At 31.6% G+C, this 72089-nt stretch overlaps 2 protein-coding genes and 2 long non-coding RNA genes across 5 annotated transcripts in view; 3 read left to right on the top strand and 1 right to left on the bottom strand.

Moving 5' to 3' along the window:
• LOC143079995 (uncharacterized) overlaps positions 1 to 375 on the bottom strand; it is a 5304-nt gene extending 4929 nt beyond the window's left edge. The window contains exon 1 of the long non-coding RNA XR_012979584.1: positions 242 to 375. This is a non-coding gene — a long non-coding RNA (uncharacterized LOC143079995). The remainder of the gene's footprint in view (positions 1 to 241) is intronic.
• Positions 376 to 377: 2 nt separating this feature from the next.
• On the top strand, positions 378 to 16414 carry LOC143079994 (uncharacterized). The gene is made up of 13 exons (XM_076255637.1): positions 378 to 507; positions 1522 to 1779; positions 5432 to 5695; positions 7750 to 8007; positions 8451 to 8744; positions 9095 to 9193; positions 10325 to 10406; positions 10981 to 11045; positions 12242 to 12278; positions 13140 to 13228; positions 15160 to 15196; positions 15560 to 15648; positions 16184 to 16414. The coding sequence occupies exons 5-13, from the start codon at positions 8528 to 8530 to the stop codon at positions 16309 to 16311; spliced, it is 843 nt and encodes a 280-aa protein (XP_076111752.1). The 5' UTR covers positions 378 to 507; positions 1522 to 1779; positions 5432 to 5695; positions 7750 to 8007; positions 8451 to 8527; the 3' UTR covers positions 16312 to 16414.
• An 8895-nt stretch (positions 16415 to 25309) lies between these two features.
• Positions 25310 to 44626, top strand: LOC143079992 (contactin-1-like). 2 transcript variants are annotated; one of them, XM_076255636.1, is made up of 13 exons: positions 25310 to 25434; positions 27223 to 27275; positions 28622 to 28830; positions 31248 to 31502; positions 32539 to 32796; positions 33818 to 34075; positions 34550 to 34843; positions 35427 to 35525; positions 36287 to 36368; positions 37785 to 37858; positions 40677 to 40713; positions 42068 to 42150; positions 43393 to 44626. In XM_076255636.1, exons 3-13 carry the CDS (start codon positions 28707 to 28709, stop codon positions 43524 to 43526), a joined length of 1698 nt encoding a protein of 565 aa, XP_076111751.1. In that variant the 5' UTR covers positions 25310 to 25434; positions 27223 to 27275; positions 28622 to 28706; the 3' UTR covers positions 43527 to 44626. The 2 variants fall into 2 exon arrangements, with proteins under 2 accessions (XP_076111751.1, XP_076111750.1); XM_076255635.1 differs by having other exon boundaries at positions 28474 to 28830.
• Positions 44627 to 52584: 7958 nt separating this feature from the next.
• Positions 52585 to 54802, top strand: LOC143078229 (uncharacterized). The gene is made up of 3 exons (XR_012979118.1): positions 52585 to 52653; positions 53973 to 54113; positions 54649 to 54802. It is a non-coding gene; the product is annotated as an uncharacterized LOC143078229 (long non-coding RNA).
• The last annotated feature ends 17287 nt before the right edge of the window (positions 54803 to 72089 follow it).

The raw sequence follows: 72089 nt of genomic DNA, 5'->3' as shown, positions 1-72089 counted from the left end.
TAGGGTATCTTTTTTTTTAAAAAGTGTCTAATGACCCCGCCTACCAACAAAGATGGCCAACATCTGTAAACACATTAACAGGTGAGCGACACAGGCTCTTGAGAGCCTCTAGTTTTGGGTCGCTAAAGTTGTTATTAGAAGATAGGCGGTTCTGTGAGCTATAGACCATTTCTTTTTAAAATATTGTCACAAATTATTATTCATTTATTAGTGTACAATCACTATTTTAAAAACATATTACAGATGGCCCAGATACCATTGTAGTATTTCCTTCAGAATTGAACGGTAGATATATAAGAACTGAAGGTGATTCGATCAGAAATATAACATGTTGGGCTGATTGTCATCCTGTATGTAACTATACGTGGACATATCCAGACAAAACAACAAACGTGACGTCATATTTCTATAAATACGCACTGGAGAAGATACATGATGGGGAGTACACATGTAGAGCATTCAATGAGATTGGCTCCAAAGAGAAAACAATTAGAGTTGTTGTAAACTGCAAGTATAATGTACAGTAAAAATCTGACTCATCTGTGTTATCACGACTATACAAACTTGAAAAAATCAAACACAATGTGTGTGTATATATATATTCTTTGTGCATTGGTCATGCATATATCTTTAAGTATATTTTGAACATATTATATAGACATCATTCTTTTTAGAAGAATACTAACAAATATGCCCAATGTGCAGTCTAGCACAGACTCAGGTAAATCAGCGTTTTCTGATTTGTTTATAGAAACTATGTTTTTAAAAGACATAATGAGTTATCGGTAGCCATATCATCTTTAGAATGCAATCCCAAATTCCTTTTATACTCGATACAATTTGATTTACCGCCTTACATACATTTTTCGAGACATGTGGAAATACCTTCAGTTGTAATCAATGCACAGGATGCAGAATTGCCTTTTTCAGCAACTTCTATAAATCTGTTCGTATGGACCATTTAAACATTTGCTGCACGGAATCATTTCATATTTTGATTGAAAACTGACAGACAATTTTGTCACCTGTTCACATTTTATGATTTTTAACTTTAGATTCATTTCCGATTTTATGCTATAGTTAATGTGTGTATGATAACTGTGATTGCGAAAACTGTAAATTAAAGAAACAGTTTACATATTCACCAATTGTTTTATGCAATAACACTTGAAAAGTTGTAAGTTAGAATGTAGAAACCTCCCAACAGCAAAAGTCAACCATAGAACACATCAAGTAACAAGTTAGCATACTTTCCTTCTAAGTCATAAGAAGAATTTATAATCAAGAATTTTTTTTCGCCTTTGCTCATGACCAATAAATGAATATATAACAACGTACCCGAACAGCAATATACATGGTTAGTTGTTGTGTAGTCGTTATCAGTATATTAAAGTCACCAGATGAAAGAACACCGGCTATAAACAATCCTAAATCAGAATACCAAATCAATTTTACAAATACAAAAAATCCGAATTATCTTTCTTGAATAGAAAAATATTTCTTTTTTTATTTTTCATTTAGACTTACAATCTGTAACATTATCACCATTAACTACAGAACTCAATGTAACACAAGGAAAGACACCAAGAAGTATCACATGTTCTGCTGTTTGTTGGCCAATTTGCACATTCAGATGGATTGGACCCAATCATTTCAATAGAAACGGCCCTGAGTTGACACTAAAGGTCATACCGAAATCAGGATCTGGAACATATTGGTGTCAAGCTAAAAATGTAATAGGAACAAAAAACAGTACAAACATCACTATAACAGTGCAATGTAAGTTTTAATCTAAAAATCTAAGAAAATATAACTTCTCAATCAGAAAAAAAAATCATGTTACCGAGTCAATATATTCACACAAAAAAACAAAGACATTTATATTTTGGTTGACGTATAAGTGATTCATGTTTGATTGATTGCTGTTTGCTCTGAGTCCTTCAAGTGTCCAGTACAGAATGTATTTCATGCATGTTCAGGACGAGACAAAGTTGTCTAACAGAAGGGCTTACTTCGATTCGTCCAACTCGGGTTAACTCTAGTTGAAAGGTCAGTGCTAATGCGCATGTGCGCAACCGTTCTGAATCGAAGTAAAAACTCTTCCATCGAGTTAACTATTATAATGGAGGTGAAAAAATTGTTTTTTGCTGAGCATTTAAATAAAAAAATATTACATAGTGTTTCACAAAGAAAAGTTCTGATCCTGTTTGCTTTTGAAAAATAGTTTGTTAGTGAGTTAAAAAAAAAAAATGAAAAAAATTCGTTCAAAGAAAAACAATTAATTTCTATTTTATTTCTAACCACCACCGACAGCTGATAACAATCTCATCATAGATACCAGGAATAAAATTTAATATTTACGCTAGACGCCCGTTTCATCTACAAAAGACTCATCAGTGACACTCGAATCAAAAATGTTATAAAAGGTCAAATAAAGTACGAAGTTGAAGAGATTTGAGGACCCAATATACACATAAACAACAATGGCTGATTCCGAAATACATGCAATAATAAATTCCCCCTGTCAGCTTTATTCTTCGGCTGTGTTTTGTCAAATACCAGTTTATTTGTATCAATTTTATTTGTTGCAACTACTTGACGCCATCTTGAAACTCGACTAAACCTGCCCCGTCCCAGGGTTGATATCGAGTTAACTCGGGTAGGTTCAAAAGGTCAAACTCGGGAGGTTCGGTTGTCAGTCGAGTGAACTCGATAGACTCTACTAACCCGAGTTGGAGGAATCGAAGTAGGCCAAGGAAAGTCCTGAATTAGATGATGACCAGGATGTTCCTTCAAAATGAGGATTAATTTGATAGGGACATCTAGACTTGCAACATGACACCTGGTGTTGTGAACTATATTGATTTTTTTTTTAATTTGCAAAAAGTTAGTTATTGTGCGATGAATGTCATTCACATCACTACGTAAAGCTCGCAACTGCTTATCCGACTTGGTCAATTGTCATCGGTGTCAAAGCATAATAGTAATATACAAGGATTTTGATAAAATGACGAGGCGTCCTTTTTCTTAAAAACTTTTTCAGAAAATACTAAATAGAACTAACACATAATATTTAGTATCTGCTTCGTATAGAATACAGGATAATTGTCATTGCAAATTGTAAGTGTTGACAGTGCGTAGCCTTTTATTTACGTTATGATCAGTGTTCCTGATAAAGTTTGTTCTGTCAGACCGTACGATTAGGCGTTCTTGATACGGATTGACGATTCGAAAACTGTTGATCTATGTTTGACCTTACCCTTTATCGTAATATATGTGTCATTAAGGTGTTCCCCCATTGGTGTGTTTGAACTTTTCATTTCAGTTGTGTTGTATATCTGTTATGTAAGATACCCAATATTGGCTTTTGGATCCGAATTATTGTCAAGTCAACCAAATTGAATTATGTCTGTTTCAGTTGCTCAACAGATTAAGTCAGTATAACGATTCATATACAATATATGTACATTGTCGGAAAATATAAAATTTCTTGGTATGAGCTTACGAAACAGGACGAAAAGCGAGTCTCTGCCGATCTTTTCACCTGTTTCGTAGCGGGTACGAATACATTTTATATTTTCTGACAATGTACATATATTGTTTTTATCCTGAAATTTATCCCAACACTTGAAACTTTTGTTATTAAATCAAAATCATTGTCTCTAAATTCTCAAAGAAATCGACATAGTTGAAACACGGACGGCGAAGAAGACCCCAAAATAAACTGGTTAGGAAACAGAAATATTCATATCAGCGGTTGCTTAACGTGGAAGTGGGGTAACAGGAGACTTTATTTGTACAAGACGTACAAATAAAACAAACAATCATTTGTACCCTGTTATTTGTACTATATTTGGTTAATTGTAGAATAAAATAAAAATAAGTTGGAGGCAACGCTAACTTTAAAACTATGTGTACACCACCTTTCAAAAATCCTCCTTCCTAGAATTAAGGAAATGTTGTACTATTACCAATAAGACAACTATCCATCAAATTTTTTTAGTAGTTGTTAGCAATTACAGACAACCGTTTCGCCTTCAACAATAAGAACATATTTATTGTATGGCGTGCTATAAACATGATCAAAAGTCCAGACATTAAACATGTGAAAACATTCAATTGATGAAGTTTACGGCTTAATTTCAAAACAAAACAACTTACGAAATACAAATATGACAGACATGAACCAATGCCAATAACTAAACTTCAGACTCTTGAATTAAGACAGGCACATGCAAAATATGGCGGGGTTCAACCTGTTTGTTAGCGCAAAACCATCTCCTAACCTGGGACAGTGGTGTAACATCACAGCATATGAAAAAAAAACACAGACAATTCTTGGCAGGGTATAAAACTCTCCCTCGCCCCTAACATAAAAAAGGACCCTAAATATATGGTATTAGAGTACTCGCAGTTACTGACAGTTAGTTCAGACCTAATAACATCTAATAAAAAATCATGTATATAAGACCAATTCAGGATTATGACAAGTTTTCCATTCGTGCCGTTGGTTAATATGGTCGAGCGTTCGATTCTGAACGGAATTCCCCTTTTTTGGTTTCACTTAACAGTTCGCGATTTTGATGACAAAGAAGATACTGAATTGATACTGTACGTCATTCCAAATATTAGAAACCAGACAATTTTATGCACAAGGTTTTGATTTTTGTCATTATATTGAACACGAAAACAAGTGATGCTGATGACTATCATTGAGGTGTAAAATATATTATGTAATGTCACTTTGCAACATACTGACACATTTCATCAAAGAGTGTAGGCAAAATATATTACACAGGCTCTAAACATCATTAATCAAAGACTAGACAGAAGACTAAAATTAACCGGCAGAAATAAAAACACAAAAAAAAAAACGAGAAATAGTCTAGCGTCATGGACCCATAAAAGGGAGACGTAAATGAAGTGTTTATATTTAAAATAATTAACGTGTAATAGTTTTCTTTTATAGCAAAAAAGCAAAAGCAGGACGAAAAATACAAGATGGACATTCAAAATCATAAATCGAAAACAGGCTGACAAATCAATGGCTAAAAAAAAAAACCGACAAAAGCAAACAAACAATAGTACACAAAATACAACATAGAAAAATCCTGTTGCTCATGTTAATACAAACCCGGTAATAAGTCTGATTCGGTAGGTCACATTCGTTAAAAGGGAAACGGAATTAAACTTTTTCAATGTGTCTTTTATTTTGAAATAGGGAATAAATGCCAATACTTGTGTACAGTTGAGAAAAGACAAATGTCTTTATTTATTTGTAATAACCATTGTTCTCATTGTTTTGGGTCGCTAAAGTTGTTATTAGAAGATAGGCGGTTCTGTGAGCTATAGACCATTTCTTTTTAAAATATTGTCACAAATTATTATTCATTTATTAGTGTACAATCACTATTTTAAAAACATATTACAGATGGCCCAGATACCATTGTAGTATTTCCTTCAAAATTGAACGGTAGATGTATAAGAACTGAAGGTGATTCGATCAGAAATATAACATGTTGGGCTGATTGTCATCCTGTATGTAACTATACGTGGACATATCCAGACAAAACAACAAACGTGACGTCATATTTCTATAAATACGCACTGGAGAAGATACATGATGGGGAGTACACATGTAGAGCATTCAATGAGATTGGCTCCAAAGAGAAAACAATTAGAGTTGTTGTAAACTGCAAGTATAATGTACAGTAAAAATCTGACTCATCTGTGTTATCACGACTATACAAACTTGAAAAAATCAAACACAATGTGTGTGTATATATATATTCTTTGTGCATTGGTCATGCATATATCTTTAAGTATATTTTGAACATATTATATAGACATCATTCTTTTTAGAAGAATAATAACAACTAGATTTGCCATTGCAAGCAATAGCGGATGGATGGCACCCTTTCCCCATTGCCAGGCCAGCGGCAGCCATTTAGAAATTTTTTGCTGTTTCCATGGCAACGGCGGCCATTTTGAAAATTAGAATCTCAAAAGTTAAGTCTACATAAGCTAGGCAAAATTTGTTATAAGTTTCATTAAATTTAAAGCATTTTAAAGTTTTTCATAATTTTGCTGTTCCCATGGTAACGGCGGCCATTTTGAATATTCCAAAGTCAAACCCCCGCTGCAATTTTTGCCCTCCATAATCATATACCATTTAATGTCTCTAGAATAAATTTAACATTGATGTTCTGGAATGTTCTGTGAAAATTCAAAGTTTTGACATTTTTGCATTGTTTCCATGGTAACAAGAGATATTTTGGAAATTCCAACGCCAAATTCCACATCTTCCAATGTTGCTCATCGTTACTGTGAAGTTTCATGAAGTTTGGAGCATTTTGATATTTTTGAAATTTTTGGTGTAGTTTCCATGGCAACATAGTAGTTCCAATGAGTGTCAAAATCATCGAACACCTGTATATAGTGGGCACCTACATTCTATCAAAATATAATGATTCTGTGTTAAAGCATATTCAAACAGTTCACCAAAACCAAAAACTACATTTTTTCACATTTGTTCTGTTTCCATGGAAACGGTAGCCATCTTGAACCATTCCATGCTTCCTGCAACTCTGTACGTGGGGGTCCTTATTATAGTAGAGTTCCATCGACATTGGTCCATTGGATTTCAAGAAATCCCCTGGACAAAATTTGTTGCAAGAAAAAAAATAAGAAAAAAAAGAAACGTAGAATAACAATATGTCACCCCAACTCCGTTGAGGGTGCCATAAATATGCCCAATTTGCAGTCTAGCACAGACTCAGGTAAATCAGCGTTTTCTGATTTGTTTATAGAAACTATGTTTTTAAAAGACACAATGAGTTATCGGTAGCCATATCATCTTTAGAATGCAATCCTAAATTCCTTGTATACTCGATACAATTTTATTTACCGCCTTACATACATTTTCGAGACATGTGGAAATACCTTCAGTTTTAATCAATGCACAGGATGCAGAATTGCCTTTTTTAGCAACTTCTATAAATCTGTTCGTATGGACCATTTAAACATTTGCTGCACGGAATCATTTCATATTTTGATTGAAAACTGACAGACAATTTTGTAGATGACTCAACGTTATTTGTAACATGCGACTTCCAAATTTAATACCATAGTTAAATGTAGTAGATCTTTGCGTTAAAATATATTTACAGTCAAACCTGTTTTAAGAGACCACATAAGGGAGAGCAAAAAAATTTTTTTTAAGACAGATGGTAATTTAATACAGGTTAGCATGAAGTATGTAAAAGAATCCGGTACAGATTTACTTTCGAAATCAAAGATTGAAATATAATGAAAAACTTTTGTAAGTTAATGATCTTCAGGAAATAATTTTTTGAAAAAAAAAATGCAAGTCACTTTAGAGCTAAAAAATATGAAAATGAATAAACATAAACTTTCCTCGTTTTGTATTAAATGTGTGATTTTTGATTCGCGTAGTTAATTTGGTTGTGGGGACATTTAATGTGATTTTTTATATGCGACTAATCACCAAGCATTGCTTATGCATTTCCTGTAGATGCAAGTTGCGTTCAGATGAAATGTACTTTCATATTACGAAAAGTCCTTGTTATCGACAAAACTTTGAAACTCCAAAAAGATGATTTGATTGATCAGTAGGGTAGCAATGGCTTTCATTTGGTTCAATAAATGAATTTATTGCAACGTCTTATAAGATAAAATTCCTGTTAATATACATGTACGTGTATATTTTAAGTTCTATAAACTTTTCAGATGCACCAGAAAACATACAATTGTCACCAAACAGCACAATATGTATAGTCCAAGAGAACAATCATGTTTCAATAACTTGTTCTGCCAACTGTAGACCACAATGCGTATATAAATGGACAGGACAAATTTCATGGCCATTATGGAACAAACAGTTATTTATAAGAAATGTAAAAAGATCAAACAGTGGAAATTACAGATGTGAAGTAAGAAATGATGTTGGGCGAACATATTCTTCGTATGTACGTTTGACTGTCCACAGTAAGTAATTATTTTGAAAATGATATACACGTCATTACAATAAATGTATGATTAAAATTTAATTATTTATTACTTATACATGTTATATACGTAACATTAATCAACAAGTCTGAGATATTATTTTTTTTATATTTATTGATACATTGTGCATGTTGTGATGTTCATGTATTGGACGTGTTGATGTTGAAATTAAGGTTTCGAACAAAATAATGGTCATGTATATTTGAGCATAACATCAATACAGAGTGCAGTTTAAAGTTTTTCATGGACATAAGTTAGAATAAAAAGAAAGATATGATGTGTCGTTGTATTCACAAGTGCTAATGATACCATTAAATTGTTCGTTAATATTTTTTTCTGCATGACATATGTAATTGATGTTTTACCTTCTCAAATGATTGAATACAACTTACAAGTATTACATGCATAACGTATATTTTTAGCGAAACCGACAAAAGTAAAAAATATTACCGTAAAAAGTACTGGATCTACCACTGCGTCGATTGCATGGATACCCGATATGACAGTGGTACCTGCGCAAACCTTTATTTTGCATTATAAAACAAGGAACGACATGGATTTCACTAGTGTGCTTTTTAAAGAACCAGAAAATCAACAAAATATCTTCTTGTTACATGTAAAGAGCCTGATCCCTTCTACAGAATACGTTTTTAAGATATCGTCAGAAAACTATTTAGGACAGACTGAATCGATTGAATTTCGATCTGTAACCAGGGGTATGTATTTACAACAAGTGAAACTATGATCATATAGAAACATTATTGCATTGTATAATTTTAAATAAAGTATACATTCAAAAGGTTCAATTAGATAAAAAAAAATTGTTGTGCACTTGCAACTCCGGTATATATCTTTCTTAAAGAGGCAGTATGAAAGTAATGTTTTTAAGATGAAAACTGAAAATCGGTGAAAATTTTGTACCAAGTTAGGAATATGGCAGTTAATTCAGAAGTATGTTCAGTTACTATGTGTTTTTTTATAAGTACCAATAGAAACATGTTACAATCTTATTTACATATAATAATTGTTCCTTTATCTATATTATGATTGGATATCTATTTCACAGCAGGTCAGATTTCTCCAATACGCCCTGATTTTATCGGCGGGATTGCATTGATATTGATAGCGTTACTGGTCATCATCATAACGATGGTGCTAGTCCATAGTAAGTCATTATATAAAACATCACTCTTATTCGGTCATACATTCGATCTTCTGCTATTTATTTGCACTCTAATTTGTTTTTGTAATTTATTTTTACTGTGCATAAAACTTAATGTTTTAAAAAGAGAATTGATGTAAAGAAACTATACAGCATATGAGTTTAATATCCGATTTATTCTCAATGAAAATCAAATTTATAGAAGAATGTAAATTATGTACACTCACTATAGGAGTAAAACGCATGGGAAAAAGAAGTTTTTATCGACTTGGAATGCATATGATAATGAGTTTGAGTGCATGCATTCGGTTCTTTAAATATACAGAGATCTGCTGTGAATATGGAACATGCGGGAATATAGTGTATTAACTGAGATATGGAAACGCTATACCATGGCGCATATGGTTTGTTAATGATGAGAAATGGCAAGTTGACATTTGGAAAGTTGAAATGTCCTCTTTGTCCACAGATGATAGCTTGAAGCAATTCATCTGCGTCAATATCGAGACAAGATAGATATGTGCAGCAGATCTTCGGTTTGAGAAATATCATTAACCCTGGGTTCATTTGTATATGTAAGCACTCATTAAAATATGTGTAATTGAGTGACGAGATGTAATCATCTTATCTGAAACTAGTTTTAAAGAATTTTGAAAGACGTTTTTTTTCTTATTGTCTTTGAAAAGGTTATGTATGAACTATCATCATGATTTATATGAGTACCTGACTAACAAGTATTGGTGCCAAATCAGTATCCGTTGACATACCAACTGTTTGTTTACCGAACTCAATAAAAACTTGTCGATTACAGATCTGTATTTTAATGCATCTTTGATGTATATATTCCTTTTTTAATCGTTCTGAACATTATATATTTGCCACCAGTTGTTAGGCAACCAACAATCAGTAAATCAATTCTTTCTTCAAAGGGCTGACATAAAATATATTTGAATACTTATTTGATGAATTGAAATATTGCAAAGAGTAAACCAATACACGACATTTGCATTGGTTTCTGATGTTGTTTTAATATAAATTATATCTTTTTTTTAAAGCAGTCATATTACAAATATTAAACAAGCAAGCAAAAAAAAAAATACATAACGGTGCATTCATTTAATGTGTTTTATCAAGGGTTTCGATTACTAACACAACGTTTGGACACTACAATGGGATGTTCTTGCTGCATCAAGGACAGTTCCTCAAAAACTGCAAGGTAAGCAAGACCCAGCTGCTACATTTAGTTCACTACAATTCAACGGTTATATTAAACTTAGTTGAGAGAAAACATAAGCATTTGTATTAAAATCATAGTTCAAAGGTTATTCAGAATTGAGTTTAACTTCTTCGGGTCGTGAAGGGACATATCTTCATTTGTAGATATGATATATATTTTTTTTCTAGTACGAGTGAGATGCATAATCAAGTAAAGCAGTAGGAGTTGTGCCGTATTAAAATTAAGCATAAATGAAACAGTATGTAAATGCTCTGATACTTCTAGTCAATTTAATTGATTAAAGGTCACACAGTATAGGTTTATATTGCATAATATTCACTTGATACATGTAAGCTTGATGCAAATACCGTTCGCAGTCATTTTCAAGTCAGAATAATTTTTATCTTGTTTCGCTTAAACATGTTAAATAAAGTAGTTGTTATCAAGAAAAACGCCGAATATTATGTAGTTGATTTTGGATACTACGTTTGGTCTTCGTATATTACTCTCAGCTTTTGTTTAGAACTAGTTAAACATTGACTAATTGTCACATCATTTCTCATGTGTTTTGTAGACCAAAGGAAAGATTATATGAAAATACCAGTCTCCAACTGCAAAACCTAGGAAGTTCCAGCGTTGGTAATGGTCAAATATCAGTGCTAAAAACTAGTGGAGAAAGATACCAGAGGGACAATCAAACTCATATATCGAAAAATAACGCTCTGGCTAAAAAAGAAAAGACATACAGACAAATAATAGTACACACGACACAACATAGAAAACTAAAGATTTGGCATCACGATCCCCATAAAATCTGGGGTTGATCTCAGGTGCTCCGAAAGTGCTAAGTGTTTTGTCTATGACGTACATCAAACAGTTTAAATAGTTAAATGATTACAATTACGTGAGTACAGATGATTCACTAACTATGGTTTGATCATATGCACTTGGTTCCGTGTTTTTTTGGCACATCTTTTTGTAATTTTGGGTCCTTAATGCTCTCCAACTTTGTACTCTATAACTATTTTGATCTGAGCGTCACCGATAAGTCTAATGTAGACGAAACGCGCGTCTGGCGTATTAAATTATAATCCTAGTACCTTTGATAACTATTTATAAAAGGGTCTACATTTTTGTATATTTATCCTTATATTTATGTTATGACACTTAACATTTTTGTAAGATTCTGGTTTGAGTATAAAATATCGCCAATATAAATTGTCGCGAATATTATATCTGAATCACCCCTTATGTGAATACATAAACACAGATAGAAAATCTGTCATATTTCTTGCCGCAAAATCGATCATGGAAACCTACACCCATCTAAGAATCCACCAAGATGAGTTTGGTAACAGTATTTTGTTTTATCTTATAGCAAAAGATTGCCTTCTTTTTTAGACTTTCTCTTAAAAATGGGAATATAATTATTACTATGATTTATGCTAAACAAATGCATGTTTATTCGTTTGTTTTTCAAATTTGAATGTGTACAGCTTGTTCAATAAAGGGACAGTTTTTGCAATACTTGTTAGGTATCCGTGAACACGAGTTAGCACCTATCATACTTAAAATCCATAAGTCTGAATGTAAGATAATATTTCTTTTAAAACTGAACATACTTGTTCATTTTCTATTGATTGATTCGTTACTTGTAACTTGTTGAAATTTAGATTTTTTGATGGAGAAAGTATTTGTTAAGATCAAAAAAATCAGTTACTTTACTATGTTATTGCCATGGTATTTTAGCAATCATTATATTTACAAATCCTCCCGATTTTTTTATATTATTCATTAAACGATGAACCTTATATCATTTTACATTTTTTTTGTAGCATCAGGAGGGATTGAAGAAATAACACAGGAGCGTGGGTAAGCCACTTGTGTCATATTATTCTTAATTGCACGCAAAACTTTTGCACATAAATGCGAATTATACCCTTACTTACCTGACACGACACTATCAAAGCTCAATCAATGATGAAATTGCATTCCTATGAAAGATAATTTATTGAGTATTCTAGATTGATTGATTGTTTGTTACTTGACGTCCAGTGACAAATATCTCATGCATATTCAAGAAGAGAACAAATTAACAAATAAAAACAATAGGCAGGTCCCAATTGGGATGATGATGATGATGAAGATGATGATGGGAAAATTTGGCCTACCACTGGAATTGCCTATTGGATAGAGGTGGACATTTTACCTTGCAACAGACGACCTACGGACCCCTCAAAGATTTGTCACAAGGGTACTTAACGTACAAAGAGCATGGCACCATCTTTTAACGTCCCCACTCTGAGCGAACGTGGCTGCAAATTTGTATATCCCGCACAGCCAAACATTTCACTTTTATTAGTCCCCTGCCTTGCAGAAAAATCTTTACAAAAAACGAAACTCATTTGGGAAAAGTCATGTATAGACATTTTGTTGCAATAATCGGGTAAATAAGTATACAAAATACAGTTAGGTTTGTGGAAATGTAGATATAAGAAATTGTTTTGATTGGCCAAAAAATGTTCTTACACAGGACTTCCAACAACCGAGGTCAACACGTTTACATGAGATCAATAATACAATTAGATTAAAGGAGATAATAGTATATTCCATATCAAAATAAGCTTTTACTGCTTTAACTAATGATATCAAATATTTTTTAACAAGTCTGACTTCTTCTGGTGTTTTTGTTAACACAAACAAAAACTGTTTAAACAAACGATGTATTTCCAGTGGGGCGACTGGTGGTAATGTATTGAGCAGACCCGCAGGCGAACCTCTTATTGAGGAACAGTATGAAATCATACAAATACCTACCACAGGTAAATAACTCTTTTGGTACCACACACCTTGACTACAACCAATTTGCTTGTTTGATTACTGAAAATTCAGAAATTATTGCGTTCATTTATTATTGCGATTTTGTCATTTTAGACTTCAATGCGATTCTAATTTTTACGAATTTGAGAAAGGTCCTGTTTAAATCATATAAAATATTTCAAAATGCGAGTTAAATTATTGCATTTACAATTCTGTCGCATTATTCGCAATAATAAAAACCTCGCAATAGTTACTGAATTTACAGTACATAAAATGTTGACAAAATATATACTTTAACTCTTTGACAAAAATATAAATATAAAGAAAATTGAAGCACAAACTTTTTCGGTAAACTTTCATTGGATATATAGCTATTTGACGAGTTCTAATTTTCATCATTCAGAAGTTTGAAATTTCCTCAACAATAAAACTCTTGTAAAACGTTTAGCTGATTTATATGTTATACATCATTAAGTCATATACATATGATTTAATCGAAGGAAGACGGGGAAATTAAGAAAATTAATGTTTTCCTGTGAGTTGTGAACATTATATATGTATATATGTATTTAACTAACCCATCCTGCAAGTAATTAAAAGGTTTCAAATTATAACAAAAGCTGGTTATGAATAAAGGGAACTTTATATACTACATTTTTAAATTAAAGATTTGATTTATTAAATATATTTGTGCTTCACTCTAAAATTCAATGGAGGTACATTTTGATTTTTAATTGTGAAATGGACGCTCATAAAACCAAAGAAAGTACAAAATTGAAGAGCATTGAGGACCCAAAATTCCAAACATTCTCAGTTTTTCGAAAAATCGAAAGTTTTGCAAACAGGAAATTTGTAAAAATGACCATATAACTGATATCCATGTCAACCCTTAAGTACTGACTACTAGGCTGGTGATACCCTGGGAACGAAACGTCCAGCAGCAGTGGCACCGACCCAGTGGTGTAAAAAGCTATCAGAGGTACCAGGATTATAATTTATTAGCCAGAAAAGAAAATCATCAAAGATACCAGGATTAAATTTTGTATTTACATCAGTCGCGCTTTGCCTTTACGAAAGACTCCTCAGTGACGCTCGAATAAAAAAAAGTTAAACATGCCAAAGAAAGTACGAAGTTGAAGAGCATTGGAGACCCATTGAGAACCCAAATTTCTAAATGTTTTGCCTAATACAGATACGGTAATCTATTCCTCAGGTAGAAAAGCCGTACTATTTCAATAATTCAAAAGTTTTGTAAACAGTTAGTTTATAAATATGACCATATCAATGATAATTCATGGCTGCACAGAAGTGCTGACTACGGCTTTTAGAGTATTCAATCATACTGCATGATTTTGTGAAAAAGCATTTTTTTATGTATTTATAAATCATCCTTTTGTAAAAAAAGATTAGTGTTGAGTATTGGTTATATAGTAAACATTTGTTTTTCATTAGATTAAATAACTCCTATATATATATATATATATATATATATATATATATATATATATATATATATATATATATATATATATATATATATATATATATATATATATATGATCAGTCAGAGACAACAGAGAAGTAGATGGACTGGCAATCATGAGTACATTGACTATAACATTACATATGTATTTGGTTAATATTTAAAAGAGTTAAAATTATTTTATTTTCCTATCCCATCGCATGTCTTTCTTTTCTAAAAGCTTTTTGATACTAATTACCTGTAATACAAGTTGGAGGTACAGTAAGCTTAATAACATATTATTAGTCAACCCGACATTCCTTTTTTTTTAATGTCTAAACCAATGCAGGAGTACGATAGTTATTTTTCAATTGTTCTGTTAGTTGTTCACGTTTGAATGTGCCAGTTTGTATGTAATAACCCTAAATGTTGCATTAAAAACTTTATGTCATTTGAATTTTTATTTTTCAGCTTCACTAGGTGTTGAAAAAATAACAAAGAAATCTAGGTAAACCATGTATTTAATATTTGTATTGAACCAGCATGATAAGTCTTAAAATATTTGCTCTATGAACTAAAGGACAGACTGCACAACAACCATTGCCATGTATACGTGCACGTGCACTAACGTGGCATGTAAAAAAAAAAGAAAAACACTCATCTCAAATTTTAGTTTTAAAGTTAATAGCTAGATTTGTTTTCAGCCTAGTGAGTACTTGCATGTAAAAACCCAGATAATTTGTATTTACAAATTAGCTCTTATTGTTCTAAGTAAGAGTTTTATTACTGAATATCAATATTAAGCAAGACTGATTTCATCTGATGTATTTATTAACAGAAAATACTATTTAAACACGCCATGTACTTTCAGTGAGACCCTTCGTGATAATAAATTGAGCAGACCTTCTGGTAGGCCTCTTATTAGGAAACAATATGAAAATCTGAAATTGACACCCACAGGTAATAAAAATTAACATTTATAAAACAAACGATAACACTGAATATGAAAATTAAGAAGTGATTTTTTTACGTTTTCTTGTCAGTTCACTATTTGTATTTTTATTACCTCTTGCAATTGATTTAAAACTGAAATTACGCTTTGCAATACTCTCCTCCATAAAGAAAGCCTAAAGCCAAATGTTTAAAGCCATGGATTTATTAGAATATTATTCTATTTGCTTCTGGTAACACATATAATTATATTTTTTATGGTCGTGCTTTGAATTTGAAAGCGGAAAACAAAAGAGAAGTAGACCGACAAGATATCATGAAATGCTGCAAAAGGATAAACATTGTTTAGTTAATATTCAGTATGAAAAGATTTGTTATTGTCTCACGCATATAAATCTGTTTTACGCACGGAAATCGCCCTTGTTAACCCTTTATGTAAAATAACAACCACATATTATTTGGGTTAATATTATCGTCCATATTAGTTATCTTATGTAACTTTAAATTTTTCGGTCGTGACTTTCAATAGTAAATTTTATTTCAGATCGAAAGCAGAACAATGTGTCAGTTCATAACGCTAAGACAAATACTAAAACCAATCAGAGGAAAGATCATGTTGAGAATAAGGTACTGAAACCTCTCGTCAAATCAAAACCACACATGAAGACATGACCAGCGTGCGGCCAATCGCTTACTTCTTTTTATGATAAACATATTAATTCTTATAGCTGTACATATACTTAATTGTAAATAAAAAAATATCTAAGTATTCGGATATGGATTTGAAAATAAATTTAAAGAGGAAAAACACATTCCAATTGAGGAGTAAACAACCCTAAATTCATGGACATATCCCAATAATCCTATGTTGAAACCTAGATTGATATCTGGATATTTTTTGTTTAAACTGTTGGCTTATATTATAGTTATCATGACAAACAATATAGCAGCTTTTTTGTGGTTCTGTCGTTGTATTTTGAGTTTTTGATAGGATGATCACGATTCGTTTTCCGATTGTACAAGGAAAACTATGCTGTATTTGGCAAACCTTTTCGGAATTTTGGTTCTCAATGCTCTTCAACTTTGTACTTTATTTGGATTCGAGCGTTTCTGACTAGTCTTTGTTAACGAAACGTGCATCTGGCGTAAATACAAAATGTAATCCTGGTATCTATGATGAGTTTATGTATATAGAATACACAATTATCACTAGGCATGATATTGTAGTGATATGTTAAGGATGAAATAATAGCAAATTATTTTAAATAAAACTGAAAAATGAATTTGCAACGGACTCAGATTTAAACAAATTGCAAATGAATCTAACTTTTAAATGTCATGTACTAAGTCATGAATATATCATCAGTCCATTTCTATAAAATTGAGAATGGAAATGGGGAATGTGTCAAAGAGATAACAACCCGACCATAGAAAAGACATCAGCAGAAGGTCACCAACAGCTATGTATATTCCATTTGCTTTTGATATAGTTCAGTGTATCCGTTATTAACCTCTTGTTATCTTTCCCTCGGTTTTGGTTTGAAACCCTGATTTGGTTTTGCTTTAACGATTTATGACTGTTGAAAAGCGTTATACAACTGTTGCCTTTATTTAAGCCCTACTATCAATTGCAACGTAAAAATATAACGATTTGGAAAACACTTCTCAACTTATTTACTTTTAACAGATATATTTACATCAACGTTTAATGAATAAAAAATAATGTATTAGTTTCTTTGAAACAAAAACTGGATCTGACGGCTATTCATCATTCACCAATGACCTTGTAAAATAGCATATGTCATACACTGTACAGCCTTCAATAGTGATCAAATTATAAACAGGTTGGTGGGCTCATATACTGTATTCTACGTTTACAGTAAGGAACATTAAAATTTTTGTTCATTTATCAAAACAACTTGATTTATAAAAGTTTTCTATTGTTCTCTTTTGAACAATATCAGAGAAAGAGGACAGCGGAGTATGTGTATCTAAATGAAAAAGAGCCAACAGTAGTTTACAGATGTTCAATCTACATAATTCATTATAAAGATAAAGGCATCAAAGTAAACAGTTTGACACGATCGTATTAGCTTTGATAATGACTCCTACTATGGATGCATCTCTAATATGTAATACTATATCTAGCCTTTTCAATAGTCGTCTGGCGCGAAAAGGACGATAACTCAATTTTAGAATTTAATATTTTTGGAGACGGTCAATTTCCGGAATTCCATGCTTGATCATCCCGATTTTTTCTTTGGCCGTTGACAACAGAATTATTGCTGCATTCTTTGACAATAAGGTATATTTAACAAGGCAGTATTATCAATGTATTATCGTGGTATCAATATATGTTAGAAATGTTAGATACCTGAATTATTTGTAATTTTGGCAAGGACAATTCATCACGTCCCCTGAAAACATGATTTTGTAAAATATCACTTATCGGCATCTCCGGGCGGCAAGCCAGATTAATTTCCTGATAATCTTTACTACAGCATTTCTGATTGTTGTTAATTGCTACATATTACCGCTTTTTTGTAAATCGATGTTTGTTTACATTATCAACAAATGTGAGTAACATTCTAGGTCGTTCGTGGTGTATAGTTTGTTCCAAACCATTGTTTGTTTCTGGTACAGGTTGGCAGTTGTTTATCAACAATAAAGTTGTTGCAACATAAACACATGTTATTTTCAGTGTGTATGTGTGTTTTTCTTTCTTTCTAATTAGTTATGATTGTTTATAAAAACAAAATGTTTTTCAATTCATTTGGAAGACAGGATTGTCATGTAATTGTTATTTCCCTTGTTTAAAAATAGAAATTGCGTGTTTCTATATTTAACGATTTGCATGACACTATTTAGTACATATTTGTTAAATAATATAGATATTGCTGTTTTGAATTCATTGTTTAAGAGAATTATATATGTTCTAAAATTCAATATTTGCATCGTTGCTTATCATTTATAACCTTTGTTGAAAGACTTAATCATTTTAGATAAGTTGTTTGAAAATATTGTTGGGTACAAACAATCAATCGATATCGAATCCATGAGTCACGTCTCAGTCATTACAGCTGAACGGACGTGCTGGGCCAGCTCTCCTTTACCCGCTATCTTCGATGAGGGTTTATTGTTAGATGATCAACGACTTACTTCTTAAGATGACAGAAACCAATCCATGCCGTACAGATAGACGTAGGAGTTGGCGTACCCGCGTTAACATGCACTCCAAAACCATTGTATCATGGGGAGTGTTATGCCGATTAACGTCCGAGGGCTGTATCCTAGGCTGTTGGGTGATACGACCTTCATTTCACTGCCTCACGGCTTTGGTCCTGATAACGCTTCCTGTCATCTTTGAGACTACGTCCACGATTCATCTACCAGTACTCCATCATCGAGGTTAGCGGGCTGCCAACCTGACCAAATTGGCCCTGAATGCAGCCGTTGTGAAGAATAACACCAAAATAGTAAAAAACCAAAATCAACTCACCAAAACCAAGATGGCGGCCTCCATTCGGCGTCCTTACTACCTGTTCCTGACCCACGGCAGAAAATATTTAAATGCTCATCAATCGCCTTCGGGCACCGAGCCGACCGTGCGAGGGCTGTATAGCCAGTCAAGGTCGTTAAACACTTCCATTTGTTTGTGGGTACAAACTTCCTTCTGTTGTTTGATTGAAAGCAGTCAATGGCGCTTTTCCAGGACTGCCAACGCTAATACTGTATATGGTTGGTAACAACATTGAATGATTGAGATGTTTATGAACTGACATTCAGTCCGACCATGGGAAGCTGTGCTCTGCCGGATACGTGCTCAATTATTGTAGTCATTCAATGCTACATTTCTGTACTTTAGGTCTACATAATAAAAATTGTACTTTTTTAAAAAAAATATATATTGTTTTCATTTATTTTATTTAGATAGCGCTATCACATTCGGCATCCATGGTATTTTTATTTATCAGTTGTCAAATTAGACCAATATGTGGTCTGCATCCCCTGCATAATTGATCCTTTTACATACATGTCAGACTCCACTCCTTTATTTCTTTAATGGCTTTCAGTTATTTGGTGGACACAGGGAATTGATTCCGAGTTCCCTCCCCAAACTCCTACTTCACTCCATATTCTGTTCCTCTGCAATCTTATTTTTTCATCAACAAGAATTATCCCTGTTTTATCAAACTTTTCTCACGATTAAGACCACCCTGCCTCAAGCTTTCATCCATCAAATTCTCATTTCTAGTCCTCTTATTCCACAGTTTTCATAATTCTGTCCAACCCCTTTAAAGTGTCCCAATGACTCGCACTCATTAACAACCCATCATTCGACAAATTATATTAAACAACCTGATTTGTCTCCTATATGCAAAAATTACGAGTCAGGTTTTTTTTGCTTTAAAATAAATGGCAATTTTTTTTCACACATCTCGTTTTTGAACTCCCATGCGTATTTGTTACTATCAACTCTATGGCAACAATGCACACAATTCAAACGATCTTTTCACAAAACCACAAAAATTGAATAGCAAATACATTCTCAGGATTTTTAATAAAGTTTACTTTGCGAGCACAAAGTGAGGAATTAATTATAAAACAATTTGGTAAAGCAAAATAAATATCTAAAAGATGTTTTAAAAATAGACTATAGTGGATGAGCTACCCCTTCGTGTAACAAGATTTATCTCTCCTGGGATTTAAACACATTGAGATTGAGATTGAATTGTTTCCCTTTGATAACAACCAGTTCCAAAGCAAGATTATTTGTTTGATGATTTTTAATAGATTAACAATATTTTGATAAAGGAAAAGGATAATACTTTCAATTTCGAGGTCTCACAAAGGCTTTTTCACCTTCTATTCTAATTTTACATTAAAAGCCCAAATGTAGATGAAAAGGCTACTATATCTGCTCAATGAAATGCAGTATAATTTTTAACTACAATGCAAAACATTAACACCTGCGCCACAAAACTTGTATTTGAAAATGCGTTATTTGATACTATTAGATCATGATTTCAATTTTTGTTTGTTGAAATGTTTCTTTAAGGTAGCACAATACAAAGAATTTTCATCCCCAATCAGACATCTTTAAACTGATGTAATTCCACTCATCTTTCTTTCAATTTTATAAATGAGGTACCAAAATAAAGAAGAAGGATTAATCTTTCAAATTGTGATAATTTCATTATGACATAATTATTACATAATTAATTGTTATGTAATTAGTTGCCACATCGTGATGTCCATACTTGAATGAATTTAGCTTCTTTGTTATTCATAGCATCCCAAAATATTTTATAGATTCTTGCACAACACAGTTTGACCTCCAAAACTATGTCTCAGATTTTTCCTATTGTATTTCATTCTCTCATAAATCTTAAATGAAGTGTGCAACATTAATTCATAAGCGACCACTAAATTCAGTTGGTTATAAAATGTGTTCTATTGATGTTTTTCGAAATCTGAGACACAGTTTTGGAGGTCAAGCTGTGTTGTACAAGAATCTATAAAATATTTTGTGATGCTATGAAGAACAAAGACGCTAAATTCATTCAAGTGTGGACATCACAATATAGCAACTAATTACATAATAATTAATTCTGTAATAATTATGTCATAATGAAATTATCACAATTTGAAAGATTAATCTTTCTTCTTTCTTTTGGTACCTCATTTATAAAATATAAAGAAGGATGAAATGAATTACATCAGTTTAAAGTTGTCTGATTGGGAGTGAACAAATCTTTGTATTGTGCTACCTTAATTCATATACCTCAACTAAATATTGATAACGTTGATTGTTCCTAGAAAATTTGCGGTAGTGAGTAGTACCTTGCAGAAACGCTGTATGCCTGGCGTACAGTACATAATTAAAACGTAACGGCTTAACTTATATTACAGGTATTAAATCCATCGTTGTAACTTTGACGACCCAAATGTAACATGGTGGAGCCAAAAACAAATCTAATTTCTTCGTGTACACGCGTTAATTATAAGAATAACGCAACCGCTAGGTTTATATTAGCGGTATCGTTGTGTTTGCGTGTTCTAAGTATAATATGTGGCCTTGTTAACGAAATAATAGCCATCGTCATTTTAAGGAAGATCAATGTAACTCCAATAATTCTATTTGATATAATAAGCGTAACTTGATTATTAGACAGTTGTAACTTGTACATGATAATAGTTACTTATCAGTGATAATCGTTACTTTCTTTATATATTGATGGGGATGGCAGCTATATATGTATAATGGGACTAGAATATGTGAATAGTTTACTAATAGAACGAACTATGAATACTGTAACGCATTTGTTGTTATCTTTAAATAATTTTTGTTTATGCCCCCGTCGTAGCGGAGGAGGCATTAAGTTTTACAATTGCTCGACTGTACGTCCGTTCGTTGGTACTTCCCATAGTTGGTTTCCGTTCTTTAACTTCAGTTTTACCTCAACCAAATGTTATGAAACTTATACACAATGCTTATTACCACATAAGTTAGCTCAGGTTCGAAACTGGGTGGCACCACTTTTAGCGTTCTTTGGTTATGCCTCTTCAGTAACATAACAATTGCAAAAATTTTCGTTTCAGTTGTCGACCTTTAGTTTGCCTCAACAAAATGACACCAGGTCAAGTTTGAATTTTTGTGATGTCTCTGTTACCTTTCTAGTCAGAGTTATGTCCCTTTATAAATCGATAAATTGCTGATTCTTTTGTTTCTGTTCTCTTTACTTTAGTTTACCTAAATCAAATGTTATGAAACTTTTACACAATGCGTATTGCCATTTAACACATACCATCAAGTTTGGAGGAGGCATCACTTATACCGCTATCGACTTTTACCCCTTTATAAATGGCTAAATTGCTGATTTTTTGGTTTCTGTTTTTTTCTTATTTAGTTTGCCTTTACCAAGTGTTATGAAACTCATACACAATGCTTAGTGCCACGTAACACATATCAAATTGGAATTTTAGTCAGTTCCTTTTTACTCTTCTAGAGCATGTAGAGTTATGCCCTTAGTTAGTATTTTTACTTTAGTTTGCTGTGACTAAATGCAATGAAACTTAAACACAAAGCTTATTACTAAATCACACAAATCAAGTTGATCTTCTATCCCATGAATACATTCCTCATTCATAATTAATATTCCGTAAGAGGGGGTACTGATAAAATCAGTTACCATTATTATAGACATATTTCATACAGGTACGACTATCTGTAAAATTATTTGTATGCAAGTTACGCTTATCTTCTTTTGGAGTTGCGATGATCTTCCATAAATTTGCTATGGCTATTATTTCGGTTACAATACCACATATGTTACCAAAAACACACACAAACACAACAATACCGTAAATATCAACTTAGCTGCTAAGTTATTCTTGAAAACAACGCATGTACACGGAAAAATTAGATGAAAACAATTTAACTTGTTTTTGGCTTCGCTATGTAGGGATCATCGTATAACTGCAATTACGGTGATCAGTTTAACACCAGTGTAATATAATAAGCTATATAGACGTTACTGCATTCGAGGTTTGACCACCTTTTAGGCAGACTCTCTGAAGCTGATATGTACAGTATTTCTTCTACATACCACAAGTCAGCAATTACAGTTTTAAAACATAGATACAGCCAACGAGAAAGGCATAACTTCATAAATAAAGCATATCTGACAGAGTGGATATGAACGCTTGACACAATGCATCCGTTGTTGGCATGATGTTTGAGGTGGATGGTCTTCATATTGTTTAAATTTCGATCTAACCTTATTCATGAATGTTACTCTAACTTAAAACAAATCTTTTGTCCACATGTTATTGTTCAGTAGATGTTTGCTATTTTTATTGAGACAATTAAGCATATGTTTTTCACTCGATGGAAATGACAAGTAACTGGCCATGACATGTATATATTTGGTAACTAGCTATGAGTACATAGTTTTCTTCCCGCTTTGTATTTTAACATATATATTATTAAAAGATATGTGTACGCTACGCGATTTTGTTTAACTTTACTGAAACTCCCATAAGATTCCAATACTTAAGGCACGTATTCGTTGTGTTGATAAATTCATTTGATAAGGTTTCGTACCATTATATATAGACAGTAATTTAATATTTTTTTCCGTGAAGTGACGTTGTCCTAAAAAGTACGATTAATTAAAAAAACTTTTGAAGATAATCATAGAAATAACAGAAAACATTGAAAAACAAAATTAATTAAAATAGAAATTAAGATTACATAAAGGTCAACCTCGCTTCTTTAACTTTGAATAAGTGATTTCAAAATTTATAATTCGAAGATTGATTAAGAATGCAATGGTAAAAAACAAAAGAAAATTAAAAAAAAATCCACACTTTACTACATAATGGTAACAATGCATTCAACATGCACTTTATCTAAATTAGAGGCAAACTTGGGTGCTCAGGAAAGGTAATCAGTTTCTGCTCCACATGCAGAAAATTAAACTTGCTGAAATATGTCAGTCTTGTTTATATTAAACATTTTGTTCAACTCCTTTACCTCTGGGTTGCCATCTTTGACAGAGCACTAACCAACAAATACTTTACATCTTGAAAACACAAGGAACATTGCATTACATCATAACCTTTTATGAATGTATCGATTAAGACATTTTGACTCGTTAGATTTGTTGATTCGTGCATAGCAAGATACCCTTCGGAAACGGATGAAACACATTGTAAAATGAATAATGACAGCAAGTATTAGATGTCGTTTTGTTCATAAAGCTTCTTATCCGATTCGGTGCTTTTATAATTTCTTTGGATTGATGCTGGTGAAGGAATACCTTAAACATATACCAAATTCTCGATTTATTTGGTATTAGTTTATATTTAGCGTTGGATTAGAAGGGACAGTTTTGCACCAGATAATAAGTATACCCTCAACTTATAACGATGAAATATGGTTCAAGTGTCAGAAGCATGCCAGACCTACTCTACTTTAAAGCTCTTTCCTGTTTGTGGTTGAATACCATCAGTTTGTAGAATCTCGGTCCAACGTCTAACCCGTAGACTTAAGGAAGTTCGCTACTCAGTTTCAACATAACAAGATTTTCATAACATTATTAAATATAGATGGGGTATTAATAAAGGAACCAAAAGAGCGAAAAAATATATAGGCCTGAGGGCTTGTTTTCGAGATATTAGCCATTGAAATTTTGGCGGGAAAATGTTCTCTCTTAATTTTTCATAGCTTTATCATTGACCAGTTTACGTTCTCAAATACGAGTTAAAATTAACAAAGATTATATAAGACTTTTACAGATGACTTATAATAATATAAGATTCATAAAAGGAAAAAATGGGGTTAATGAGCATTTTTTTAAGGAATTCAAATGGATAAAACAAGAAGATTCTAAAATTCGGGCAGAAACTCCATAACATGACAAGCGAACATCCTTAAGTAAAAAATTATATCACACGCGCCCTTTCTGTCGACACTTAATTACATTAGGAAATAATAGATCATTTAAAGCCTGTCCACTTCGTCAGGCACTTATGATGGTACTTAATGTAAAAATAAAATTCATAAAGCACTTTTAATACAAACCGGAAGATATTGCACTTCGTGACATAGTTGTATGGCTTGTCTTTTATCTTTCTCGTCATATAGCGAAAAAAATTTATACTAGAAGCGTTTTATGAAATATTTTAAATAGAACCGGGATCGCATGTTTTTTTAAGTCAGCTTGATGGATGTTGCATGGATCTATACATCTAAAAAAGTAGCTTATAAAAATCAGCATTATTAATTAGGTGAGTATTGCCAATTTCTTTTCAATCTTCAAAAAATTTTCAAAACTTCTTGCACTTGTTTACAAAATGTATATGTTACTATTAATTCATTATTGAAAAATGTCTTACTAATGTATTTCCCATTTTTAGTTCAAATATTTGAAAAACTGCGATTTTTAACCAAATAAATGATTAAATGATTCCTCAAGACGTATTTGGCGCCTTTTTTACAGATGGATTTCATTCAAATACATTGCATTTTTTTGTTTTAATGAATTATTGATATATTTTTCCTGTAAAATGCTTTATCATGTTTTTAAATGTACAAATATTCAAAACAACTAGGTTTATTTATCCCCCCGGTAAAGATGTTTAGCCTTATTCATTGTTATTAGACAGTACTTTAGGGTTAATGCTTTCCGGAACTATATTTGATTTGGTCTTCTCTCAAATTTCTTTAGTTTGATTACATTATTTTTATCATTTATATAACATGTATAAGCTAAAAAAATAAAATATTTCATTCCAGTTGATTTTATATAAAAACAAAACATGTTCTTAAAATACTGTGCATTAACTGTTATACTTAAAAAGGTTTGTTTTGCTTTAGTCTTATGGTTTCCGTTGAGTGTTTAGTCGACTTTGTTTGTTGTGTCGTCGTTATTCTTTTCTTTTTGACATGGTGTTTTCTATTCTTTAAGACTGATGTGTTTTGTTGGCCCATTCTGTAGGTGTCTTTTTATGTTATTAATGTATCAACCTCAAACTGTCTTTTATGTATGGTTATTAGTTTTATCTTTCCGATCAAATGTAGTTGACACCTATTGGTCATTTTTAATTAATGTTTTTTTCTTGTACAATTCACAATGATTCAATTAATCAAGTTGTGGATAAATTTTAAAATAACTTATATACTTAGGGTCATACCTCATCAGGCAATGTAGACCCAGAATGGTCGCTATTATTTGTATGCCTCTTTTGTCATATAGTTTCTTGATTATTCAAGTTTTTCATGTATTTGTACATCATTTGCACTTCATTTTTATAGGTCTCAACTTTCCAGTTAAATGTTAAACCAGATAAATAAACTTATCATCATAGATACCAGGACTAAAATTTGTATATACGCCATACGCGCGTTACGTCTACAAAAGAGTCATCAGTGACGCTCGAATCCAAAAAAGATTAAAAATGCCAAATAGATTAAGAAGTTGAAGAGCATGCGCTTCCGACGGAACAAGGAATATGTGATAATATTCATTTTTAGACAGAAGGTATACAGTATTTTACCCGCAATATAGTGTGCTCAACATGGTGAATAAAACAAATTAAATATCAGATGCATCTAAAATAATTTTAAAATACTCCTTTTGTCTTAAAATTTATTTTACAAAAGGCATTAGAAACTTTCTGATTACACTTCGTAGATAAATCATAAAGTCAAAGGTTACTGCATTTGCTTATTTGTATATACTTTTCTCTCAAATAAAATGGCTAATAAATTAGGTCTGCGCTTCAACGGGTTTTTTTTTTTGTAATTATTTTATAATACGTTCCGCTTCAAGAAGCAAAAAGAAACCTTATTCGTCCTCCTTATTTGCAACATGAATTATGAGAAGCTAGTTTAAACTGTTTAAAATTATTTAAATGAATGTACGTATAGAATTGTTTAATGTTATCTAGTAAGATAACTACTTTAGAAATATAATATATATCTTCTTTATTTACAATGTAACTTAATATAATTCACAGTGTAATGTTATATATGTAATCCAGTATTGATGATACTATCTTTGTCATTTTCTTAAGGGGAAGGATGCATTGCCTTCTGTTGAAAATTTTAACTGTTTACATATTACAAGGTAAGTCTACGCTTGTGTTTTCTTATCTTTTACAAAAACTGTTTATCTTTGTAACGAAAACAATGATCAGAAGTTGCAACACATTGCACTGACAATGGCAAACGTACAATGTACACATAAACAAAGACACAGAGTTTATCTTTTAACGTACGCTATGAGTACCCTTTACTTACTTCTGGTTTGGATTTTATCAACATAAACTGTACGTGAACTTTGCTAGTTGTTATCAATTTTTCCATTCTATAAAGGCAACAGTAGTATACCGCTGTTCAAACTCATAAATCCATATCTTGTCATCTACAAAAATGGGTTTTTAATTGCATTGGTTTATTTTTGTAGATTTTTTTCTAAACTATGCCTGGCTTATTTCGGACTAAATTGGCATATTGTACGAATTGTAGATACATTGGTTTGATATTTTTAAAAATGTCAACTAGAGAAACAATAAAAAATCTAAAAATGTACACGTTTGTTCAGAAACTAGCATATACTTTCTATTTAAAACGTCAGTACTATGATTTGTTTCAAAATGTATGAATTAAACTATAAATGCACCCCGTAAGTTCTTGTCACTTTGTTCATTTATGTACTAACTTAAGGAATCTTATCTTCAATAATCCTTGTACAATTTTCACAACTATTTTTGAATATTTTCATATCGTCTGTACACCTGTCTATTGTTATCGTTTTAGTACCTCAAGATTTTTGTTTCTGTTTGGCTGTTCTCTCGTGACGTATTCTTCATATCCTCTTTTATTCATGTTGTCTTGATCGATAGTTTTTCCAAGTATCGATGATTATTTACACTTTAACAACAGGTTGTCTTTCTTATCAAAATACTGGTTCGCTTTGGATATGATGGACTGCTGCTCATGCGCATCATAATAGGTTGAACGCGATATATTTGTTTTCACCAATATCAATAGATAAAATTTTCAGCTTTTATAAAGATTAGGCCAAACGAAATTTTGAAAAAATAAAGTTCACATATATTATACACCGATACATTTAGTTCTTCATCGTAAAGAACATGTATGTTCATCCTAAGTGAAGCGACTAATTATAATATATTATTATAGAATTTTTACTTTTAATTGTTTTGCATCCATTTTTGTTTTGTTTTTATTTGTATTTCACAAAAAAAGTTTTATTTCATAGATGTATAAACCTTTACTTTTTTGTGTATCTTTAATTTCAGAACACATTAAGTGTGTCACATTATCAGCGTCTCCGAATTATATTTCTGCATTCGTTGATATTAAACTTATTTGCAAAATAGACGAATCCATTGCAAATGCGGCGTTTGTTTCATTTGGTAGAAACTCGAGTTTAATCAAATGTTCTAGATTGTATAGAAACATAAGAAAGTACTTTCCTGGACAAGAAAATTTTGGAAGTTGCAAATTTGGGGATGGATACTGTTGTGATTCGATGAATAATACAGTCACATGGACTTATACACCTGAATCAACGCCAAAAAATGATGAAACGTTTTACTGTGAGGTTAATGGAGATAATGGTCTATATAGTAACAGCACAACAGTGAGGCCTGCTGGTATATAATATAGTACTGACATATACATTTTAAAATAGAACTGAAATGAAAAATCATAGCATATGTCTACGTCAATTGAATAGCAACTGAAATACACAAAAATCTTTTAAAAGTTTAATACATACGACTGTTGTCTTACCATAATGACAAGCCTTATGCGTACATCGTACGAAATAAATAGTGACAAATAGAATTTAAAGATCCTTCTAAATAGAGCATTTGCATTATTCACGTATCAGAATACGTGCACGGATCGACGTATCGGATCGAACAGATTTGTTTACAATAATGATTTTACCCAAATCTCAATTAAAATTAAATGCATTATACAATATATTCATCGGGACCAACTTGATTTAATTTATCCTTTCTTTATATAAGTGTAATACGATACGTCGATTCGGATACGCCAGCAAATACTTGATTAATGCAAATGCTCTAATGATAGTCAAAACATACAAAAGTGGTATTCAAACTTATACATGTAGGTCGAAAACAAGCTGTCAATGTCATAACCGAAAAAGAAAATTATTGAAAAGGTTATCAACAGAAAACCAAAAACACACCAAAAACAGGTTATATACACTATATTCTAACAAATAACATTAAACATAGTAAGATTAGTAAAATGCAAACACGAGCACTGACGAAGTATTTTAAATGTAACTGTTTCATTCTCATAGGCCTTCTTGTTCACAATTTTTTTTCAAATATCAAAACACTCTACTTTAATTCAATTTAGTGTGTGTTTACGGGTATAAATTTTTGTTAGATGATATTTAAAAGACCTTTTACTTCTTCTTTTATTAACATTTTAGTTTATTGTTTTTACTTTTCATGTTCGGGTCAATTTATTATTTACTCTGTTTTAAACTGTTTGCAAATTCATGATTGATATTAAAATGATATGTGAGTGATATATAATACGATTACATGAGTATACTAATAATCGTAGTTGTCGTTTCAAATTTTAATGTATTGAATTGAATTGAATTATGCAGTGTATGGTAGTTATCACTGTTGTGTATGCTTTTGATCAACTTATAAACAATCATTAGTGAACAACAACCAGAAGACTTGATTATATAATAATACATGATATATTGTAAGTGGTATAAGAATATCAAAATGTATAAGTATATGCCATTTGAAGGAAGTGTGGGAGTATTGATCTTCTGTCTTCTTTCTTTAGGAAGTTTGAACAAACATCGTTAGGTGGAAGTCATTTGATAAAAATAGTAACCAAGCAGGAAGATAATAATACAAGAATTTGTATACACAAGTATATTGACAATACTTAATCTATATTTATAATTTTGTCAAGAGATCGGAAACAAGTCATTTAGACGACTATATTAGCCTCGAGATAGTATCCAACCAAAATTATATTCTTAACTACCAATTAAGTACAGCATCTGCCTCGTAGAATATTTGCATTTCCTTTGAGAGCGACCTATCATCGTTAAAACGTGCGTTTTAAATTCACATCTGGCTTAAATTAAGTACAAAAACACAATATGCAATAAGTGATACCAGTAGCGAAGCATTGCCTACTGGTCTGATGAGACCATCGGGGACTAAGTGGAATAGATCAATAGTAAATAGAAACACTCCCGTGCTTACGCAGATAACCATACACATACCAGAGTAGTTGCTACACGGAGCTTTTGATATGTTTGTCCTTATCTTCATTTTGTTTAACCCTTCTACCTTTTTCCTAATGTTTTTGTATTATTAAAAATGTGGCGTTCCTACAACTGTATATTTCAAAAGAGGGACGAAAGATACCAGAGAAACAGTCAAACTCGTAGATCGAAAATAAACTGACAACGCCATGTCTAAAATAAAAGGACAAACAGACAAATAATAGTACAGAAGACACAACATTCAATATGTGCTTCCATTTCAATTCTTATATTTGTTCTCGCTTCTGTTTTTGTAGAATTAATATCAAATATATTTCGGCACAGTACAATCTTCAGAAATATATGAAACTTTAATAAAGCATAGCATAATAGCTTTATAACTATAATGACATAAAAGCAGATTTAAGTTCGAAGCCGATGAAAAGACATAAAATTAATAAAAAAAAAAAAGAAAATTTTTATTTCTGAAATTCTGAAGCGACTTACAGACCCAAATTTCTGAAAAAATAAACTTGAACAAAAGATGATAATATTCACTTTTAACGAATTTGAAAGACATGCTATTGAAACCAAATGCTTGCTCCTTGGATATATCTTATGTATATTATTGAATACAATGTTTTATTTGGACCGGTTAAGGGAATTGTTTGCGCACTAACATTTTCATTTGTATGAACATAACAAATAATATGTTCTAGCTATGAAAGCATGGTAAAATATAGTTTGTTTAAAAACATGAACTTGAGTTAATAGAATTTAGTTTCTTTTTAGTGTTGTCATCTGTAATAGTGTCGCCTTTATCTACTGAATATAAAATAACACAAGGGGATACAGTAGAAAATATCACGTGTTCTGCTTTGTGCTGGCCAATTTGCACTTTCCAATGGATTGGACAAAATTATAAGAACGAAGGAGCTGAGCTCAAACTAGAAAATATTACCTTCTCTCAATCTGGAAGATATCAGTGTCAAGCCAAAAACAGCATACGAACAGGCAGCAGTAAATACATTACAATTAAAGTATTGTGTAAGTTGTGAATGTTTTGTTTTTAAGGACATATATACATTATATAGGCAGCAGTAAAAAAGGGTAATTAAGGAAACAGATTCATAATTAGGTTAATACACTTTACAAACATAAACGTCTATGTCATGTGGTATCTTGTGGCAATTCGTTTGATTGGCAATCAAACCACATCTTATTATTTGCATTAAAGCATAAAACCTGTATATTAAGATAACGTGTTTTTCATTACCAAAGACTACTTTGATATTTTTAACTAGATATATTAAGCGGTACTGTCGCCTCTTTGAAACTCCATACTCTGTTTATAAGGAAATTCAAAAAGAATTATGATCAAATGCACAATAGCATTCTGTGGTTTCAATTTGAGAAATGTTCAGAGATTTAAAATTATTGGTCGGTAAGTAGTTTTGGACACGAATGTACTCCCACCCACAAATAAATCAACAATATAATCGAAGGAACGAATATACGGGCAACAAAACAGATAGAGACGAACAAACGCGCTAACGGACTACTCAACAACCCGATTTTAACCTTAACCGTATTATAAAAGATAACAACTGCGTGCCGTTTTATTTCATGTTAAAGACAAACATTTTCTATTAATCATTCTATTTACCTCACGAAATAGTTCATCCTTGTTTGACTTTTAAACTTGACATTATTTTCCCCTAATTAAACACGTCTAATATATGCATAGTCAGCATATAATACATCAGTGATGTTTGTAAGCTCGCATTTGAAAATATGGGCAAAAATAACTAAGTGTGGTAATTTTTTCCCAAATATTATATATATTATTATTCTTAATCAATTCTTTTTTGTTTTGAGGGGAAAAGGGGGGGGGGGGGTATAAATCATAGCTAATACACTTTACGATAGAACATTATGCAAACCTTTAAAAAGAAACAATATTGATGGTCGACAAATTTCATGTATTTGTTATCGTCTTTCAAAATATGAAAATTACAAGCATGTTGTTTTAACATTTATTGGCATGTAAATTCTTCATGATAACTTCCTTTTTTAATTTAAGATGCACCAAAGAACGTTGATATTTCCCCTTCAAACGAAGTATATACAAGAACAGAAGGTGGTTCGATCAGTACGATAATATGTTCGGCTGATTGCAATCCTGTCTGTAATTATACATGGACATATCCAGATAGCAGCACCCATGTTACGTCATATTTTTATGAATATCCATTAGAGAGGAAACATCATGGCGAATACAAATGTACAGCTACCAATGAGATTGGATATAAAGAGAAATCAGTTACAGTTATTGTGAACTGCAAGTATTATGTATGGTTATGCTATGTAAAAATCGAAAAATATTAAATTGCTGAATCACTAGTATGTAACAAACTTGACACACAGGACAAAGTCAAGGCACTTGTCAACAATTAAAAACATAATATGGAAATGATTCCTTTGAAAGTGAATCAAATACATGATCATTTAAGATTATATTAGTTGATATGTAGATAGTTTCAAATTCCATAAAATTGAGTATTCATTGCATTATAGTTCGAATAATGTCTACTGAGTACGAGAATCCAATTGTATAACAACAATGTTTTAAGTGAAGTTGTAAATTTAGTACTTTGGTGTTTTTCTACTTCATCGTATTCATGTTAGTTTAATTCTTATTAAGTTTTTTGCCAGGGAATATTTTTAATTTGAGTTTGAATATTTCCTTTATTCTTAATTTCGCACCTTTTGGTATGGACCATTTTTATTATTTCGTGCTTAAAATTATAGTTATACAACAAACAAATGTAAAGATAATGTATTCCAAAGTAAAACAAAACCAAAGACTGTGAAGCTTAAACCAAACATCCGAATCAAAAACTACATTTCTTAGTGTGAAATTTGAAAAGTGGAGTTATAGCCACAATATCTGAGTTACTAAATAGATTAATTGTTATTGGAGTGTTGATGAAAAACAGGAAAGGCTTTGTTGCATATATACAATTTCAATCCTGGTATCTACGATGAGTTTATTTGTCCAAATATTCATTCATGTTGGTATTTTTTTGTGTATTATGTTAGCTATTTTTTTTAATAAAAACTGAAAAACTATAACAGTTTAAAACAGATATGTGTATATACAAATAGGGCGCCCTGGTTTGGTTTAACGTTACCTGGCCGTCAATGATATTTTGTTTTGCCTTATACATGATATATGGACACTTGTTCTGTTGCCTAGTTTAAAACTATTTCTTTACAACGTACACCAACCGGTTACATGCCTCATAAACTCCTTGTTGTTCAAATATTCCAAAGATTATATGTTTTCCTATTATTTTCAGATGCACCATATGATGTCCAACTGTCACAAAATAGCACGTCATTTGTAGTGGAAAAGAATAAACACGTTTTAATAAATTGTTCTGCAGATTGTAGACCACAATGTGAATATCAGTGGACCGGACAATTTAACTGGTCTTCATCAAACAAACACTTAGTTATTAGATATGTCAAAAAAGCAGATAGTGGTTTTTATAAATGTACAGCAAGAAATAGTATTGGGTATAAATATTCATCGTATGTTCTCGTGACTGTGCACTGTAAGTAGTAATATTTTACCCCAAAATGTAATTGCATTGTGTTAAACAAAAAGGAAAATTAACAACGTCTGCAATTTACATCATGTTTTTCGATAGAAACAATGGTTTTGAAGAACATGAAAAATATAACAAATGATTTAAAAAAAAAATAACGCAAGCTTTCGATTATAAGTTGAATTAAACAGAACGTTTCTTTTCAAATTTGTTCTCGTCCTGAACATACATAAATACTTGCTACTGGACGTTTAACAATCAACATTCAATCGATCAATCGTATTCACAATTTACATTTATTTTATTTCTTTCATTTGGATTCTACTAACACATGTAACTTAAAAGTTCTCGGTAGATTCTTTGTCTAAATAATATTTAAACTGCATTTATTTTTGAAGTATAAAATATCTTAATTTTAGTTTAACATCTTAATTAAATGAAAGTAACAACTTATATAATTTTGTCTATGGTATATTTTAGCAAGACCAACGCAAGTCAAAACTATTGCAGCAAAAAGCCATGGAGCTACCACTGTGTCTATTGCATGGATACCAGATATGAGTGTGGTACCGAGACAGAACTTTACAGTGCAGTATAAAAGAAGGAACAACATAGATTTCACTAATATGGTTTTTGAAGAATATGCAAATCAGCAAAATATTTACTTGTTATATGTTAAAAGCCTATCCCCCTCTACAGAATACGTATTCAAAATATTGTCAGAAAATTATTTAGGTCGAACCGAATCAACTGAAGTTAGATTTGTTACCAGAGGTATGCATCTGTTAACATAAGCAACTCGAATCGTGTATGTATCATTGCACAGTAAAATAGTTAGGTACGATATACTTTTTACCTTTTCATATTGCAATCACTTCGGAAATGTTACCGCCCGTCTACATGTAATGCTTGGTCTGCACTCAACTATATATAACATGAGCTGTTTCGAAGAAGAAACTATTTTGATTTTAACGTTCTTAATCGTTTAAATGCTTTTCAGTTTTATACTTGATTTGGTATTTTCACCTTTTTTGATTTGAGCGACCTTGACGAGGCTGTTGTAGTCATATGTCTGGTTTGATAATCATTAGCATGTTATCTCTAATGAACTTTTTAGTGTCAATATTGATACACCTAAAAGGTAATGAAATCCTTTGTTCAACAAGTCTAAAAGATTACATATAAATGAAACCCACGGGTCACGGTCTGCATAATTCAATCAATAATTCCCTTAAAAATGTTCTTATTTAAAATCCAAACGGAAAATAAGTTTTAATGTATGTATAAGGTATGATTTTTTCAAACCTTCTCGTCAATGTAATTTGATTTGTCAGCATTATAACGTCCTTTTTTTCAGCTAAACCGAGCGCTCTAATACGCACTGATCTGGTTGGCGGTATTTCATTGATATCAATAGCTGTACTTATATTCATTATAACGTTGCTTTTAGTCCAGAGTAAGTCATTATATACAATATGACGCTTTCACAACCAAAAAATTGTCAATAAGGTTATCTGCCTGCATTTTAAAGAATATTAAAGAAAAGTAAATGTACATTTTTAACGTTTTATGTTAACCAACTATAAGTTGTAGATCTAGTGTTCTCTACAGTTAATTTTGAAGGAAAAATAGGTTGTACCTACTTTATTTGACTTTAATTAGGTTGTAGTATGAAGACGTAGCACGAGTAGATTTATACATTTTCAGTGCACCTCATAACAGTTGACGGCATGCGATTGAGCTCGACCTGATGTTAAACCAAAACATGTTAACCCATCCATATGATTTATCACTGACAAATATATGTTTCCGTAATTGTTTATAGACTTGTCGGTACGGGATCAAATAATGACTTGAAAACAGTAATAAAAGACACATTTGTAAAGCTTACTATCAGTATGGATTATTTTTTGGCAATGAAACTATTTCTATATCTTCCAATTTTAAAGCAAATCAAATATATTACTAATTTTGAAACAGTATGTATCCATTCTCTGATTATTTGAAATAAACAATAGCAAAAATTAAAATTGCGGCGTGATGTATTGATACACTTTATCAAATCTGCGTCCTGTAATCTTGATAGGATTGATTGTTGTCTCATCAGAGTTCTTACCACATTTCTTTATATCTATAACTTTGGATACATCGTAAACTGTAAGAAAGCAATACGATAATCTACATCATTCAAAAAAATAATCAATCTATTTGAACTAGGGTTTCTATTATCAAGACAACGTTCAGACACTTCAACTAAAGGTTCCAGATGCATAAGTGATGGTACCACAAAACCTGAAAGGTAAGATCGTTTAAGCTGCTACATGTGTGCATCACTTTTTTTCAACATGTATATAAATGGTATCGGATATGTTCCTTACGTCGTAACTACAATCCCCTTCCCTTTCATGAATGTGACCTACCGAATTAGACTATTTACCGGATTTGTAATCACATAAGCAACACGACGGGTGCCACATGTGGAGCAGGATCTGCTTACCCTTCCGGAGCACCTGAGATCACCCCTAGTTTTTGGTGGAGTTCGTGTTGTTTATTCTTTAGTTTTCTATGTTGTGTCGTGTGTGCTATTGTTTTTCTGTTTGTCTTTTTCATTTTTAGCCATGGCGTTGTCAGTTTGTTTTAGATTTATGAGTTTGACTGTCCCTTTGGTTTCTTTCGTCCCTCTTTTTTTAAACGTAATTATAAGAAAACATGTGAAGTATGTTAGCATGGTTAGTTTATACCATTCAATGTTTACAGGCAATCCTAGTCATTTAAAATAAGAGTCTAACGCACCTGCAACGTGTTGGACTCTAACTCACAACCTTAGTTTTGACATACTAATGATAAAGACTTTTGTCTTTTTATACTCTCGGCCACATAGACCCCTGGTGCAGTACAGCATTGAATATTAATTTACGTTAACTAATTAAAAAATCAAAGGTCCTAAAGCTTGATGTCAATATAATGTAGTTTTGTATTGTTCTGATTTATCTTAATATTTTATGCATTTAGGAAGTTAATTACATCTGTAATTTACAGACATATCAGTTCATCTTAAATATTGTTATCTATTTTTAAATTGGTAAGATAACTTAAGGAAATTGCAAATGAAAACTGACCACAAATACAAGTGCAGCTACATATATGCAAAATAAATTTCATCTGTCTGCTCAACGCCAAAAATTTGAAAGACAATTGATTAAAAGAGTCGAAGATTTTTTCTATTGTTATTGGTTTTTTTTGTCATTTAAATCCTCAAATGACAAAAAAAAACAATAACAATAGAAAAAATCGTCAAAGGTCAGCTGTGCCTAAAACAAGGGAGTTTATTTATAATTTTAAAATTAATAAACGGTTAATTTAAAAAAAAAGATGTGTTATAAATAAGGTCAGTTTTTGTAGTACCACAGTTCTGACTCCTGAGGATATGGAAACCTGCCGCTGCGGACAGATATCTCAAAAACAAATGTATCGACCGAGTGCTGTTAAAACGAAAACAACATTCATTTGTATGCATCAAAAACTATTAAGCTTTAAATAATTTCATTGGATCTTTGGATAAGCTTGATTACAAAAACCGTTATCCTAAATAACATGTTCTGGTTAGTTGAAAACAGAAAAGTTTGTCTTACGAATATAAGGATTAAGTTTTTGTTAAATGCTAGATACACATTTGACTACTGACAATATTCTTTTCATCTGTTTTTATATATAGATCAACAAATCCTGAGGAGAGTCTATATGAAATTACGAATCTCCAACTTCTAAATATTGGAAGTTCCAGTGAAGGTATATAATATATCGTTGCTAGTTTTGTCTTCATACATTTGGTTCAATGTTTAATTAGATACATGTAGTTGATATAAAAATGATTTTATATAAATATAAAAACTCTTACCTTCAGAACTACATTGAGACACATTAAGTGTTTTGTCGAAATTCTTAAATTACAGTTTTGAAATAGCAAAATGATTATCTTCATAGTTTTGTCTTCATACATTTGGTTCAATGTTTAATTAGATACATGTAGTTGATATAAAAAATGATTTTATATAAATATAAAAACTCTTACCTTCAGAACTACATTGAGACACATTAAAAAAATACTATAAACGATTTCTTGTTGTTTCATGTGATTATTATTATCTTTTTATGTTTGCACCTTGCTTAATTATAAAACCTCTTCCGAATGTAAATTGTTATACATATAATAAACACTGATATAATTCAGTGAAGGTATATAATATATCGTTGCTAAGTGTTTTGTCGAAATTCTTAAATTACAGTTTTGAAATAGCAAAATGATTATCTTCATAGTTTTGTCTTCATACATTTGGTTCAATGTTTAATTAGATACATGTAGTTGATATAAAAAATGATTTTATATAAATATAAAAACTCTTACCTTCAGAACTACATTGAGACACATTAAAAAATACTATAAACGATTTCTTGTTGTTTCATGTGATAATTATTATCTTTTTATGTTTGCACCTTGCTTAATTATAAAACATCTTCCGAATGTAAATTGTTATACATATAATAAACACTGATATAATTCAGTGAAGGTATATAATATATCGTTGCTAAGTGTTTTGTCGAAATTCTTAAATTACAGTTTTGAAATAGCAAAATGATTATCTTCATAGTTTTGTCTTCATACATTTGGTTCAATGTTTAATTAGATACATGTAGTTGATATAAAAAATGATTTTATATAAATATAAAAACTCTTACCTTCAGAACTACATTGAGACACATTAAGTGTTTTGTCGAAATTCTTAAATTACAGTTTTGAAATAGCAAAATGATTATCTTCATAGTTTTGTCTTCATACATTTGGTTCAATGTTTAATTAGATACATGTAGTTGATATAAAAAATGATTTTATATAAATATAAAAACTCTTACCTTCAGAACTACATTGAGACACATTAAAAAAATACTATAAACGATTTCTTGTTGTTTCATGTGATTATTATTATCTTTTTATGTTTGCACCTTGCTTAATTATAAAACCTCTTCCGAATGTAAATTGTTATACATATAATAAACACTGATATAATTCAGTGAAGGTATATAATATATCGTTGCTAAGTGTTTTGTCGAAATTCTTAAATTACAGTTTTGAAATAGCAAAATGATTATCTTCATAGTTTTGTCTTCATACATTTGGTTCAATGTTTAATTAGATACATGTAGTTGATATAAAAAATGATTTTATATAAATATAAAAACTCTTACCTTCAGAACTACATTGAGACACATTAAAAAATACTATAAACGATTTCTTGTTGTTTCATGTGATAATTATTATCTTTTTATGTTTGCACCTTGCTTAATTATAAAACATCTTCCGAATGTAAATTGTTATACATATAATAAACACTGATATAATTCAGTGAAGGTATATAATATATCGTTGCTAAGTGTTTTGTCGAAATTCTTAAATTACAGTTTTGAAATAGCAAAATGATTATCTTCATAGTTTTGTCTTCATACATTTGGTTCAATGTTTAATTAGATACATGTAGTTGATATAAAAAATGATTTTATATAAATATAAAAACTCTTACCTTCAGAACTACATTGAGACACATTAGAAAAATACTATAAACGATTTCTTGTTGTTTCATGTGATTATTATTATCTTTTTATGTTTGCACCTTGCTTAATTATAAAACATCTTCCGAATGTAAATTGTTATACATATAATAAACACTGATATAATTCGGTAATGTAGATGACTGCAAAAGCCAAAGTCTTACCTCTACAAAAATCCACCACAATAAGTTTGATTTCAGTCTTATATGCGTATATTGCTTTAAGTTGCAGCTAAATGGTGCCTTCTGGTATATACTTATCAATAACAAATCGGCGTGTTTAATTATCATTCACATTGATGCAATAAACTTTTAAGTTATTTTCGTCTAATGTTGATGATTGGTTGTTGGTTGATTAACGTTGTTTCATATTCTAAACTTGGCTGTGTACTTTCACATCCCATACAGCCAAACGGACGCCCCACCTTGGCTAATAATTGTTGGTCGGTTGAAGATCTAAGCGACCAAATGTATATCCCCGGTTGCCACAGAGGTTTTTAAATGATGATAAATATACAATACCCAATAAAGAACTGATTTAGTGGAATGGCTTAAATATTTCATTTTAAAAAAGACATTTCAAATAAGTTTTTATTACCATTGAACTTTTTTGTTCATTGCTGTTTATATATTAACAATTTTATGTTCCTTAAATCATGTGTTTATGCTTTGCATGATGCTTTACCGAATATGATATTTTTACAAAAAGAAAGTTATAAACAGCTTTTTGGCAAAAACTTTTGATTTTAATTTAGGTGCGAAACGTAGTGAAACAGTTTTGAATGTTTTCTGTATTTATATATTCACACCTTTAAAACAATGGTTGATTTTGAACTTGGCATGTTTAAAGATATCATTTTTTTGTTAAAATTTGAATGTTGCCCTATAGATGAGTCTTATATATTTAATGGTTAAGTTTAATGTCATCAGGTACATCTCCCATTTAAAAACTAATGCAACAAAAAATAAGGTAACCTTTAATCATTTGGCTTTTTATTTTGCAGTATCACGGGATATTAACGAAACAACGCAGGAACTCGGGTAAAATACACATGTTATGCTTTTATTTTATTTAAATTGAGAATGGAAATGGAGACAACAACCTGTCCAAAAAGCATACATATTTGTCCAAACTGTTCAGTGGCTCTTAAAAAAAACAGAAATATAAGTGTGCTTCATTTTTCCTCCAACAAGTTAAAATGCAAACAGATAAGTACTGCATTTTAGAGGATTAGGTACCAAAAATTCTCAAACTTTAGGGCGTATTGTTTCTTGTGCGTTGTTAGCGTCAAATGCTATTCATGTCTAAATGAAATACATGCTGAAATCCAATGATGTGCTGAATCAAATTTATTGTTGTTTTCTGTAAACTGTTGGTTGTCATATGGTCGTTATCCTTTTTTTTTAACCGTGACGTTGTTGCTTTTGACACGAATGTTGTGTAGTTCCATTTGCTTTATTTCACTTAATATATATTATTCCGTCCCCGACTCAACCAATACAGTTTCGCTTCGATATTAATATATTTTCTAATACATGTCCCCTTATACCACAAGTTAACATGCAACCATGTAACTTTCACAGTAATGAGATTGGGGACCTGTAGAGTTATGTTCGTATACGAATTCATGGAATTAGTTGTCATCGCTCAAATTCATAAGCTCAAATAAATATTATCATTATGTTTAAGTAGTTTTAGTTAAAGAGTGCAAATGAGACAACCCTCCATACAAGTCACAATTAATAAAAGTAATCCTTTATACTATAAGTGCACGTACGGTCTTCAACACGGATCTTTGATTCGCACCATACAGCAAGCTATAAAGGGCCCCATAAATAATTTCTAGTGTAAAACCATTCAAATGGGAAAACCAACGGTACAATCTATATAAAAAACGAAAACTACTGAACATCGAATTCCTGACTTAGGACAGGTGCAAAAACGTTCAGCGAGTTTAAACGTTTGAATGGTACAAAGCCTTCACCCTTATCTGAAACAATAGTGTAACATCACAACATAGAAATACACACTATGAAATATCAATTGAAATGGCTTGACTCAATCAAAAGACATATTAACACAAGTGAACATAAACTAAACCAATAAATTTGATCAATGATACAACATAAATTCAAAAGAAATAAAATAAGGAATGAACAATAAAAGTAACCGTATTATACCGCTGTGAAATAATAAATAATAATCTAGAAAATATTCTGCAATTTTTCAATATTAGCGTACACTGGAAAACGAAAAAAAGTTGTGTTGACAGGTTTCGTTTACAAATTTATGGAATTAGCTGCCATCGCTTGAATTGATAATTTCAAATAAGGATTGTCATTATCTTTAAGTAATTTTACTTCTTAAAGTCCCTTCTTAATATCTATATTTCAGTGATACGCCACGTGATAACTTTTTAAGAACACCTGCATACAGAAATTTGACAGACAAACAACATGTACGATTGACTGCCACAGGTAATTACCCTTTCTATAAATCATTAAACAAACGATCAAGTTGAATGTAAACTTATGAAGTCGTATACGTAAAGTTTAACAACAAGCCTTGCGTCTTGTGCAAATACAAAATGTTAATCCTTATATCTCTAGTTAGTTTATTTAGAAACAATCGATACATAAATATGTGATAAGATGTGGTATGAGTGCCAATGAGACAACTTTCTATCCAAGTATTAATTTGTAAAAGTAAACCACTATATGGTCTTCAACACGGATCATTTGCTCACACCGAGCAGCAAGCTAATAAAGGACACCAAAAATGACGACTGTAAAACCATTCAAACGAAAACCAATGGTCTTATGTGTATAAAAAAGAAAGAAAAGAGGATCAATTCTGAACCACATTACCAAACGACAACCACTGAACATCACATTTCTGACTAAGGACAAGTGCAAACAAATGTAGCGAGTTTAAACGTTCACAGTTACCTGAAACAATAGTGTAACATCACAACATAAAAGGGCAAAATATACATCTGCATATGGAAAACGTACGCATATAATTTTGCATATAACTGATTAAAAGGGAGTTCATTGTAGAATTACTGTGTAAGAATAAAAGGGAACATTTTGTACGTTACAATTTGAGTTAACAAAAACTTAAACTTTCCACGGCATTTAACATTCATTTGTCTCTTTTTTTCAAATAGTTCGTAATGTGTATGCCTTAAAATACTTCAATTTCAAAAGGTCACAGTAACATGTGTCAATAGATTACATCATTTGACACAAATTGTGTGCATCTGTTTGATAGTTAATTAAAGGGAAGCAATAATGAAAAGTACATTTTTGTACGAAACAATTATTTAAATATTATTTCAACATGTTCAATCGATAATGCATTTAAAAAAAAGATACCAAAAAAAATGTGTTGGGGAAAAGTTATATCATTGTAAATATTATTGTTTTCTGTTTATTATTTTTAAAGTATATAACTCACTTTTCAGTGGCGTCAGTGGCAATCATTTAGGTAGAGGTTACAAAAAAGGAAGTAAAAAATTTAAGAGTAGTTTTTGTCCGAACTATTTAATATTTCTAAAATACTTCTATATCAGAATTAGTCATGTTCTGTTCTATATGTCTTTGAATCAGCCGATTTTATATAAGTTTGAGGCATTTTCTGCAAAAGGAACACAATTGCTTGAAATAACGGTCATGACTTAGGTGTTTTATTTAATATTATATAATATTATATTTCAGAGATAAGAAGACAAAGGAACAAATTGTTGGTTCAGTACGCTAATATAACTGCCAAAAACAAGAAGATTAACGATCGTGTAGAGAAAAAGGCACTGAAACCGCTTATTATGCCAAAGCCAAAAATGAAGACATGACCAGCATATGAAACATTACTTTTGTTTTCTACTACATATATCTAAAATAAGAATTAATCATTTTAGTTAATCTGGTCTAATTGTAAGATGTATGTAAAATTGTGTTCAAATATCAGATAAAATTATTTGTTTAGTTACATTCTCCTTTTTTGTATATTATAAAAATTAAATAGTCAACTTTTACACAAATGAATACATGTAGCATGTGTATATGTAATCAATTAACAGCATATTTTTCAACTGTTTTTTATTTTATTTTACAATTAAAGGAACTGTCAGATTTCAAATTCATTTGATTGAACGATTTTCATGTTAATTCTTTCCCCATTGAGTGCATAATGTATACATAGTTCATAAAATTAAACATTTTAAGTTTAAAAATAAATCTGTTAATTTCCCTTTCGTCACTGGAAGTCAAATGTTTTCTAAAACAACAACAATTAACTTGTAAAAACTAAGAAGAATACGTATTTGATCAAAACGTAAGCATTTCAGGATGAAACCAAACAGATATCACATGCATTAATAACTGGATATATTAACATCAGTATCTAACAATAGATGATTCTAGCAAATGTGTCACCCGCCTATAACATGTATAATGTTCTGACTCTATTAAATATTTTTGCTTTAGTGAGTGCTTTAACCATGTTAGTCGGGCTTTTGAAAATTATCCAGTGTTTGATCAGAAAGAAGAATATATAAAAATACACATTGTGTATATGTAGATTACTCATTCAATCATGATAAACCCTGACATAATATAGCCTGTTTATGTCATATCAGAACAGTTAACCTACTGATTATGAAATTCTAGCGACGTTTTTCTAGAATTGATAGCATGAATCAGATTGTATTCAAAAACTATAAGGTGGATTTACAGTAGACTAACATTATGTCCAATAATGTTTATATATTCGATTTGTCACAAATTTATTGTTCAGAATATGTTTGACAAAAAATATTTGAATTGAATTGAATTGATGTAAATAGATAATAGTAAAGTCTGTTTTTAAAAGAGTTAATTTTAATGGAATACATATATAATTGTAAAATATTATGAAAACATTTAACCAAACATAATAAACAACTACAGTTTACGGCGGTTTTTGTGTTATTCAGTGTGTCGTTTTCTACATAGCGTTGTATTGCTTGTTTGTCTTTTCGTCTACAGTTGGTCATGACATTGTCAGTTACTCTTCGCATTTTGAGTTTTAAGTTTTGTATTTGCATGCAATACTTTTAATATTTTTATCCATAAGAGGACACGTGGGATGAACGTAAATGAGACAGCAACTCACAATTAAACGATACAATTATAAAAAGGTTTAACAAACTGCGAATAAAATTAACAGATCATAAAACAGTTAATTCCTAAATTCCGGAAAAAAATCAAGAGCATAACATAGATATTCAATACAAACGTAATCCAACCAATGACGATATCCATTATTAGGATCTGTCACATATATGCATAACATAGAGAATGGAAATGGGGATGTGTCAAAGAGACAACAACCCGACCAGAGAACAGACAACAGTAGAGGGTCACCAACATATACGCATGCATATCTGACGTATAAATCATTGATTTGTATCCATAGTGACACATTTTGTTGAATTAACCTTCATCAAGAACGTTCCCGGCCAAAAGTTTGGAATTTTAACATACTTATTTATGAGAAAGCGTTGATAAAGAAATGAGCTGTTTGTGTATTTTTCTTTTGTTTTCTTCCTTATTTCTGTTTTTTCGTTCTTGTTCGGTTTGTTACCAACTGATGATTTTTAATAGAACTTTGATATTTTTCCTCTTTTTGTGGAGACCAACTTTACATCAACCATTGAATAAATGAAAAGAAGGGATCAAGTTACAAAAGATAGTCGAACTTGAAGGTTACTGGCAATGCTCAGGATGATCATCAGTTAACAAAATAAAGCATAGAAAACAAGACTACGCAACACAAGCCATGTCGAATCATTGGTGTTAAGTGATCTGAAAGGGTGAACAGATCCTGTTATACATATAACACCCATTGAAGTAAAAGAAAACACGAGCACTATATTATCACTTTAAAAACATAAGAAATATCGATAATTTAGACAACCAAACAATGCTATACAAAGATTGATCAATAATACCGCAAAAATACTATATAGAATATATGATAAATAAATTTCAATGAATCAAGTATGTTATCAACAATTTGAAAGTTTTGGTAATAGAGGATGTATAAATGATAAAATCAGATGCATGTGTAATTTATTCATCCCAAAATTACAAAATCAAAATGCACATATGACCTAAGGTTAAATGTTTAAACCTGCTACCTTTAATTGCACCTGTCCTAAGTCAGGAACATGATGTTCAGTGATTATCGTTTGTTGATGTGTCTCGTTTTTTATATAGATTATACCGTTGTTTTTTTTTTTTTTCGTTTGAATGGTATTATACTTTTGGGGCCCTCTACAGGTTGCTGTTCGGTGTGAGCCAAGGCTTCTTGTTGAAGGCCTATAATGGTTCATTTTTACAAATTGTGACTAGGATGGAGTGTTGTCCCATTGGCACTCATACCACATCTTCTAACATCTATTTAAACATGCCAATTCACTAAAATATGTCATGCTTTGTACTACGTTGACTAATATGAACTAACGTGCTAGCTCACATGTTCACAATTGCACGGAAGACATATCACATGCATACGCAAACACATTATAACGATACATTCGGACAAGTTTATGCTTTTTATCCCAAATGCCGAGATTTTTTTTACTGAGACCAAACACAGAGTCTTGCACCCCGCCTGAGGTAATCAAAATATGAACCGCATTGGTAAGTATTTAGTAAGACGACATATTCACACGTCAGTACTATATGAACTACACATTAATGAATTTTGTAAAAAAAAATGTTTTCTTTCGTTCTTCTTACAACAAATTCATTATATTTAAACTTACATTGACGCCTTTTCGTCCCAAGTTAGACCTGTCTATTCGACACTGTTCCTTGACCACTTATTTTAAATTGTATTTATATTGTGACATCGATTAAACTTATTCGTTCGATGTTCTTTTTTTGGGTTAAATGTCGGTTTGAGCCAAGACTCTTTGTTGAAGGCCGTTCTTTTACCAATAATTATTAGCATTTATACATCTGTCTTGGATGGAGTGTTGTTTCATTTGCACTCATACAACATCGTCTTATTTATGTTTAAAAAAGGGTTCCTTTCAAATTGATGTATATCCAAATTACCAAATTCGAATAACTATAGCGTCAAGTCAAACATGAGCTTATTTTTTAAAGTATACCTTTAAGATTTATTGTGTTCTAAGAACTTCTAAAAAATTATATGCAGAAAGTTGGAAGCAAAAAAATATATCTGCAACAAAAAGAAAATGTCGTAAATAGTAAACAAAATCTTTATATTTACAATACAAGCATATAAATAACATCTGTATTTAACATTATGTTTACCTTGGGCAAACGACGTAAAAATTAGCTATTTAAGGCCACTGATCGCCCCATTGAAATCTGAAAACCAGCATAAAACCGTCAATGTTAAGTGAACGTTAAAACTCCAAGTTTTGTTAATTGTAAAACATACCGAACTCCAAGGACAATTTAAAACAGAAAGTCCCTTATCAAATGACAAAATAAAGGGCTCATAAAGTGTACACCTCAAACGAATAGAAAACAATTGTCATATTTCCGACTTGATCCACACATTTCTTTGTGTAGACCATGATGGGTTAAACCTGGTACTATAGCTAGCTGAACCTTTCACTAATGTTTGAGTCGTATTTTGTTCCGTTATACTGATCAAAATGTGTAAAAAAAAATTAGACATAATAAATAAAACAGTGGAAAATGTGTGTACAGCAGTAACAAAATATTAACAGCGGTATGGGGATGTACCCAAGTCCCTTTGGTCGCTAAATATCATTCGCATGTTATTCGTATTGACACCAAACCTCCGTCCTATAGTCACCATAGACCCATGGAATCTTGAAATCAACAGAAACAATAAACATGAGCATACTGTGACAACATCAGAAAGTTCCAAACATTAATGACAGGTAAAACTATTTACATAAAATTCCGGAAAAGTGACATCAAAAACAATGAGTGTGATATTTTTTAGCTGGAATTAATCGTCGCTTTTGATAAATGTTGGTATATTTGTTTAAAACATTTTTATTTTAGTTTTAAAGATATAATAATACTTCAAACATAAATAATCATTATGAAAGTAAATTTCAGTAACTGAGAGTCAAGTTGTTATATGGCTTTTTCTTTAATTTTTGTTCACAATTTATCATTGTTAAATGACTATATATCCTTTCTTTTATTTAATATTTAAATTGTTATTTTACCAAAAAATCATTGCAAAGTCTTTAAAAAAACCAATTTGAGATGAATTCTGGTTTCAAATTGACTGTTTAAAGGCTGTGAAAAAAAATTGCTAAACCGGTCGACACATATTATCTCAAAACGGTTTTTGAACGTCCGATGTCAGATTTCTATCACGTGGTTTGGCGGCTAGACCTGGTTATACTTCTTTCATAAGTAATATAATATCAAATGTGTTTTAACTTTTATAATCAAACATTTGTTTAAGCAAATACATCATTGTCATAAATTTTCGTTTGCAGAATATCCAGACAAACTTGTTAGATATATTAGATATGTGTCACTGATGAGTCTTTTGTAGACAAAATTTAGTCCTGGTATATATGATGAGTTTATTTAAAACCACTGGATCGATGCCACTGCTGGTGGAGATTTATTTACCATATATTGTGAGGGTATCACAAGCCCAGTAGTCAGCACTTGTTATGCTGACATGAATTATCATTGATATGGTAATATTTATAAATTAACTGTTTACAAAATTTTGAATTTTTTGAAATACTAAGGCTTTTCTACTTCAGGTATAGATTCCTTAGCTGTATTTGGCAAAATTTTTAGGAATTTTGGTCCTCAATGCTCTTCAACTTCGTACTTTATTTGGCCTTTTAACTTTTTTGGATTCGAGCGTCACTGATGAGTCTTTTGTAGACCAGACGCGCGTCTGGCGTATATACAAAATTTAGTCCTGGTATCTATTATGAGTTTATTTACAGTCGAGTTACAAAATAATGCTTCTGTAAGGTGGCAAGATGGTGTCACTCTTTGGAAAATGTTGTGAAAAATTCAACAACAAAAAAACAGTTACACGTAAGTATCCTTTAGAAAATAACCAGATACAAAACCAACTATTTATTACTCCTTCACATGAGAGGTAAGAGGGAAAAATCAGCTCAGTCGTCTGTACGACAATACTGATAAAAGTTAATACAAAACGAATGTCGTTCTTCCTTGTTTTGTGTCATCTATTTCAAATTAGCCGAAGATATACATGATGTATATACATGATATAAAATTATCAAGAAACACATACAACTTGATAACAACAAAACGTGTTTTGATAATTCTTGTAGAAAGTATATAAAAGCACTTTTGACTCACCATGCAATTTTTTACAAAATATTCAAAAAAATGTTGTACATGTAGTTTATTTTTTCTGTCTATGTTGTCACTCTACTTGTAGTTGATTATACATTGTCATGATACATCAAAAACGTGCAATTCCCCCATAAGTCATCGTTCTTTAAGTACATGTATGTACAGTAAGACTAATGATATTTCTTTGTGTTTCTAAATTCATAACGTTATGTCAAGGTTTTTCAAAATTATATATACCATGCTCACAGAGAAATAATCTCTGAACTAGAACACAATTGTGTTAAGAAAACAGTTGAAAACCGCCTCCGGTGCGGGATTTCTTTATGCTATTTGAAGATCCATCGGTGGCCTTTGAGGGAGCTGTTTTCTGTTATTTGGTCGGGTAGTTGTCTCTTTCACACATTCCCCGCCTCAATTCTGAATTTTATCAATGTTTTAAACTTTACTTTACGAAGTTGAAATGCAAATGTTTAAGATAATGTGAGCTATTTATTTACGTCCCTTTATCAAATGGACTGTGAACTGCAAAATGATTTTTTTCTAAACATCTAAAGTAAAAGTAAGAATTTAAGTTTCATTTGTCAATGATAGGTCAATATGATAGACAATATGTTTTTTGCACAACATTTGACAGTTATTTGTACAAGGAACAATCTAAAAATGTATCAGGAATTATCTCATATACAACTGTTCGGAAATTGGCTATTTTCAAAATAGAAAAAAAAAAATTACAACTGATGGTTGCATTGGTGGCATTGTCATTATTTTTAAAGATATTTAGTGTATCAACTAAAATATAATGATTGATTGATGTGGCATTGGCATGTCTTATTGTATATTAAAAGACAAATGGATGTCAGGTTAGTAAGCGTATTGGTACGGGAACATAACCAAATCAACCTGTTAAGGATCGATACGTACCGATTATCAGGTTGTCTGCATGTTGATATTGTAAAATATCAGCTGCGAGTCACAATATGAAGCTTTTTGTCAAGTGAGCGCAGCGAACGAGATCAAAAAGCCTTCATATTGTGTCCAGCAGCTGATATTTTACAATATCAATATACAGATAACCTGACAATCGATTTATCGGGCTGTATTTACGTCTTTTGGAAGTGTTTTTTTTAGTTTCACCAGAAACCGGAAGTTGACTTGATAAGTTCCGGTCAAACTTATCAACGTCGGTTCAAACATGATGACGTCGCTGATATGTCCGGGTCAAAGTTATTAAGGCCGCGTCAACGTATTTGACGTCACAAAGCCGTGATACGCAATAGTATTAAGGGCTGAGCAGAGTGGTATAGACAGAGGGACGACCGATAAAGCTTCAAAATTGGTAGAAAATCAACAATCTCGGTTGCTACTTAAATCGTTATCGAAGAAATATAATAAACTTCAAGGTAAATAGAAGTTAGATGTATGATACCGATTCTTCTAGTGTAAAAACCCTCGTTCTATTAGATTACTTTTCAAGCTTTTTTGGGGAGGGTACCATGAGGTAGTTGACAGTCCACCCTGAGCTGCACTGGTTACTTGTAGATGAAAAATAAAAAGACCTATGTTAAGTTAAATTAATTCAAAATCAACTGTATTACTGTTGGTTGTTTTAGATATATTTGTTCTGTGGAATATGTAATGACTCAAACATCCAATGGTTCTGCATAATTGTTTGATTTTTATGATGAATTATAGTTAATCGTTTATTTATTTCTTAATGAATTTCAATGAGGATTTTGAACAGATGTGTTATTTGGTACAGTATATATACTACTTGATGGATCCATTTACATCAATCGCTTTATATTGTACAAGGTAAGTTGTCAACATATATTCTAGATAAATTTGTGCACATAATTTAAAATGGACGTTGAATAAATATTTATTGTATACCGAATTCATTTGCCAGTACAGGGAGCATAGTTGTTTCTTGTACTGCATAACATTTTTCACATGGTGTGATGGTGTGGGGTAAAATAAAGCACACAAATTAGAGGGACAAATATATTATTTTTTAGAACCATTAGTTGGTAAAACAAATCTTATTGGCTGGTATGTTTAGAAATTTGATAAACGCGTAAACATAATTTCATTCTAACGCATAAGGTAATTTAGGTTTATATAAAATAAATGTTTCGTGTTATTACAAAACGTGTTAAAAGAAAAATAACAAAAATACCGAATTTCAAGGAAAAATTAAGATTTGGGTTAGTTGTTCGGTCTCTATTATTTTTGAAGTGATTTGTGCCAATTCAATGCTTTTGCCGGTGACTCGTCGATTTTCTAGCAAAACAAACAACTAGCGTAAACACTCAAGACACATAAGACCTCTTTGTTAATAAATTTAGGGAAATACTTGTTGCTGATGATAACTAGTTCCAAGTCAAAAACTAATAACTAACAACGTGTCCAATAGTATATCAATCAAGACACGTTCAATGAAAATAGTGTAAAGACGTAATAACATAATAGGAAACATGATATTGAGCAACTGCAAAATATAAGTATCAACATGAAGTAGAATCTCAAGCTGAATTAAATTATACCAACTTATAGTGCATGATGAGTATCGATGAGCTCACACGAACCACATTTAATCAAATAGACCCTTAAAAAGCATCACCGTATAAATCCGAATCCGATATTTCTTTTTTTTTAAGATGACTACGAAGACATTTAAACTAACGTATCAAATCAACGTAGTTTAGTAAAGGTTTTAAAAGGGGGACAAAAGATACCAGAGGGACAGTCAAACTCATAAATCGAAACTAAACTGACAACGCTGGCTAAAAATGAAAAAGACCAACATACAAACAATAGAACACATGACACAACATAGAAAACTAAAGAATAATCAACACGAACCCTACCAAAAGCTAAGGCTGATCTCAGGTGCTCCGGAAGGATAATCAGATCCTGCTCCACATGTGGCACCCGTCGTGTTGCTTATGTTATGACAAATCCGGTAAATAGTTTAATTCGGTAGGTCACATTCATGAAAGGGAAGGGAATTGTAGTTACTACGTAAGGAACATACCCGATATCATTTGTGAAACGGTTACTCCATAACTGTCAACCAACTCGTGATGGCGTCCGTAAAATTTACGAAGGAATGATTTCAACTTCACCATTTGGAACTCTTGGTTTAATATCTTCCTTGTAAGCAGCAACCCTCTATCAAGAAAATCATGATAGGAAATGCAAACAAGGGAATATCGTATTAATTGGGAGATATATACCCCGTATGTAGGTGCTGCTGGAATGTTGCTACTAAAAAATCGAAATTTCACAATTTGAAAGCTGAAATCATCTCTTTTGTCGTAAAGTTTTGTTTTCAACCGACCCTCATTGTCAATTTCTAGATGTGAGTCAAGATATGAGGCCGACTTAACTGTATCTGATGTATCCTTAATCTCTAGTTCGAAGTTTTAAGTTATTTTTGGTATATAATGTATTTATGTATGTAACGAAATTATTTGCTAAATAATTTATCAATGATACATATATGTCAATTCATTTAAGATCTTGTTGACTAATTGTCTGTTATATTGTAGATGAATGCGTCAATACGTATACGTGGTTTTATTTTGATTGTGGGCGTAGTGGCTGCTCTGTTTGGAATAAGTAATTAATATATATAATTTCATAATATGTAAAATGATGTGAACTATAACCAAACCAGTTGTTACACGTACTATTTTATCTCGAAAGGTCAAATTATGTTAAATCCAATACTGTGTTTGGTTTTGTTTTGAAAACATGTTCCCGTTATAACAGTTAATAATTTTATGGGAAATGTAACCGACAGCCTCAGTAAAACTACGTTTTTCGAAAGTCAGTAAAATCAGTATATTTACCTCATGAAAAGAACGGTACAATATGTATATCATCTGATATAATTCAAAATTTTACAAAAAAGGAGAAAAACGCATTTGGTTTATAATGAATATGAATGACAATCGTTAAGTCATTTGTACTTAAAAATGTTTAAACGACATAGATATTCAGCGAACCTTTTTTTTAAGACATTTTATCCTAAAAAAAAATTAAGACACTAATCAAAATTGTTTCTAGTGAAATTATAAAACCGGGTAAATCCTCAAAAAGTATTGTTATTAGAGGTGGTTGTATTTGTTATCTCTTTACGTGTCGTAAGCTTAATCGAATTGGTATTTATAAGACTTACTTGTAAATATAAAGCACAAAAAGGACCGACCAATACCTTTTGGAGTTTTTAAAAAAAAAATGAAAGGTAAAAACTCAAGCTAGTTGGGTCTCTATCACATATTAGATAATGGAAATGTTACCATGTTTAAACAAGTGACCGAGCTTAACAATTTTTGCTGATTTGGAGAGCAAAAGATGAAAAAAACTATGGAGTTATTTAGTTTATGCAAATAACTGATTTTTTCAAAGAACACATATGTTGTGAAAAAATGAATTTGTTTTACCTTAAAAAGCCCCATCACAGAAGGCGTTTCAAGGTTTGCTAAATTTTTGAAAATATGAAAGTAGTTTCTTACCACACGATGTATACCACATATTAGCAAATGTATTTGCTCGAAACTATTAATCATATGAATCCAAGTCAAAATGTTGGCAGGGAAATTGAGGCAAATCTATCGTTATCGCCAACAAATGGATTGCGTTCTATTATATAATCTTTACCTATACTAGTAACATTTGATTATAAATTAGCCAAACAATTTATAGCCACTGGATTAATCAAATTGTTGAATATGTAGGAATGACTTAGACATGTTAAATGATAACTAAAGTTAATTGAAATCTGCCCTACCTTCCACAAAAATAAACCATTCGAGTTTTTTGGAAGAATGCAGACATTAACTCTATAGTTTTATTTAGTTAGTTATAAGTTATTCTGTAGAGTGTATTAACACACAGATAATGTCTTTAATTTCTTATATTTCTGACTTTATCAGCAAATGGTTGTGAAGCTTGCAGCGTAAAAGGAGTTTGCTATTCTGCCGATGAACAATGGTTAGAAAAATGTTGGACGAAAAAATGTACTGTTGATTCCACTGGTTACCAAACAAGCTGGACAACATCAATAGTGAAAACACGTACGTAGACTTGTTAACAAATCGATAACATGGCAGGATTAACAGATTGTGATTATTCTTACATTTAATTTCAATATATCAACTTCACTGACGTAAAACATTCTATTTTATTACTTTACTGATGTTTTAAAATTAAGCTCTTGTTTTGCATCGGTCGAAAACTAATATCCTTTCGTTTCATTAAAAAGAAAATATAATCAACTAATGCATAAAAGTAGTCTCAACGACAAATGAACGGTTAGAGACACAAGTAGTTATCTATTTACTTATCTGTAAAACACCATGTCAATGTATTACAAAAACTCAGACAAGAAGCCAAGCTCAATATTTGGATTGACAGGAGCATGGTTCGACTCTATCAGATTTGAATGACAAAACGAAGAATATATAAGCAGACATGTAATGATTGAAGCATTAAAAAAACATAATTAAATGCTTACAGTTTCAAGTGTAGGAAAATTGTTGAAAACAATGAGCTGATTGAAAAGAAAAATATATGTAGCCATTGTTGATTGTTCAAATGCTAATTTTGTAGAGTGTGAGGATACCAATGGTAAATGTATAGATCACGGTCAACAGAATTCGGACGGGTGTACCTGTAATATTTCTAGAACGAGAACGGAATACATCTGTGACGGTTATGGAAAATAAAAGTCTGAATAATTATGACTTTTATGAATTTATTATTTACAATTTATTTGCAAAAGTGGTAAAATAACAAAACGGTACTTTATTGGTGATCAAATCTGTTATATCAATTTAAAAAACACTAATCAAAGTAACCAACAAAAACTGAGAGTATTACATGAACTTATAAATGAGTACATAATAATGACCTCCACAAAACTAAGTTGACAAATTGTTAAAATCAATGTATTGTATTTATAATAACTAATCATGATTCATATTATATATATATATATATATAAATATAAATTTACTGTGTAATCTCCCTGGTTAAACAGTAACTAATTTACAGGGATACCCGGCTGAATGCTGTGAGTCGAGTAATTTGTTAAACAGCAGAGAAATGTGCAATAAAAGATTTATCGTTTAAAAAAAAAAAAAAAACTTATAAATGAGTTAGCGCTTGTGTGCCAACTAGGGAATGCTTTGTTGCTATGAATGTATCACCTACCACGAAAATTTGAACTCAGTACAAACTCAATATCGACAATATGACATATGTTTAAGAATTAAATATCATTCGACTTAATGTGTAATGTAAATTTTGTATGCAACAGTGACAGATTAGATATTGATATTTTAGGAAAATTATATTAAGATATATGCATGAGACATCAGAATGCGTGATAAATTTTGATATCCAAGACCGCGGTAACATGTCACTACTGAGTTGAAACACTTTTACACCGAATCGATCAATAAAACCGCGAAATTGAATCGTGTATGTAATAATGAATCTACATAACTCTGTTGTAGCTTATTTTTCATAATTTTTAGTTCAATATGGTTATAAATGTTTGGTAAATTTTAAACATTAAATTTTCGTTTTTTTTTAATTCGGTAAACAAATCATTTCATGCAGTGCCACTAATTTTCTCAATAATCATGGTTTGATATTCTCAATTAAAATACTATTCGTTCTTTTTTCATGACATATTCAATGTAAACAAATATAGGGTTACGAATCGTGTAAGTTAGTTATACACTTCGGTGTACGGCGTGTCTGGGTAAAAAAACCAATTCGTCCTCCGCAGTGTATACTATTATATGTGCCGAACAAAATGAGTACTTGGACTATACGCGTATTGTCACGACAATATGCGTATACATATATTGTCCTTCCATACGCGTATGGTAGGACCATATAAATATATTCTCGATTGGTAATTTTCGGGATGGACCATATGAGTTTTTCGACCATATAGTTATTTTGTCAAATATGAACTAAAAATGTTTTAATAAAACAATAAACTTTAATAAAAAAACAATAAAAGTTACATCAAAATGTATTAATTTGACATTTACTTCCACACAGTACTATAGGTTTTCTGCATTTGAATGTCTTGGTTGTGCACGATCGTTTGCAGTTACACCTTATGCTCGAGTGAATATCTAGCCTTCTTAGCAGCTGCGTGTAATATTACTACAGTACACCAAATCCATAAGACGATCAAATAAACTATGGACTGGTGGAGAGTGGAATGATTGGAAATCATACCACATGAATATTCTTATTTGTATAATAAAACAACTAAAAGAATAAGAGTAAGATACAATAAGTATTGTTCTTTGTACAACTATACTTAGCAATATAAGATGTGACGACATCAAAAACATCTATCGGAAACAACATTCTGAATATTGCTCTGCTAATGCTAATTATACAAAGTTTCAAAAGTAAGCTAGTCATAATATGTAGAATTCTAACCTTTTTCGTTGGAACACACAACTCGTTTTACAAACCCAAAATACACAAGTTACAAGTTGAAACCCTCTGTCTCTCACATATTGTCTAGATCTGGATGTATCTGTTTCCTGTCCTTCTGTAGAAAAACACATCAAACGAATGGGCGACAACTGGCATACGCCTGACTTGGTACAGACATTTTCTTATTCAGAAATTGGTGGATTATACCAGCTATCTAAACCTTCCACGTGTATGCCAGTCGCATAAAATTCAATTATATTGACAACAAAGTGTGAACAAAACAAACACGCATAATTGGTAAAAATGTAAAATAGGGGAGCAATAGTTAACATCGTGTACAATCTTAATCACTAAAAAGACTAACAAATATGTTACAAAAAAACCCACAATAAGTCTTTTAAACAGAGCATATTAGCAAAATAAAAAACAAAATACAACAAATTACATAGCACAATACCGGGATGTACAAGTACCTAGCCACGTCAGAAGTCACCTTTGTGTTAAAATCTAATACACTAAAAAAAACAAAAAAAAAAAACCAACTGCATCAACAACAAAAACAATAGGCATTTTTCACTTATTGACAAAGCATATAGAATGAAATTCAAAACAGTGTGGCTGTGGCTATTGATTGACACATTAAATTCATCCATTGACTGGGACAATTAACGTAAACGTTTGTCTGTAACGACCACTGTTCACGACGAACCTACGATAAACATTTAAACTGTGGGGTCACCAAAGGTTTCTTAACGCCTTTAATTATAAAATAATTAGAAAAATTAATCAGGAATAACCTTTATGTTTTGATTTATATAATTGTTATAAATCAAAACATTGTGTTATTTCTGATTAATTTTTCGAATTACTTTATTAAGGTGTTGAGAACCTTTGGTGACCCCATAGTTTAAGTGTCTTTAAAAAGTACATAGTGAGCAGTGGTCGTTACATACAAACGTTCACCTAAATTGTCCCAGTCAATGGATGAATTTAATGTGTCAATCAATGGCCACAGCCACACTGTTTTGAATTTCATTCTAAGCGATATAAAAAACAAGAATTCGAAAATAAGCACACTTGAGGGATGTATAAATACCGAGCTAGGCCTAAAGGATTTAACGAACAAAGGACTATACAGTAACTGTGTTCGAGGTATACAACATTTGGTCGAGGCAAAATAGACCACTTTCGAATTCATCCGTCACCGAAAACAACTCTTCAATTATGCGCGCCTTTATGACGTCATATGCATTTACCAGATAGAGGATCGCCTGTATCCCTGCACTATTAACATTTATCAACCGTCTTAGTGATCGTCATGGTGCCGTATAAACTAGAAATAATGTTTGTTTTGTAAGTACCTTATCACAATTCCCTAATGATAGCGGTGCTGATTATCAATTATTAGAACCTAATTTGCCGAATAATTAGTGCAATATAGCATTGATGTTCACTAAAACCAGAGTTTTTGACGGAAATGCATGGAACTCGAAAGTTTTCTATTAACTCGGACAAAAGAAACGAAAATCAGCAATTAACACTTGTAACGGGCATAACCTTAGAATGGAATAATGGCCACCGTCACCTACTTCATGTTTTGTGATAATATGCATTTTATTTTTAGGATTTTTTTTTCTTTTAGATTCAAGACTTTTCTAAAGTCTACTGACTGTGTTATAAAACTTACCAAGCCGTAGGAAGGATGTTCAGTTTCTCAATACTAGTACCTCATAGTACAAACCAAACATGATGAAATATGCCTAACTTCTTATGCATGTTATGCAAGATATCCTACGGTAGTGATTAAGATATCTCAAAAAAGCAGTAAATAACAACTTTTTTTTGTGTTGGTTGTCTTTTTATAAGGAGGGGGTGAAGTAAGGGTCTTTCCTCAATAATAAACACCGGTATTCAACTTCTCGACCTGTGACTCCTTTTGACTATTTTTTTTTTAATTATCAAAAAAATTGTCCAAAAAATGTTCTAAAAATTAAAAGGGGGAATAAAGTCCCATCTTTTTGACATTTTAGTGTGCAATTTAGATCTATTAAATACACAATAAGCGGAATGTACAGAAGGAACTCATAAAAATTAAAATCAACTTGAGGTTTAAATTAAAACAAAACAAATTAAGACATAACAGGAAATTTGTATATGAAGGTCCGATTACGAACTTTACCTCTTCTTGTCGACTTGTTTCTTTATTATAATGAGGCTGACTTCATACAGGAACTTCTTAGGAGGAAAGAAAAGAAGTAAGCAATATCCTTTTACTTTACTTCCCGCTATAGTGATGATGTTCTCTCACTAAATAATTCAAATGTGGTGACCATGTTATATGCATCTATCCAATCGAACTAGAGATAAAGGATACAACATGTACAGATACAGTTAAGTCGGCCTCATATCTTGACTTACATCTAGAAATTGACAATATGTGTCGGTTGAAAACAAAACTTTACGACAAAAGAGATGATTCCATCTATCCAATTGTGAACTTTCCATTTCTAAGTAGCAACATTCCAGCACCTGCATACGGGGTATATATCTCCAAATTGATACGGTAATCCCGTGCTTGTATTTCCTATCATGATTTCCTTGATAAAGGGTTGCTGCTCACAAGGAAGCTGTTAAACCAAGAGTTCCAAATGGTTCCAAGTTGAAATCTCTTCTTCGTAAATTTTACGGGCGCCATCACGAGTTGGTTGACCGTTATGGAATAACCGTTTCATAGATGATTTCGGATATGTTCTATACGTCGTAACTACAATCCCCTTCCCTTTCATTAATGTGATCTACACTACCAACAATTTGACTAGCATTTACATGTACATTAAATGCCGCTATATAAACAGTACTTTTAGGTAACATCACTAATCAGTACATTAAATGCCGCTATATAAACAGTACTTTTATGAAACATCACTAAACAGTACATTAAATGCCGCTATATAAACAGTACTTTTAGGAAACATCACTATTCAGTACATTAATTTTTATATCATTTTCAGTCATGTTGGGAAAAAGTTGTTTACAGTACTGAAAATTTCAGTCTTTTTTCAGTACTGAAAATTTCAGTCATTTTTCAGTACTGAAAATTTCAGTCATTTTTCAGTACTGAAAATTTCAGTCATTTTTCAGTACTGAAAATTTCAGTCATTTTTCAGTACTGTATATTTCAGTCATTTTTCAGTACTGAAAGTTTTAGTCATTTTTCAGTACTGTATATTTTAGTCATTTTACAGTACTGAAAATTCAATCATTTTTAAGTACAGAAAGTTGTAGTCAAATTCAAGACCTGGTAAAAAAAAACTCGGTTATGCTATCAAAACATCATAAGCCCCTAGGGGGGTCACTTTGTCCTGTTCCGACCAGCAGTAAAAAGCTTCCCAAAGTGGGGCGTCCGTCTGGCTCTGCAAGATGTATCAAGTTTGCAGCTACGTCCTGTCAGAATGCATATGGGGAGGTTAAATCCAATACCTCATGTAAAGAGAGTGACAAGATCTCTGCACGTTAAGAACCCTTGCAACAACTCTTCCTGTTGCATGGCAAACATACTGTCCCTATCTAATATACCTTTATTTTCCAGTGGAAGTCGAAATTCCTCCCGATCATCATCCCGGTGGGCCTCTATTATTACAAGACCTACTAGTACCTATTGTATTCATTGTTAACTTGTTCCCGTCCTGAACATTCGTGAAATATTTGCCACTGGACATAAAGCAATCAACAATCAATCAATCATCAACAAATATCATAAGTTGGTTTGGGATAAAAACAAGTATTTTATTTTAAAACTCCATGGCTATATGTATTCTTTCATATCAACACATTAATACATTGAATAGGATTCTTTTGATGAACTTTATGACAACATTCTTTATGTTGCCTGTTTCAAGCCACGACTTCTCATTTTTGATTGTCGTTATTTGTTGTATGTCATAATTTGTGTTATTCAATGTTTTTGGCGTAGATCAGTGCGTTGTTTTTTCCTTACGATTAGTTTCACTAGTTATCAAGTAGACTTTTACAGCTTTCCATGAGCAATGATGTTTTTATTGTTGATTCATGTGAAAGACGGAAAAGGAGCTGTCATATAGACAGTAAAATTCAATCACATAAGCAACAAATACAAAACCATCAGACAGAGATCACCAATACAGTTCTTCAATATTAAACAGTCAACACCATACAAGAAGTTCTGAATAGCTCCGACAAAAAAAAATAGATGTCATCTAGATGTACAGCACAATGTCAGAATATCGTTCATCAAACTAAATGTATAACTGCACAAAGACATATCTATAACATGACTTTGTCCGACTTGGGGCAAAGGTGCATATAAATGTGGCGGGTTGAACCGATTTTGTCGACGGCTGACGTTGAACATTATGGTTATATATATATATAGTATCCTTGTTATGTTGTTATTAGTTGGGAGGCATACCACATCTCCTTGTTTTATTAATGGAACTTAATATGTAGATTATATATGTAGATTATATATGCAGTCGTCTATATTAAAACTGTTGCTCTTTCACACTTTCTTGTAGCACTTGAATTGCAATGAAGTCTTTAGTATAGTTCACGTTTCTCCTATAGAAAGAAAAGATCCTTCTGATACCATGACAGTTTGTTATCAGTAATAATTTCAAAATAATTTAAAAAGAATAAGCACACGTTTCAAGATATTTTTATAACATGAACCTTGGACCAAGTCAGGAACCTGTAGTCTAGTGGTTGTGGTTGGTTCATTTCGGTCATATTTGTTGTTTGTAAATTGTTTTGTTATACATTAGGCAGTTAAAATTCTCATATGAATTGTTTCATATTCATATTTCACATGTTTAAACCTTTTATAGCGACTTTTACTCACTCTATCAAGGCCGTAAAATTGACTACAATTGCGTATATCTAACTAAAACTTTGGTGAATTATAGTTGTGTCATTGAAAATTATAACCACATTTCTTATTTTGACCAGCATTGATATTTTCTATTCAACGGCAAGAAAATAGAACTTTGCTTCTTATTGTTCTTTGTGTGGTTTTAATATATATAGCATAAAAATTTTGACAGCAGTAGATTTTGAATGAAAAGCTGGACTAATTTTTAGGGTAATATGGCAGAATCCAATTAAAATACATATTCTAAATATAAAAAGAAATATTAGTTAAATTCTCACGAAACAGTAACCCTTTTACCAAAGATATTTCAGTCTATTACTATATGGAGTCTAATCGGTTTTCTTCATCTTTTACATTACAAGTAAAAGAGTGTTCAATTGCAAAAAACTGCATTTTTTTGTATTGACCTAAAGCACTTTCAAAATCACGGTTAGTGTAAAATAATTATCTAAACTACAGACAAATTTTCTACCTATGAAATTAAAGTGAATCGAGCTATCACATGATTTTTTTTATGGGAAATGAACACGAATCGATCCTTCACATGAATTTAACAGTAACTGAACATATTTTAGATAATATTATAGAAAGTAAATATGTTTTCTTTTTGGTAGTGAGCATGTTTTATACAACCTTTCTTTATTTCTTTCTTGTTGTTCAAATTTCTTGGTCCTCAACAATCAGTCAGTCTTGTAAGCTCTAACCAATAATGTCTCAAATATAACTTATAACATAAGATGTAACAAGAATGCTCAAGCTGAATCGTCTCGCCTGCTTTTTTATTCACGAATTATTTTATGCTGATAGTCCATTGATATAGTTTTAGTACAAGTGTCACATACACCACACATTGTCAAAGATCCATAAAAGTGAAGTAAATGTGAGATAAACCACAGTCGTTTGAATTTTAGTGATAAATAAACCAAAAAAATAGAAAAAAGTCGCCCATATCTTAAACAAGAAACAGACAAAACCACGAAAATTACATATTGACCAATGAACCATAAATTTAACATTGACCAATAGCCTGTGCAAATTAAACAAATAGTAGTACACAAGACACATAAAAAACTAATGACTAAGCAACACGAACCCCACCATGGGTTTGATCTCGGGTGCTCCTGAAGGGTATGCAGATCCTGCTCCACATATAAATGTAGTACCCATCCTGTTACCCGTGTTATTACAAACCCGGTAAATAGTCCAATTCGGTAGTTCACTAATAGGTAAGTGAGAAATTAACATAACAAAAATAGAAATTTGTTTTCAAGCAGTTGCTTGACAATGAAAATGAGGTCAAGGCCAACAGACACAATACAGACTTTCGTTATACATGTATAAGCCATCTGTACACAAGGTATGAAGCCTCCAGTTCAAGTCAATTACCATGTAAAATATCAGACTCAAAACAATTAGCTAACACCGTAGGATTGTTATCTGTATCTTTCACATGTCACAGGCGCGACAATACAGCAGGAAGACAAGCAATGTCATGTACATCGATGACTCGCATCCTGGATTTTAGTTGTATTTGTTGATCAACTTTGAAACAAATTACTCAGGGAAAAGAGTCTAACTTGCAAAAGACAGAACGAAAGATGTTCATTCTTTTATGATTTTTTTTCTAATCCATTTATCAACTTAATATTCTAAAAATAATTTATTCAAACGCCTGCACCAAGGTAGGAACCTTATCATGTAAAAAAAAAAACATAAAAAAAATCTGTGTTGATTTAGCTTTGATTCACAATGGAGAGCGTGCTATATGTATCAAGTGTACGAATGGCATGTTTCCCTTTAGATTTTTGTTTGGTGTTTTTTTTATCGATTGATTGCTGTCGGATTCGAAGACGTTTTCTTTTAGGGGCAGAGATCCAGTCCCCTATATGGAGCTACATAAATGGTTAAAGCATAAACTTTCTACATGTCCGACAACATGGAAAGGACTAAAAGTTTGTAAAAGTTATTTTTATTTCAATGTTTTGTACTTTAACGTTTCATTTAAAACTAAATTAAAATTTGCTCTTTTGAGACTTTATCTGTATAGTAATGTTCATACAATAATTTAAATTTAAATTTTATATTATTATGAACGAGCTTCTGGTTGGGAAAATATACTCATGGCAAGTTATTACAGGTTCTTTCGGTCTCTTTAAAAATACACCACTGTATGTCTCTTACATTAAAGTATTGTTTAAATGTTCTCCCCTGCACAAAATTACTAGTAGTACCCATGGATTCTTTCATTTATTTGTATGTTATATTCTTGTAGGATGTTGATTCAATGATAAAATCCTGTTAAATAAACCGTATTAGACTCTTGGAATTCTTCATTCTGTTGCTGCAATCTAAAAATAAAATTCAGGGTACAATTTTCGTAAAATAATCAAATACTACGGTAACCTTACCAATCAGGGTTATTACTAAGGAATTTTAAAGATGAGTCCACATATTTCGCATTTCTGACATGTGCAATGGTGAGATTAAGGAATTTTTGTAATTTATAATTTATCATTGCATTCTCCTAGAACAAGAAAAATTTTCTAATAAGTTTATACCAATTTTACCCCTTAAATTAGATCTATATATATATATATATATATATATATTTGTTATTGGTATAACATTGATTTTATTATCAGTATATAAAAACCGTAGTTTATATACGAGTATTTTATACACATATATATATTCTTTTAATTCTGTATTCTACTGATAAATATACTCACTTTTTAAGTCAACATCACACTTTTACATTACACTAACAGCAGCAACTGCAGATGAGACACAGAAGACCCAAAAAGGGGGGTCCCTCAACAACAACCAGTTGCTCCGCGGGTGCGCACTTTTATACGACCGCAGTGGTCTAACCCTGAACGGTTGGGGCAAATTTGGTCACAATATTCAAGCTTGATACTGTCTGAATTTGGATTGTGATCGAATTTTTGACATAATAAAGGTTTTTGTCACAAAATAAATGTGGTCAAAGATCTAACAAATCTACTGCACAATACTGTGCAATTGAAGATTTCTTCTGAAACTTTTCAAAATTCGAAAGTTGAAAAATTTTGAAAAAAAAAGAATCCCTTAAAAAACTTGTAAACAAAAACCCTCTTTCCCCAACTTGTTGACCACCCCCCCCCCCTTTTAAGCAATAACCCCTAAATTCAATCCCATCTTTTCCTTTGTAGTATTGAACCTTGTAGTACAATTTCAGAGATATCCATTTACTTAAACACAAGTTATTGTTTGGAAACTAGAAACATGCTTCTTTTTGGTTCTTTTTTGTTATCTTATTCCTACATATTTTGGGCAATTAATCCAAAACTTAATACCAGCCTCCCCCATGTTATATGGAACATTGTGGTACAATTTTAGAGAGTTCCATACAATTACACACTTGCAAGTTATTGTCTTGATTGTTTTTGACCCCTTTTTGGCCCTTTATTCCTAAACTTTGGACCCATAACCCCACAAATGAATCTAAACCTTCTACTTGTGGTTTTAAACATTGTGATACAATTTCAGAGCAATTGAAATACTTATACACAAGTTATTATCCTTAAACTAGAAAATGCTTGCTTTGGGCACCTTTTGGGCCTCTAATTCCTAAACGGTTGGGACCACGATCCCCAAAGTCGACCCCAACCTTCCTTTTGTGGTATTACACCTTCTGAAAAAATTTCATAAAGATCTATTTTCCTTTCCTAAAGATACTGTCCGGAAACCAATGTATCTTTGGACGACGCAGACAATGACGACGTCATACCATTATACGATCCCAAACAATTTGTTGCGGTCGTATAAAAAATCACCTATAGTTTACATTGTGGCTTAACTTATACAATTTGAGGTAGGGCCAATTTCCCGATAATTTTAGTCACAGAAGGGCCAATTTAAAAAAGTGCTGAAATAATAAAATTTACTTTAAAAACAAAAAATAACCAGGTGCTCCGCAGGGCGCAGCTTTATACGACCGCAGAGGTCGAACCCTGAACAGTTGGGGCAAGTATGGACAAAACATTCAAGTGTGATACAGCTCTGAATTTGGATTGTGATCAAATTTTTGACATTACATTGTTTTTTTTTAAAACAAAACAAATGTCAAGATTTTACAAATCAATTAAAGATTTCTTCTTCAAACTTTTTAAATCTAAAATTAAATAGTTGACACAGCATAGGTTTCTGACACAGAAAGAATGTGGTCTAATGAACTTAAAAGTTTTTTTTTTGCCTTTGAGCAATTCACTATGCTGTTGAATATTAATCCTCTCAAAAAAATGTTTGAAGAAATTTTCTTTTTATTTATGAAATCTGAAATGAGAAAAATTTAACCCCCCCCCCCCCCCCATTTTTTTTTCACATCCCCGTTTCCCTTTTTCCAAAACTGATATCAATTCAAATTTCTAATGGAGTTTGCAACAATAACTACTCTTTTAAATACATCATAAAATATTAAAATGTAAAATAAAGTGCTTGTTATCACTGAATGGTAAAGATTGGTTGGTTACCGTAGTTAAAGTGAATATACATTGTTTATTGTATAAAACAATAAAAAAAACTTCATCAGCAACATTTTATATTGGCAAATTTCCAATGAAGTTATTTACATAAAGTTATTGGCAAATAAAAATAGAAAATGACATCATAGTCATGTCTGGCAAATGTCCAACATACATTATCTAAAAACATTTTAGATAAGATCAGGAAAAAAAGCTTCATCAGCAACATTTTATATTGGCAAATTTCCAATGAAGTTATTTACATAAAGTTATTGGCAAATAAAAATAGAAAATGACATCATAGTCATGTCTGGCAAATTTCCAACATATATTATCAACTACTATTCTATACAAAGAAAGATAACTCCAATTGAAAATTAATTGCTATTGCACAATATCGTGCAATTAGATATTTCTTGCTATTGTGCAATACTGTGAAATTGAAAATTTCTTGCTATTGCACAATACTTGATATGGAATCCTGATTTGGACCAACTTGAAAACTGGGCCCATAATCAAAAATCAAAGTACATATTTAGATAAAGCATATCAAATAAGCCAAAGAATTTAATTTTTGTTAAAATCAAACTTAGTTTAATTTTGGACCCTTTGGACCTTAATGTAGACCAATTTGAAAACTGGACATATAGATTTGGCATATCAAAGAACCCATTTATTCAATTTTTGATGAAATCAAACAAAGTTTAATTTTGGACCCCCATTTGGACCAACTTGAAAACTAGGCCAATAATTAAAAATCTAAGTACATTTTTAAATTCAGCATATCAAAGAACCCCAAAGATTCAATTTTTGTTAAAATCAAGCTAAGTTTAATTTTGGACCCTTTGGACCTTAATGTAGACCAATTTAAAAACGGGACCAAAATTTAAGAATATACATACATAGTTAGATTCGGCATATCAAAGAACCCCAATTATTCAATTTTTGATGAAATCACACAAATTTCAATTGTTGACCCTTTGGGCCCCTTATTTCTAAACTGTTGGCATCAAAACTCCCAAAATCAAACCCAACCTTCCTTTTATGGTCATAAACCTTGTGTTTAAATTTCATAGATTTCTATTTACTTATACTAAAGTTATGGTGCAAAAACAAAAAATAATGCTTATTTGGGCCCCTTTTTGGCCCCTAATTCATAAACTGTTGTGACCTCAACTCCAAAAATCAATCCCAACCTTTCTTTTGTGGTCATAAACCTTGTGTTTAAATTTCATTGATTTCTATTTACTTATACTAAAGTTATTGTGCGAAAACCAAGAATAATGCTTATTTGGGCGCTTTTTTGGCCCTTAATTCCTAAACTGTTGGAACCAAAACTCCCAAAATCAATCCCAACCGTCCTTTTGTAGTCATAAACCTTGTGTCAAAATTTCATAGATTTCTATTCACTTAAACTAAAGTTATAGTGCGAAAACCAAGAAAATGCTTATTTGGGCCCTTTTTGGCCCCTAATTCCTAAAATATTGGGACCAAAACTCCCAAAATGAATCACAACCTTCTTTTTGTGGTCATAAACCTTGTGTTAAAATTTCATTGATTTCTATTCACTTTTACTAAAGTTAGAGTGCGAAAACTAAAAGTATTCGGACGACGACGCCAACGTGATAGCAATATACGACCAAAAAATTTAAATTTTTGCGGTCGTATAAAAAGTTGATAAGATTATTGTTTTCAATCCAGATACGGCCAGAATTTTTATTTAATGCAAAAATAAGAGTCAGATTTTTTTCTCTCAAATACCTTAGACTGCCTCCTCAATTCAAATGGTTCGTACCTTAGACTTTCAAGCTATCCAGAGCGAGCTTAATATACTGAATGTGGATCATTATTCAGCTATTATGTCAATTTAAACTATCATGTTATTTTAAAATAGGGCTGGGGCGTTTGGGGTTAAACATTTTTTCGTTGGTAAATAATATTGCTGCGGATTATTTTTTCATGAGAGTGTAATAGAGTTTTACTTTCTGTTTGGTTGAATAGTGAAATAGAAGTCACTACGTTCTTGGTCAATCCTGTGTCGCTTTGAAGGTTTCATGCATGGTTGTCATCCTCAGCCTAATCAACGTGTTACTGTAATTTGAATTTCAAAATGACTGAGTGACGTTTTTTTTTGACGCACTGGTCAACTCGTTGAGTCAGAGGGAGTTTTGATAGTAATGAATCCTGATCCAGCAGAGATATAACCGACCATTCAACCTAAATTACAACCTATTGGCATCCGATACAGTTTTTCGATATAATGTCATTTATATAGTTTTATCATTTACGATATGAGGAAGGCGCTGCCTTAAATGCCAGCTTAATACCAAGAATATGTCCTATAAATTGATTAATTGTTGGTTGCTTAATGTCCAGTGGCAAATATTGCATGTACAAATTTTGACGGGACGTATTATGGTATACAAATGTCCGACTTCCGTCTGTCCGTCGTAAACATGGTACAGTATAATGTCATGGTTGTTTTTTTCGTGATGGTCAAGCGAGTTATAAAATAAAACACAAAATAAAACATAAGTCACCGTGCTAGAGGGTGTAAATTGGGGATTTGTGGAATTTTGTAAAAAATGTAGGCAATGTTATAAAATTTTTGGAGCATATATTCTGCGTCGTAAATTATTGAGATCGGGTTCAATTTGAAGCTGTGATAAGTGACAATAAGTAAAAAAAATAATCCCTACACGAATGACTACAATTATTCAAGCCTTACTTGACCATGCGGACCAGATGCTCAAAGTGGTATTTTTTTAATCCTATGTTAATTATAAAATCATATTTGATTGAATTCTCACGGCATTTATACTTGTGTGTTATACTTTGCGTTTACCAAAAAAGGAAAGCAGGAAGAATTAGATAAAGCCCGTTTCCAATTTAACGTCATTTTTCTGTTACACTAAATGGTAGCAATATCTGACGTTGCGTCATTACGTTTCTAATTACGGAAAATTACACGATATTTTAGTAAACGCTAGCAGTGATGACACATATGTGTCAGGCATGGTGTAGCCTGTTAGAGAAAATGGACAAGTTGTCTTAATTACATGCAGACAGAAAAACCTGGAGAGATTTAATATTTTATGTGAAAATGATAATGAGAATGATGGTTGTAGTATGAACGTAGTCAGATCGTAAGAAATGCGTAATGAGGACGGCATGAGCGTGCTAGTATCATACTATGGTCTTAAACAGCGTGGTGTAAACGTGATATAGTCGTAGTGGAAGCGTAGTTGGGTCGCGTTGAGAACGTGATGGTCGTCGTGAGGTCGTAATAACGTCGCTGTGAGATCGTAGTGGTCTCGACCTTTGAGATCTTACCACGACCTTAATGTGCTCTTACTACGCTTCTACTACGACCTGATTTCGACACGACCGCACCACAATTGTTTTGAACATGTTCAAAGTTGGCTACGTTCATCACGATCTTGAAGACCTCACCACGACCGTGATAAGACCTTACTTCGATCGCACTACGATCGTCAAAATTTGCATTTTTTTCAGAGATCGTAGTGCGATCGTTGCCTAGTGGGACTGCGGAATTAAACTTTATTAGTTCACTAGAGCCACATGAGCTTACCAAAAAATATTACAACTTAGCCCACATGTTTACATATGTCTCCTTGGTAAGGCAGCAACCATTTGATTTTCTGGGGGGCTATGTTTTTTTTGAAAAAAAAAGTGTGTTTCCAGTTTTTGGAGAAAAAAATAATTTGTTTTTGATTCTTAGAAAAAAAAAATTGTTTGTTTCACCCTCAGCTGCCACTATATGTAATGCTAAAATTGAAAGAAAAAATTTGTTTTCGACTTGTCGTGAAAAAAAATTGTCCAGAAAAAAAAAACATAGCCCCCCCCCCCTCCCTCCCAGAAATTCAAATGGTTGCTGCCTAACAGGACTCAAAGTAGCAAAAAGGAGGGCCTGAAAGTGCAGAGTGTACAAATTAGTCCAAATGATGTCTAATAAAAAGAAAATAGTATATTCAGACATTTAAAACTTTTTTTCAGTTTAAAAAAACAAATAAAAACTGTGTTCAACAGTAAACTTTCTTTAAAAAAATATGAATATTTGAAAAAAACACATTGCACAAATTTAAACTACATTATATATAAAAAATTATATAAAACAGAATTTACAAATAATTTAACAAAAACAGATTATGTTTATCTTTTAAAACATAAAAGTTATGTATTTCTGTCGAAAGGAAAAATACGTCCACAAATCCGAATTTTGGGCAAACATACAAAATTTCAACCTTATTCTACAAAAAAAAAAGTAGCACATGAAGGTATATTTTTATCACATATTTGATTTAATCACGCAAAAAGTAGCCTATATGCAAATTGTCAGCAAACTGTCGATATGGATTCTATTATATACTAGAAAAAAATAATGGTTGGAAGAAATTGCTGTGTAAGTGATATTTTGTCTTTATACTTTTCTAACTTAATTAAGATAAACAAATACGCCTTAAAGCTCAGACTATTATCTTTTTGAAATAATCTGAAACTATTTTAAAAATTGTCAATATTTTCCTGGTATATATATTTGACCAAAAAGGACATCTTTTCTTTAGAAATTGTATATAAAAGATATTGCAGAGTTCTTAAAATCTGTTTATTCCCTGTTGGTCCTGGAAGACAAATCTACTAGTAGTCGTCAAAACATTAGTACCACCACTTTCTAAGAACCTTAATCGTACAAATGTATATGTTTCAAGGTAAAAGTGTGCAAGGTAATGGCGTTTTTCAGACTGTTTATGACTAAATCCGTTTGTTGTGTAATGCTTGACAGAGGAGGATTTAGGGGCGGGGTTGATAATATACTGAAGCATGATTAGAGCGACTATCCTCTTCCACAAACCCCGGCCCCTTATGAACATTTCTTGATCCGCCAGTGGTTGATACTTTAGTCTGGAAGAGCATGATTTATATGCTGGTTTTAATTGGCTTTTAAATAGTGTGCTAGTACTAATAGTTTTCAGTTACTACAAATACTCTTATTTTGGTGCTTCGCGTTATAATCTTTAGTAAATGTTAGTTGTTTTTGTGTCTCGTATCGATCTTTTGGGTCAACCCAATTGCAACGGACTTTTAAACGTTGTTTTTATGTTATACTATTACAACACTGACTGTCTAAGTTTAGGGGTTGAACGCTCACACACATGTTGAATCCTGCCACATTATCATGAGCATGTAGTTGAGTGGTTATTGTTTGTTCATATCTGTCGACTCATATTTGAAGTTTTTAGAATGGGTTTGTTATATATCGCTAGGCCGTTACTTTATTTCGTCTTAATTGTTTCACACGTTTGTCGTTGCCTTTTATAACTGATATACAGTATGAATATTTGTCATTTTTTAAGGCCGCACGGTTGGTTATAATTGATAATACTACTTCATTGAACTTCAGTTGATAGTTGCAAAATTAGCAGTCATACCACATCTTCTTACTTGTTATGATATTGTATACATGACTTTTAATTTCGGGTCTTGTCTAAACATTTATGAAATATTAGTCGCTTGACGTTAAAAACAAACAACTAACAATCAAGCAATTTAAACTCGTGTTCAATAAGGAGAAAATCATTTGATTTGTTGGGTTAAAAGGGGAAGGTGGCAGGAGTATTTTGAATATGAATATGGTAGGTTGGTCAAGAGCTGGAAAAAATAGGCATGATTAGCGACAAGTTAAATCTTTAACATGAAAAATTTCGCAAAAGATCCTCCTGCCGGCCCCATTCCCATCCTTAGAATAACAAAAGGTCGTACCCTTACTGTAATTGTCCGTATGTGTTTATTATTTATCCAGCTAGTTGTCCTTATAGTGTCCTACTAAGGGGACGACTATTTGATATTCTGGGGAGGAGGATTTTGAAAATAAATAACTAAGCCTTGATAATCACAAAAATCAAAGGTTTGTTCTGCGGTAGTTTGAAAATAAATAACCTGACACACAATTTATTGAAAAAATAGGTCTATTCGAAAGTATTAGATGGCACCAGATATTCATAATTTTTTTTCCAAACAAAAATCGGGAAACACTTCCGTAAACTTTACATAATGAATTATAAATATTATTTAAATATACTTGAAATGTGTGAAAATGGGTTTCATTTTTAAAAGTTGAGATATATTGTGGTAGAAATACGCGTTGGTAAATA

The sequence above is a fragment of the Mytilus galloprovincialis genome, chromosome 6 (genome assembly GCF_965363235.1).
Source record: "Mytilus galloprovincialis chromosome 6, xbMytGall1.hap1.1, whole genome shotgun sequence".
NCBI lineage: Eukaryota > Metazoa > Mollusca > Bivalvia > Mytilida > Mytilidae > Mytilus > Mytilus galloprovincialis.
The sequence above is the reverse complement of the archived record's forward strand: the minus strand, read 5'-3'. Positions and strand labels throughout refer to the sequence as shown.

Coding starts and splice junctions, on each gene's coding strand:
- LOC143079994 (XM_076255637.1), top strand. CDS start 8,528: ATGACAGTGGTACCTGCGCAAACCTTTATTTTGCATTATAAAACAAGG. Junction 8,745..9,094: donor ATTTCGATCTGTAACCAGGG/GTATGTATTTAC, acceptor TCTATTTCACAG/CAGGTCAGATTTCTCCAATA. Junction 10,407..10,980: donor AGTTCCTCAAAAACTGCAAG/GTAAGCAAGACC, acceptor TGTGTTTTGTAG/ACCAAAGGAAAGATTATATG.
- LOC143079992 (XM_076255635.1), top strand. CDS start 27,230: ATGCATTGCCTTCTGTTGAAAATTTTAACTGTTTACATATTACAAG. Junction 35,526..36,286: donor AACGTTGCTTTTAGTCCAGA/GTAAGTCATTAT, acceptor TATTTGAACTAG/GGTTTCTATTATCAAGACAA. Junction 42,151..43,392: donor TGTACGATTGACTGCCACAG/GTAATTACCCTT, acceptor ATTATATTTCAG/AGATAAGAAGACAAAGGAAC.